General features: G+C 36.9%; 2 protein-coding genes across 2 annotated transcripts; both read right to left on the reverse strand.

The window, feature by feature from the left end:
* Nucleotides 1–17,310: 17,310 nt before the first annotated feature.
* LOC109093257 (terminal nucleotidyltransferase 4B-like) lies at nt 17,311–44,796 on the reverse strand. The gene is given in 12 exon segments (XM_042727903.1): nt 17,311–19,481; nt 20,173–20,319; nt 22,303–22,493; nt 22,573–22,682; nt 22,871–22,997; nt 23,116–23,329; nt 23,825–23,953; nt 24,365–24,472; nt 24,562–24,682; nt 25,258–25,297; nt 27,018–27,148; nt 43,955–44,796. Coding segments are annotated over 12 exon segments (1,944 nt in total). The 5' UTR covers nt 44,440–44,796; the 3' UTR covers nt 17,311–19,340.
* A 1,166-nt stretch (nt 44,797–45,962) lies between these two features.
* Nucleotides 45,963–58,737, reverse strand: LOC109093259 (HEAT repeat-containing protein 3). Its single transcript, XM_042727904.1, has 15 exons — nt 58,474–58,737; nt 57,989–58,161; nt 57,574–57,661; nt 56,857–56,960; nt 55,312–55,421; nt 54,408–54,548; nt 51,618–51,928; nt 50,786–50,876; nt 50,421–50,575; nt 49,547–49,629; nt 49,332–49,468; nt 47,542–47,630; nt 47,295–47,438; nt 46,720–46,896; nt 45,963–46,274 (listed from the first exon to the last, which is right to left on the reverse strand). Exons 1-15 carry the CDS (start codon nt 58,603–58,605, stop codon nt 46,161–46,163), a joined length of 2,049 nt encoding a protein of 682 aa, XP_042583838.1. The 5' UTR covers nt 58,606–58,737; the 3' UTR covers nt 45,963–46,160.
* Between the last annotated feature and the right edge of the window lie 13,352 nt (nt 58,738–72,089).

Below are 72,089 nucleotides of genomic sequence, written 5' to 3' on the forward strand. Positions count from 1 at the left end.
TACTTGATCAAATATTGATTTCGCATCATTTTTTAAAAAAAAAAGTTATGGACTACAGCTTTAAATGGAATTTAAAAGTAAAAACAACGAGATACAAAGGTTTTTGTGAATAGAAAAGTTGGGGGGGGGGGGGGTTGTGGTATTAATTTAGAGAGGAGGGGAGTCTCGGAGTAAAAAAGGTTGAAAACTATTGCCTTAGCACATAGAAAAGCAAATTAGTCCCAGCTTGTTTTAAACTTGAATTTCTACCTAATCCATGTCCAGTAGTATGGCTGCATGTTCTGGTAGCACACAAGGATGAGTAAAATGTTTGATTTTGCAGTAGGTGGCATGCATTCGATTTCAGCATATTGCCTTATTAGGATGGAGTGTTATAACTCTCACATTAAGTGTTGCCAATCTGTTCACAGCATACATTTCATCCCACAAGTTAAATTAGTTTTGCAATACAGACACAGTAGAGCAGCCATAAACACTATAACCATAGAAACATATGAAATTGAACATAAAAGGGAAACAGACCGTAACGATTATAATGACCTCATATGGCTCCACCCTGAACAGCTTCCTAAGAATATTCTGTCCATTTCTGCTGTAGAATTCAAACCAATCTGTTCTTAGCCAATTAAATTCTGTGCCACACAGTATACATCCTTTTTCTTAAAAAATATATAGGTAAATATTATATATTTATTTGTTACTTACGTACATATAAGTGGTGCATGTAGGCTATCCTTTTTTCATGATGCACATTACAATGTTGTAATGCCTAAATTTACTTGCAGCATTTAAAACTATAGATTTTTAGCCTTTGATATTTTTTTTTTATTTACACAAATTGTACAGCATTATAAGATTAATAATACACAAGTTGCCAAGTTGTGACATTGGAAGGGCTGTGTCAATGTGAACATGGCGGAAACACTGTTATAGTTAATATCATATCATCTTATCTATATAGAGATCAGAGCAGAAGCAAGTCTGTAGCAAATGGTGTTGATCTCTCACGTTCATGGTTTTTCCTTTACATTTAGTTGTGATACCATTTACAAATAATTGCAAGAAATATATATATATTTTATCATTCTGAATTCAGCTGTAGTTATTTTGGTTTACTGTCAGAATATAATTCTTTTGTTTTGTTTAGACTACTTCCATGTTATGTCTCCGACTCTGAATGCATGATGTGTTGTAATAATGAACGCACAACGAATGCCTGGAGGAACATGTTTCCCAGGTACACTTGAAAGGCACCATTATGACAGACTGCTGAAAGTATCTGCACACCCAACCAGGTCAGACTAGTAAATTACAAATAAACATTCACACTCTCTGCAGAATATCATTAGCTGGGGCGATGTGATGTGTAGTTCAGGTAAGTGTTGCACAGGAGGGCATTATTATCCTCCATCTGAGGTTAGAGTCAGGGCACCCAACCATTCCACACCTCCAATATCTGATTACTGTGCGTATAATTATATGTGATGTAACTACCGGCGATCTGGTCTTTCTCTTTCATTAGGAGCCACCATCAGGACTAACATGGCTGACTCATCTCACTGTCTGTCTTTCTGCATGTGCATTGATTTCATTTCTGCCTCCATAAGTATCCCCAGATAGTTCCCAAGGTCTGAGCCTCATGTTTTTTCTTTGATAACAGGGTTAATAGGGAAAAAAAATATTCTTTTTAAAATCAACTAGTCAGTGGGTCTTTGCCTGAATGACTAGTCAATTAATATGATTTGGTTTTGGTTTAAAATACATTATTTCTATTAAAGTCAAATTCAGGGGTCTCAAGACTCATTTTTAACTAAAACGCTTTTAAAAACAGTATGAAAGTACAAAAAAAACAGCATTTGTTTGAAATATAAACCTTCATTAGAAATGTCTTAACTGACGTTTTATCAATTAAATGCATCCTGGCTGGTGGTGGTCAACGAATCCATTAGTTTACCATTGTGACTTTTCCCTACTTAATACTGACTGCTCTGTAAAAAGAAATGACAGGATATTCTGTTTTAGCTTGAACAAGTCTGTTCAGAATGAAGCTCATTCTGTGTCTTACTCCATGGCATCAACCATTTTCATTCTCTACTTTTTTCTCTTCCAGTCAATGAAAGCAGCCGTTGTTGTCCGAAAGTGGTTGTCCTCGGTTGTTGCATTACGCTGTTTCAACTAAGTGTGCATGTGTGTGCGCAGAATCAACAGTGTTTTTGCAGGTGTGTGCATCTGTGTGGAGCTATGCAGGAACATTCAAGCAGAAAGCATATGTCTGTGTGTTTCCCCTGCACAATATCGTGATTCATTCCCTTTTTCAGTGGTGGATAGATACTGGAGCCCACACGAAAGTCTGATTATAACCAGGAATAAGTAGTTTATTCACTGACATGCTGTATCAGTTTAGGCAGTGGTGTGTGTGTGTCGGTGTGTGTGTGTGTGTGTGTGTGTGGTGTGTGTGTGTGTGTGGTGTGTGTGTGTGTTTGAGAGACGAGAGAGAGAGAGAGAGAGAGAGAGAGAGAGAGAGAGAGAGGAGAGAGGAAAGCTTGAAAGGTTGATTATTACCTAAGTGGAAATGGCAGTCTTGGACATTAATCACCTCCTTTAACACCACTTTTTCTGGTCACTCTCTAATTCCCACACACACAGATAAATGCACTAATACATTAAATACAGCAAGTACAGTACCAACAAATTAGTCATTTTCTTCCCTTAAGGGCAAATAAGCAGAGTAGTGACAGCATGACATCATCTCCAAGCTCACATTACAAAAAACTCACTAGTTGTGTTCAGATCACACACTTTCGCAAACAAATACATTTCAATGTTTTAAACCGTTTAGCCACACACACATGCATGCTAGGTGATGATGTGAAAGACGTGGCGTCAACATAGAGCTGATTTTTGTATTGTTGTGCTGATAAAGGCTGGCGGATGGTGAGTAGGCACTAGAATAATAAGTCGATGAAATACACATCACGCGCAAATGCAGAAGACAGAATTCACCATTTTCTGAGCTGAGAAACTCATCAAGGACAACCTTAGATGTCTACTCAATCTAACCACACACCAACCCATTTCCTTAGCAAACCGTGACTCATTTCCTAACTACAGGGCTGAAGGCAGTGCAGTACAGGCGGCAGAGCAGTGAGGTACATCACTTCCAACAACAATGAACCTTTTCTGAGAGATTTCAGTGGAGAAGGACTGTCGTTTTCTCAAGCTCTGCAATTCACTTGTCACAGAACAAAGATGAGTGTGTCTCAGACGTGCCATGTGACAAAAGACCGGAGCACCTGGACTCCTACAGAGCACAAACACACAGACTCTATCACTTCTTCTGGCCTTCAGGTGCGTTCACACATAAATAGGCTCCCTGCGGTTCGAGAAACCTCTTTTAACTAGAAAACATCTACAGAATAAACCCGACAATCCTGAAAAAAGATGATTTAAAGGGATTATTCACCCAAAATTGCCAAAACTGAAAAAATGGTCCTTAGACATGGGCAGACAACTATACTAAGTTTTATATGTATTAAAAACAAGGCTGTGATGGAGGACCTTACGATGGTGCGTACTGTTTAAAGCTACTTGATTGCATCATTTTTAAAACTGTTTTATGGGGTTTTGTCAACTGGATGGTTTTGGAAAGGTGTTTTGTCGGCCCAACAATCGGTATGTTGTTAAACAACAGTACAAGCCATTGAACACACTGTACTTCTATCTTCACAGCCATATTTTCATTCCTGTCAAAGAGCCACCATATGTTGGAGCCATTTAGCATATATGAAATTAATTATGCAACCTCAAGTCATTCCCAAAAGTATCAAATTTTCTTTCTTCTGTGGAGCACGAGATGATATTTGAAGAACGTTTTAACCATTTTGTCCATACAATGCAAGTCAATGGGGTCCAAAATGATGAAACTATTTTCATTTTTGAGTGTACAAAAATCTCCTTACTTTAATAAAAACATGAAAAAAAATGAATTGTGGAAAACAGGATAGGTTTTACAATGTGTCTTCATAATCCACACCATTCAGGAAAGAGAATCCCATATCAAAACCCATCCACAAAAACTCACTGTTACAAATATACCCAAATCTGCCAACCCCAATATTACATATGCATATTAACAAATGCAAACCAACGCAAAAGCATGCAACAATTGGTGTTCAACGCAGACTCAGAGAAAAACGCAACCGATAAAAACACCACCGCGCGACACACCCTCTATACAACGCTTCACATAAGCACCTGAAATACCTTTCAACGGCAAAATGATCTTCAGAAAGAGCTTCAAGTGTCACATCCACTTTTAGGACAAAGAGACAAGAGCGTCAAAAGGGTCAAGAGCGGGAGAACTTCCACACAGTGCACACTGCACAGGGATAACGTCCACACCTCTGCGTCTCAGAATAAGAGCGCATGTGAAGTAGAGACAGTGAAAATGGATGAGAAGACAAGGCTAGACAAAACATTACATCAGTGCTACGAGCAAACACACACGGCGAAAGAGATGTTCAGAATGCGTGTGACACACAGATACCACTCTTCCACTATATACTGTAATCATAATATTTTTGACATTATCATGTACTGTTTGTTTATATGCAAGCCTTTGTGCCTGGGGAGAAAAAGAGGGTTTTGGGGGGGGTTTGCAGGAGGGGATGGGCAAAGGATATGCATCAATTAAAACAGACCAGTGCGGTCCAGCAGCAGATGAGGGTAAAGAGGGAGGGAAGGAAAAACAAAATGAGAGAATAAGAGAGGGATTACTGGAAAGACACCATAACAAAGACAACCGATATGCTTTTTTTCTATCAGCTCAAGTGTGCTTTATATGAGAGGATCAGATGGTAAGACGTGGCAAATGAAATCACCTCTTCATCTCTCACAGGCCAAAGATCTGACATGATCTTGTATGATCTCAAAACCCGATGAACTCTTTGAAGTATTCGGCTTCATATTAAAGTCTCTTACAGAGTGTATCATGACCTCAGATGTGGATATTCATGAGGATAGTATTACATAAATGCCATAGACCTTTTACATGGTAAACTGCTACAGAGATTTTCAGGCTTCTAGGAAAAAAACTGTACTTACATGTGGCCATTACATTAGAGCCAACAGAGCAGTATGCAACACATTTTGCACACTCTCTTGTAGAGAAGGTTTACCAAAACATGAATTCCACAATGACACTTCTGGTTTGGTAAATCTAGCACAGAAAACACTTGTTTGGAGTACCAGATGAACAAATGGGAGATTAATACATAATCCAACCCTGTCTCTCCTGTCTAGTCTTACTGGAATCCAGTCCTCTTTCTTCATCGAACATTTCTGAAGGTTATCCTAAAATGCACAGAAGACATCAAAACAACACACACATAAAAATACCATTCAAAAGTTTTAGGATCAGTAAGTATCACTTCAGTATCACTTTCAGATAAACATAATTTACTATTTGCAAGCATTTTTTTTTTTTTTACGTCGTGGGGACCGCAGGCCCACAATGTCAAAAATGTCTGGTTTTATTGTCCTTGTGGGGACATTTGGTCCCCACAATGTAGCATAAACAAACACACACACACACACACACACAGGGAGACCCTATCAATCCTCTGATGACACTGACTGTAGTGTTTAGAATTGACTTCTGCGAAGCTGAACACCTTTTCAAGAGATGACTGCTAACGCTACAAACTCCTCCTCACATTTTGAGCACACAGGTGTGAGATCTTGTTTTAACACAGAGCTGTAAAGCAACTCAAATAGACCAAATCTAAAATAGATCATGACGGCACATACTTCACTGCCCACAAAGCCAGAACAGCAACAGACTGCACTGAGGGGGGAGCAGGTTTGACCTACTGGGTGACAGTCAGTAACCTTTTTGTGGTAGCTATAATCACACTACATGAACTGTTTGCTTAAGATTTAATACAACAGATGTCTGTGATGCTGTCAATATACCTCAACTGACCGATCTCTCCCTCTCCCACTCTGTGTCTCCCACTCTGCTCTGTGTTTGTCATATGTGTGGTAAGGTTGGATTGCTGCAGATGGATCAGCCTGTCAGTCAAACAGCACAGCAAACCACAGCACTCAAAACCAAAGCACAATAATGAACTGCCATATCAATATCTCACTAACCCCTATAAAGAGCAGCTTGGCACCACTCCGTCTGTTATTGGTTAGGTTGATTACATTACTGGATGGATTGATTTTTTTGTGTAATTGGCTAAAGGGATGAGATGAAGGGATTCAGTGCTCATCAACTCATAATGTATAAAACACCTTCATAACAGAGGAAGTTCTGTCTTGCACTGAACCTCAATTAGGGCTGGGCAATTTTTATAAAATTTTTATAAAATAGTTTTTATTAATTCATATGAAAGTTTAGTGATTCATATCATATATCATATATATATATATATATATATATATAATTGTATATATATATATATATATATACATACATATATATATACATATATTTACAGTAGGGGTGGCACGGCAGTAATACCCATTTTGGTTGTCCAACCTACTGGTTTTATATATATATATATATATATAATATATATATATATATATATATATATATATATATATATATATATATATATATATATATATTATTTATTTATATATTTAAATCAAGGAATCATGGTTTTGAATAAAAAAATATTTGTAAACATTTACACCATCACACCATATTTGTCAATACACCAAGGAAAACAGTTCCTTGTTTTCCTTGAAAATTATTTATATATAATATATATATATATAGTTATATATATATACTATATATATATATATCGGCCTATATAATATATATATATATATATATATATATATATATATATAGCCATATGGCCCAGCCATAAAAACCTCATAGAACAATGTTATGAAAAGAAAACTGTAGACTTCCCTTAATAGTAAACCTTTAAGTCAAAAATGGAATCATTCATTACTTATTATTATATTATTTACTTATTTATTTTGTAACAATTTACATAAAATTTGCAGGCATTTTTGCATATGTAAAAGAAAAGAACCCAAAGTAAGTTGAGGAGGTCACTCCCTTATAAAAAAACACTGCATTCCATTCAGTGGATGAGACATTGTGTCGAGTGAATACTTTGATGGCCAACTCCAGAAAATCTCCACAGGAGGAAGGGAGTGTGCTGCACACAGAGCAGGGGTGGAAAAAAAAACTCAGGGAACATCAGAGAAGAACATGCTAGATACACACACACACACACACGTTGCATGTTTAACCTCTCTACCATTTATAGATAGCAAGAGAGAAGGGTGGAGAACACGTCAAAGGTCAGAGGGGGTCCCATGTGCTTCTCAAATTAAAAATAAGTAATCTAGCAGGTCTCCATTGTCTTGGAGAGTGATTGTGTGTGTGTCTTTTTAAAGTAAGAGAGAAGAAAGTAATCTTGGCTGTCATCAGTCTCACAATATCCAAAGTTGGATAGACAGACAGACAGACAGACAGACAGACTTCTCTGACTATGCATGATCATTTCTGCTTTTAGTCTTGGCCATCGCAACTTCTGGTGTAGTGCAGGGTAAGGAAAAATTAGATAAAATTAAGAGGTAAAGGTATTTAAAGGTTCCAGATATGTAATATACGAAAATGTTATGTTTATATTGTTAATAATCTATAGAATATGCTGCATGATTTAAAGGGTTAGTTCAGCCAAAAATGTAAAATTATGTCATTAATGACTCACCCTCATGTCGTTCCAAACTCGTGAGACCTCCGTTCATCTTCGGAACACAGTATAAGATATTTTAGATTTAGTCCGAGAGATTTCTGATCCTCCATTGAGAATGTAATGTACGGTATACTGTCCACGTCCAGAAAGGTAATAAAAACATCATCAAAGTAGGTCCCATGTGACATCAGAGGGTCCGTTAGAATTTATTGAAGCGTCGAAAATACATTTTGGTCCAAAAATAACAAAAATTATGACTTTATTCATCATTTTCTTCTCTTCCGGGTCTGTTGCGAGCGCGTTCACAACACTGCAGTGACGCCGCTGACGTATGACGCTGCTGACATGTTTTCTTTATTATTGGGCGCACCAGAGAACACGTCAGCAGCGTTGTACGTCAACAGTCACAGCAGTCGCGTTCACAACAGACCCGGAAGAGAAGAAAATTATGAATAAAGTCGTAATTTTTGTTATTTTTGGAGCAAAATGTATTTTCGACGCTTCAATAAATTCTAACGGACCCTCTGATGTCACATGGACTACTTTGAAGATGTTTTTATTACCTTTCTGGACGTGGACAGTATACCGTACATACATTCTCAATGGAGGGACTGAAAGCTCTCGGGACTAAATCTAAAATATCTTAAACTGTGTTCCGAAGATGAACGGAGGTTTTACGGGTTTGGAACGACATGAGGGTGAGTCATTAATGACATAATTTTGATTTTTGGCTGAACTAACCCTTTAATTTTAAAACTTGTTGTAATCAACAGATTTTTTTTAAAAAATATGACAAAAAGAGTTTACTACTGCAGATTGCTATTAGACAATACTATACCAGAAACTTGGGTAGCACTGCGGTTTTCAATGAAAATATGTAGGCAGCGAGCACTGAGTCCTTTTACAATAAAAAAAACCTTATTTTAGATCAAAGAGGCAAAGTACAAAAATATATATTTAATAATCAATTTAATCGAATGGCAACATTCTAAAACACCGTAAGGTCCAAATGGAATAGTGCACTAATGCTTACACATACATTTTAACTCATGCATGTAAACATTACCAATAGTCTGACCATAATGCTTTAGCATGTTTGACGTGAGGTTATAATTAACCACATGTCTGTCTGTAAGTAAACGCTGTCTGCCTCTCACTTGCTTTTCCACAGTCAGACAGAGTCTGACACTGCTCTCAGTGAACTCAATAAACTCTCTGTCCAACACTTCACAGATGCCCAGAACAAACAACTCCTGCAGAAAATACAACACAACAATCCTTTGGGTAGTTTCCCAATCTACTTGCATTGTGTACATGCTACATACAGTATGTGTACACTAGGCGTATCTATTAAAATAAAAAATTAATAATACTGTTATTAATTACTCAACCCTCACATCGTTCCAAAACCCTTAAGACCTTCATCTTCAGAACACAAATTAATTAAGATAGTTTTTTGATGAAATCCGAGAGCTTTCTGACCCAGCATAGACTGCAAGGGAACTACCACGTTCAAGGACCAGAAAGGTAGAAAGAACATCGTCAAAATAGTCCATGTGTCATCAGTGATTCAACCGTAATTTTATGAAGTTATGAGAATAGTCTTTAACTATTTTTTATATTTTGTGTCAGTCTTCAACACGTCCATGAGAGTACCATGATGCACACGTATGCATTCCTCTGCTTGTAAACAAGACCTACTGCTATGTCAGAACACCAGCTCCTGCATCAGCAGCATCACACGTATGCATTGTGGTACTTTTGTGAACGTGCGTCGAAGACTGACACTAGAAGTTACTATTTTAACAATGTCCCTTACTGCCTTTCTGGGCCTTGAAAGTGGTGGTTCCATTGCTGTCTATGCAGGATCAGAAAGCTCTCGGATTTTATCAAAAATATCTAGCCTATATAATTTGTGTTCCGAAGATGAACAGAAGTCTTATGGGTTTGGAACGACATTAGGGTGAGTAATTAATGACTTTTCATTTTAGTATGAACTCTCTCTTTAAATACAATTTCAAAAACTAACAAAACCACAAGCAACAAAATCCCACAAATAAATCATACTAAAAACATTGCATTGTAGAAAAATGTATCTAAGATGTAACATTTTAAGGCTCATAATGGGCATTTCTTACAAATGTTACCCAGCTTATGAAAGTGTCCTGCATCAGGCATCTCATGTCAAACTGAAACCTATATATCTCACTCTCAAAGATTTTTATAGATCACTCACTCTCAAAAATGATGGCACATTCCAGTCTGCTATCCAGCAAAACAATTATGTTCCATTAGTCATATAACGTGACATTAAGCAGCTTATTTCTTGCAAAAAATGAGGCTGCTGTCAAGAAGCCCAAAAACTCCATTCAACAGACATTAAAAGTGTTGACAGAACACTACACGGACACGGTACGAAACAATTGTGAGTTTGCAATTTTAGCTTTCAAAATGTACTTAAATTTTGTCAATAGGGATTAACATACAAAAGAACCAAAGAAACAAACAGTTTTGACTTCTTCCAATGTAAAAATATTATTTTTAAATACTGGTAAGCAATTGACAACATTAATGTTCTGTACTAGTAGCTGACTGTTCACGAAACCAAAGATAAAAGATTTTTGTCTTAGCAAACTTTCAGAATCACTTCCTGTTGCCTAAACCCTGTCAGTGACCATGAACTTTTATAAGTGGAAGAGTTCATATGTATACAGTGCTGACTATGGCAGCCAAGCCAGACTCTGTACAATGACTGTGAAGGTAAGATCAGATGTGTGACTAAACATCAGTCATCGTCAAAAGTACATAAACATCCAACATGTTTAGTTTACAACATAACCTGTTTCTGCATAAATTAAGCAATGACTAATTTAATCTCTACTTTTACACTAACCGGTTGTGTAAAGTTGCCTGTGAAACGCTGGAGACAGAACATAAAAATGCTTCTTCTGCTGTAAACAGAGCTAAACAGTAGCTCTGACATGATATCAAAACCTTTATACAAACCTGTGACAATGCTAAATTGGAAACTACTGAAAAGATTAATATTTAATTCATTTATACTTAGATGTAATATTGAATTTCTACACTTATTTGCAGCAATTTACAGAAGATTAGAGATGACACGTCTACGTCCAGTATATGTTAAGTTTCTTCTTCAGTCACAGCGTTTTTTTTAAGGGGATCCCACCCTTTATGACCATGAATTTTACAGTCATTCATAGTCAAGTTTTTTTTTTTTTAAACAAGTCTTAAAGATTGCTGGCCTGGAGTAGATTTCAACAAATGTACAAAAGTCTCCAAAATAAATTATTAAAGGGTTAGTTCACCCAAAACTGCAAATTAGGCTGCGGTTTACTCACCCTGAGGGATCCTAGGTGTATATGATTTTCTTCTTTTAGACGAATCCAGTCGGAGTTATATTAACAATTGTCTTTGATCTTTCAAGCTCTATCATTGCAGTCAGCGGAGTTTGCATTGCATCAGTCCAAAAGATGTGAAATAAAAAGCGCCTATCCATAAAAAAAAAAGTCTCTCACACGGCTCCAGGGGTGAACAAAGGTCTCCTGTAGCGAACTGATGCATTTTTGTAAAAAAAAATATCCATATTCAAAATGTAGTAATCACTAGAGCCCGACCGATTTATGAGTTTGCATTTATTTTAGTCCGATATGAGCTAATTGCATTTTAAATCGGCATCAGCGTTTGTAACGGCCGATGAAACATGAGAAACAGAGTCTCATGCTTCACTCATGTTATGAGTGTTGCATAGTTTGCCCACCAGAGGGAGCTCTGCAAATCCCCAGTTGACAACAGCGCCAGAAATCCACTACAGAAGAAAGCTATCAGCCGAGCCCTAAGATGTACTCTTTGACGGTGAGTCTGTCGTTCGTCATGTGAAATGATTTGTAGATTTAGTTCATACACTGTATATAAAAAACAGTGTGGTAGTTCTAGCTAACGGTCCTATCATTATCACTTCTAAATATTCTGTAACATCACTTACAGCCGCTAATGCATTGCTATATTATATTAGCCACAAAGCTAATACCATGTTTATCAGTGGAAGAGCGCGAACGTTAATAAGAGGTCAAACTATAACGTTAGCGTTTAACTTATTCTAAATATATCTGCAGTGTTTCCCACATAATGACCCCGCGTAACTGTGGCAGGGGGGGCGCGTGTAGTCAATGACTAGAAGTTATGTACAGCGTGCCTCGAAAAAAAACAACAACTGTTACGTTATTCTAACGCTAACATAGCTTCCTTTTTAGCAGGGCTCTTAAATGCTTGCTATTAACTTGTTTGAAGGTGGTTCTTCTCAAAATTGACAGCGGTGTGTTCATGACACTAAAGTTAACCATTCAACTTTCAATTGATTCCGTAATCTTCCGGTAACAGCAGGCTAACTTTACGTTCGCCAGCGCATGACGATGTTTTGATTCAGACTGCACAAAGAGAAGAGGAGAAGATATACGGGTCCGTTGTGAATGTGTCTGTGAGAGCAAATATAGTGTAGTTACAGTAACTACAGTAGGTGCGTCAGAAATGATTTAAACCAGAGGGGACATGTAAATAAATGTGAGCTGAACAAGCGCTTTTTTTTCTTCTTTTTTACAGATTGTTTCAAAGCAGCTTTACAGACATAACAGGAAAATGTTGTAATAATATAGTTAAATATAAGTAGGGTAATAGGTAATACCTATTGCTTGACAAATAAAAAAAAAAAAAATATAGATATTTCTCTATATTTTCTCATTTTTGCCTATGTAGGAGATCCCTGTTTATTATTATTATAATTCTAATGATGACATGAGTAATGATACATGGTGATATTATTAATACACATGCTTATTTCTTTCTCTGTCTCTCTTTCTGCCCTACAGATGGCTGAAAAGGTGAACGCTGTAGCAGCAAAGTGTGGGGCTACTTCTGCAAAGATTCCTCTAATGGAGTGTTCTTTTGATCATTAAAAAATATATACTTTTGATGTGCAATTGTTTAGTCATTGAGACCTGTAATCTAAGGCTTTTTTAACATAATCCTTCTGGTAAATGGTTTATACAGCCCACATACATAGAACAGGCAAGATATTTTGCTATTGGATGTTGTGTAAGTGTAGTTTATAGGAAATGGGTCTAATATCCAGTTTATTTTCAAAATCAAAATATCGGCTTATAAATCGGCTCTTTTCGAGTTAATATCGGCATCGGCATCGGCCCCCAAAAATCCATATCGGTCGGGCTCTAGTTATTATTTTTTTGTGTTTTTATCGGAATGGGCATCACAGAACGGGTCTCTGCCCAAACCCGACGGGACCCGATGGGGACCCGTCGGGTTCAGGCTTAATTTATATCATTTTACACGGGCTCGGGCTTGCGCTCCGGTTTGCGAGGTAAATGAGCGGTCATGTGATGGGTTTCGATTAGCGCAAGAAAGACGCGAAAATGTAAGCGATTACGTTTTAGTTGCACCAGCAACTAAAGCAAAAGTCTGAGGTGTGGAAAAGTTATGACCATGTTTAAAATGAGAATAATGAGCCAGAGGGGTTATATTGCTGGACGCACCATCAGTGAGCGCAGGAACGCGCTGAAGCCATCTACAGTGGATTTCAATAATTTTCCTCCACAAAAAAAAAGTAGGCCTAGCCTAATCTTGGTGAGTAAAGGTTTTTCAAATTATAACTAAATATTAATTGAATCTTAAATGCATAATGTAGACAGAGTATATAGGCTAATGTTGGCATTATTCTTTTATTAAATTTCAGTTGCTAGTGGCGAAGCAAATCCTGCGGAGCCTTTTTCGTAATTTCGTTATTGCCAAGTACCCATCTTAATTTAGAATTTAACTTAATTTAATTTGTTAAAAAAGACTAATTTTTATTGGTGCATTGGCCTATTTAAAGGCTAAATGAGCCTATGCCTAGGCCTATTTAGAGTGCTGAGATGTTACAATGTTACAGAGGACTTATTTTATTTCTTTGTTCCAACTTCCAAGTGGCCTATAGCCTAAGTTAGTCATGAATAAATTATGTTAAAAACATGTATGTTAAAACGTGTAAATGAATGCAAAATAGCTGTGTGCGTGCGCACATTTGAATAATGTTGGGCTGTAAACGGGTTCGGGCTTTTAAAAAGTTGTCAATCAAGATGTGCTTGTCGGGCTCGGGCCGAAAATCTTTGGGGCTCGGGTCCTGTCGGGCCTAGCTTTTAAGGCCCGATTACAGCTCTAGTTCCGGGAGCATGACATATGAGGTCAGCGTTGCGCATGCGCCGGTGAGTCTCCTGAAAACCAAAACGTTTGTTTACAGGATCAAAGGAAAGCAAAGTTTCCTTAATTTAGCAAAGGAAAACCAGTCTCCTCTTGGTTTATATCAAATCCTCCGACATTCTTCTTTACAAATCCTCGTTTTGTACTTCTAATTCTTGACCGTTGTTTTGGTTTGATCTGTCCGCTGCGTTTCTGCGTGCGTCACTTCTTAGCGGTGCATGCTCAAACTCTGAACTCATAGGTCATACGTCATCCGCCCGGAACTACTTCCGTTTCAGTGAGTGCAAGCTAGATTCAAGTGATTATTATGTTTTGAATATGGATATCATTCTTACAAAAACATATTGATTTGCTACAGGAGGCCTTTGTTCACCCCCCGGGGCCGTGTGAGACACTTTTTTTATGGATGGGCACTTTTTATTTAACTTTGTTTGGACTGAAGCAATGCAACACCCGCTGACTGCACTGATAGAGCTTGAAAGATCAAAGACAATTTTTAATATAACTCCGACTGAAGTCATATACATCTAGGATGCCTCAGGGGTGAGTAAAATGCACCCTAATTGTCATTTTTGTGTGAACTAACCCTTTAACTAAATAAATAAATATTTGCGCACATGGAGGATTCACTTTCTATATTTAAGAGCTGATCATGACCACAAACATTTAAATTCTCTATTCCATATTTTTTCAGGCAAAACTAATTTTAGAATTACCTGATATTTCAATGTCTTCAATGACCAAGGGGGAACCTGCTTCCTACATACTCTATACTATACTCTTGAAATCAATCACAACAACATTACAAAACAAAGCACCCTATTGTCCAGCAGACATCAGTTAAACCTTCGTAAGCATTTCTTGGAAGGCTTTGCATTTAACATCACCTTGTGAAAAGCACAGCAGCAACGGTAAAGAGGCAACGCCTGATAGGGTTTACCCCAAAACAAAAGTCACAAAACCAGACACTGCTCCAATAAGCTTCTACAGGTCTCACTCAGCTCTGCAGCATTCTAGAAGTAGGCTACTAGTAAAATGCTCCACTGAATTCTACTCCACTTTTTGGTTAATCCATATGAGTTGAATTGATTGCCTTGAGGGCATCTGTTTTACTCTGTCCCTCTCCTCTGTTCATTTTCAGATGGTAAGCCCAGTGGTTATGTTTACTCACAATGAATACACTGCATATGATAAGCCTCCAGTGCACTTACCACGCAGTGGGAAAAGCACCATTAGATTCATACACTCTGACATATCATTTCCTGTACAGAGAACATTTTATATCAAGAAGAAACCCAGTAACTTCCACTTCTAGCAGACATAGCCTGAAGATTGCTGCGTCAGTTGTACTGATTGTATTTTGAAATAAATCATTATCGGGCTAACTGTACACCATATTACCTGTGTTTAAAAAGATTTTGGACCAAAATGACAGTAACGCGACCATACATCTAACACCAGTTTCGTAGGACAGGGCTAATAAAGATGTTTTGAACTACATATAATTCTTCAAACAAACATCTTATGTCTTTTCCGGGACATTTTCAACTCTTTCTATAAGACCGGACCACAATCCTTTCTCATGTATCAATAATACAATAATAATGATACAGATTTTCAGTCAGGAATGTTTACTCTTTCTCTCTGAGACCAACTGATGCGCTACAGACACGACTGAGCCATGGAGATGAACACAGACAACAGAAAAAACCGAAAATGTACTTATATAACTTACTTTATATTACAATATAAAACGAGAAATCAAGAACATCTCTGTTCGCTCAGTTTCCCTCGAGAGTCCAGGTAACTGAACTCTACAGGTATTAAATTCGCTGAAGTGAGAAACTTCACTCACCTGGCTGCTAAAGTGTTGTTTGCTGCCGAAACCCACAGCGGTAAAATAGATTTGATTTTGGCCCTCAGTTCCGTGTTTGACTGTGTAAAATCTTGACTAACTGTTTCTCTCGCAGACACTCGAGCTCGGCTCGAACAAAAACGGTAACTACCGCGCGGATCACTTCTGCTCTGCGCGCGCCTCCCCGTGTGCAGCAAAAACACACTGAAGGGATGCGCTGTTTCTGTGGTGTCAGAACATTATAACAGAACTGGGGACAAAATCTTTTTTTTTTTTTTTTTTTTTTCTGCGTTAAAATCATGGGAAGGAGTCTACATAAAAAAAAAAAAAAAAAAAAAAACATGTAAATTGTAGATATAACACAGCTACACTGCAGATTTTCAAGTGCATTTTATTATTTTAGAATACATATCGTCCTTATGACCGAGTCTAAAATTAAGCTTTATTCCCTTTTCATTCTCACACAAAAATATACAAAAACATATTGATGTCTTAATAGAAGTCTATAAGAGCTAATATGAACAATGACTCAAAACAAAACAATGACTCAAAACAATTTTAATCAACCATGTGTCATTTTTTTTTTCAAAGATTAACCATGAAATATTATATCCAAAAATAATAAAATATATAATTGTATACGCATATTCATTATTTGCTTAGTTTTGGGTTTACCAGTTTTAACATAGACGTGACTATGGACAAGTCAGTAGAAACATTGTGAAAGCTGCAGTTCTGTGCTTTGTGCAGATCAGTGAAGCAGGCTGCAATAGCCTACACTTCACAGACAGGCACGAAGTAAGAAATATACAAAGAAAAAAACATTATTATTTCAGTGACTGATTTTGGAAAGTGATATGACTGCTCAGGCAGCAACAATTGTTCCCAACAATTATTGTATGTATGTATGTATGTATGTGTGTATATTTGTGTGTGTGTGTGTATATATTATATATATATATATATATATATATACTTACACACACACACACATATACGCACACACAAACAAATCACAGACCATATAAATCGTAAAGTGTTATATTGGCATGTCAAAGACAATAGAGATGAGGATCAGGTAAATGTGGGAGTCTGTCTAGGGCAAAGAGTCCCACCTGGACAAACGATTAGCTCAATTAGCTCAGTTCTTCTGCTTGATGCGTCACTCACAGTCAAAGAGTACAGTTGCAGGTGGGATTTTAACAGATTTAAGATTATTAACTCTTTCAGTGTCATGTTAAACCTGGTGCAGAATGCAGCTGCAACCAACAAAATATTTTTCAAAATTCCTCTGAATGCAAAGTAACAGTATTTTCGATTGGAAAATAAGTTTGTGCGGCAAGTAAATTTGCTACCCTATAACACATTTTTAACAATTTCCTCAACCAAAACAGAACTATGACGTTAAGCAAAAAACAGAGTATTACTGTTGAAACTAAGAGACACCACTGGGTCTTGGAGAGAGAAAATAATATCAGGTTTAATTATGGTGTTCATTTGGTTCTGCTGTACCAGCTGACTATAGAACAGCATTCATTTACTTGGCTCAGTCACATGGCGTCAAGTTAAATGAGCTATACCAAGACATTAAACAATATCAAAAATTGTCCAAACAACATTTAGTACACTTAACATTAGGAAAGTACAAAATTTATAGCAACTTTTCAAAACAAAGAAAAGCTTTGAACAGAAATTTTGTAGAATAGTAAATGTACCAGCTTGATGTTTGATAGTTGTGCTGTCATTTTTATTGCATGAATGATCATGGGATACATGTTAAGTAAACCTGTCTGGAGCACTGGCTGTGGCACTAATGATCCTCCTATTGTTCTATCTCTGCATTTCTCTCAGCTCTATTTCAGTGGCATACATCTGGTTTTAAGACATACTACTGGCTTCAATACTCATCAAAAGCCATCATCTCTTAAACTTACAGAGATCCGTGAAAACTATTAGGCAAATCTTAAAACAAAAAGTCACAGGGGAATTACAGTGTATGAAATAACCTTATGTTACACCACCACCTACTGTTTATCCGAAGAATTGCAATAATATTAATTTAGAGAGAATGGGCATTCTTACAATACATCAAGATCCAGTGGAATGAAGAATTTTTTTTTAAAGAAAATAAACAAAAAATAAAAAAAATCACACAAAATAATTCACCTCATCTCCTTTTAAGTAGACCAGCCACAAATTAAAATGTTTAAACCACTTTTTTCTTATATCTCTTTTAAAAAGTACTTTCAGAAATAAACTTGGTCACTCAATTGTTATCGGAAAAATGGTATTTGACATTCAGAAAAAAAAAAAAAATAAATTATATATATATATATATATATATATATATATATATATATATATATATAGCACACTACATGACAAGCACCTATCATGTTTTGCCACTCAGCCATAAGACAGAACATGTCTGGCCTCTGCGGTCAGCATATATAAATCCACTGTCTTTGATAAAAATAAATACATTAACAAATACAACTTATTTTGTGATGGGCAGATCATTCCGAGAAGCAGACTGAAAACCACAGCTGTAGTGTTATTCAAATTTCCAGATCTACACTTTACTCCTCTTGCTGACAGACTGTTCACACATACACTCAACACACACACACATTCATACAGTGTGCACTGAGTTTGTTTTCGGCAAGTTTGTTTCGAAAACACTGTGTGTTTTCAGATGTGCAGTCAACTACTAACACCTCTCTCACACTGCCTAACCACATCGTTACATGAACAGCAGAAGAGGCTGATGATACGTGTTGGCAATTGAACCCAAACCCGTACATAGCTGTGAATCGCTGTTTTCTGGTTAATGTGTGTACATCTACAGCATGGCAAAAATTGAACAATACTATAAAAGTATTATGAAACCATTTCCATGTTGGATAATATATATATATATTTTTTTTGTTTCATTTTTTTTTTCTTGTACAAATATTTGTATAATCTGCGTACAAGACAAAAAAAGAACCACTCTTTCAAAAAAGAAAAAAAAAACATGCATAATTTCTCTTGTACTAATTACATTTTCAATTTTTTTAGACATTTAAAAATCTTTACACTTTCAATATAACCTTTTTTTGTAATTCAAGTCCTTTTTTTTTTTTTTTTTTTAGTTGTCCTCAGTGAGGCAAAAGTCCAGGGCTTCAGGTATTGCTCAAGTTGAATTCTCTCTCCTACATTCTCTGGTCCTCCACATCTCCAGTACGGCAGTGCAGCTCTACTATGGGCAGTGAGCAGAAGCTGTGCAGAAGCCAATGGAGATCAGGCCTAAACTCTCCCACATGATTTCAATCCCGTTACCTACGCCCCACTTTAACTATTCTTTTTTTTTTGTTTTCCTTTTCCAGCTACAAAGTCACACGCATCCCTTAAACAGTGGGACAGGAGAGATAAATGATACCAGCAGCACCCTTCTGTGGTCAGAGACATTAAGAGCAGGTGTGAGTCTGCAAGAACAGCTCCCCCTATCTACAGAAGTCCTCATGCGCTATCTCACGCTGAGGTTTCCTCTTCTTCATGGTGAGTTTTTGGGACTTGCCGTTTTGCTGGATCTTTTTGGGGTTGTTGTGTGGCCCTTGAGCACTTTTGTTAGCAAGCTGTCGGCTCTAAATAAAAAAAACAAAAAAACAAAGATGTTTTATATAAAACACGTTACGTTGTTTGCTAAAATCAGTTAATGCGATAACACTATTTTAAGGATCAGTTCTCACTTTTAAATAGTAGCTTATTAGGATGCATATTACTAGCATATTGTTTGTTTATTAGCACTTATTAGACACATATTAATGCCTTATTCTACATGACCATATTCCAGATTCCTTAACCCAACCCCAATACCTTACTTACAATTAACAAGCAGGAAATTTAAGAGTTTATTGAGTGAAAGCTTAGTTAATAGATAATTTGTTCCCTAATCTAATATGTTACCATTAATGCATTAGATATCATAAACTAAAAACTTTTTAATGCATTTATTCATTTTGGTTATTTAATAAATATACTGTTGTTCATTGATAATTTGTTGACAGTGTTCATTCATAATACACATGTTAATGTACACAGTCATGGTACACAATGTCAGGTTTATCAGAAAGCTGAATTAGGCTAAAGCAGAGGAATAATAAATTCTGTATTACCACAGATTAATTCATGATACCCTGAACTAATACCAAATCAATTTGTGAACTAATGCTAACAAATTGAATGTTACAGTAAAGTGTTATGTATTACTGAGATATTTGAACCAATATGTCTCCATCAGAAATGGAATCATAGTCACTTCCATCAGGTTCTTACCTTGTTGCCCTTATTAGTGGGGGTGGGCATTGTTGCTGAATGATTTTGTGACCTGTGATTGGACAGATTCCTTTCTGTGTTCTCACTGTAGGAGTTAGAGCCCCGGCCCAAAGCTTTTGAAGTCTTACAGGGTGTTCCATCAGAGTCCTGCAGAAAGCCAGTCCAAAAAAAAATAAATAGTTTTTGTTTTAATTTTTGAAATGCAAATAATATTTTACCAATAGTGTATATAAAATGTATTCAGTTTTATATTAAAACAGCATCAAACAAAAACAGGCAACAACAAAGGAAACTAAGCCACGATGTGCATGTTTTCTATGCTACTAGTCCCAAGTTTATGTTTAGAATAAACGACTGCACAAAGAAGAGGGACGTATTTTCACTAATAATTTGTTAATGTTGCACAGAAAATAAATTGTTTTAATTTATATATTATTATTATTATTATTGTTATAATTACACTTATTGTTCCATGCACATACACACAAACAGATGGTGACAAGAACTTTGTTTCACATTTGAGGGATCTGTTAAGATCCATCAACATACAACATAGAATGGATAGTTATTAAATAAGGAGCCTGAGATCAAAATTATGAAATTATGAATTATTATTGTTTAAGGCAGGACACTTCATGTACTGTTCAGTTTTGAGATTTTGGTCTATTTTGCTTCCATGTCGTCTTTTGTTCTAATGGAAAGGAAATTTCCAAAATACACATTAAGGTGTTTGTTTTAAGCCTACTACCCTCGTCTGTTTGCTTCTGTAGATTTTCTTCTACATTAACCAAAACAAGCTATCTGCATATTTAAACATAACATTTCAAGGGAAAAAAACTCTTGATGTAAGTCATTAACTAATATCTGGGGAAGTTATGTGGTGATATGCTTTAGTTATTTTGTTTATCCTATTCATCTGCAATGCCTTGTGTCAAATGTATGCAAATTAGTGAACTTTAATCACTTAACACCTGATTTGCATATCAATGTAGTGATTCTGATGACGTTATTAATTTTACTGTATTCAGCTGTTGTTGCTCCATTAAGTTAGCCTGTATGCCCATGATATATTGCCTTAGCTTAATTTTAGCTAACTTACTACATTGCAGCTCATGAGTCATGGATGATAGCAAGACAAATTAACTATATTTGCCTTTTGTCTTTTGGATAATTAGCTGTAAATTCGAGGCACAGGTAGCTTAGTCCTTTGTTCCACACCACCTCCACACCAAGAAAAACACAACTGGAAAGGGAGGGAGGGCTTCACTTCTGCGGCTCTCTGCCTGTCTGTGACTGATGTGCTGCTGATCAATGTGTGCTACACTGCTGTGCTGCGTGTCATGTGGAGACGCGGAGGGAGAAAGGCATCAGAACTCAACAGTCTCAAAATTTCCTGACCCGACCTGATATTTAGATTTTTTATTTGTTTGACAGGGAAAGCTGTGCGCAAACAGAAACACGTGCACACACATACATATATTCATTTATTTAAAAAAAAAAAAAAAAAAAAAACTCCCCAGAAAAAAGGGCACTCTCTCTCAAGGAAGAAAAAGGGCAGGTGCTCAAGACCCCTTTATCAGTTTAACGTGTTAATTAATTAGTTATGTCAAAATAAAGCGATTAAAATATTTTAACGCAGTTAACGCACTGGCCAGCCCCCAAACATATATGTCATCTTACATTTCATACAGTTGACAAATATGATGCAGGGCAACAACTCCATAAATGTATTTAAGCTATAAAATGTAAGATATTGTGGTAAAAAAATTCCCCTGTATGAGTTTTTGTCTCATATTAATATTATATGATTAGCGAAATCACACTAACAGTGAGAGCAATATCCGATGAGTGCTGTTTCTGTCCTGAATATCACAAGTTTGAATGTGATTTAACACAGTTCAGTAAAAAAGAAGATAATATTGTTATATTTTAAACACAATATTATGTTTTTTGCTCAATTTTGCAGAACATATTACCTTTAAAAGCCATAGCAGAATTGTTTCGCATGTTGAGCAGCACGTCGTTGTTTAGTTTCTTAGTCTGATAAAAATGCTTATTTTACAAAAAAAAAAAATAATAATAATGATAATTTATATATATATATATATATATATTAAATTTAATTATTGCATCATTTGTTGTGGTGGATGCTGATGATGGTGGTGATGATGATGGCGATGAAGGGGTAGAGGGGGAAGGAGAGGAAGAGTTTGATGAGGCTTTGCTCCGGGGAACAGCAGGAAGTACCGCACTATCTTCTGGAAAGTTATTATTACACTCATCAAGCTCCTCAGACTCAACTAACCGTGTGAGATCATTTGCTATGGAGAAATAAAAAGGGTATATTCAGCTTTCTAGGATTAAAGACGTATCAAAATGAGCTCAGGTATAATGTCTTACCATTACAATTGAGGACCGGCTCATTGTTGCTCCGCTGGCCCCACTCCACACTGATCCAGTCACGGTACTCTGCTACTTCCTGTGTGACACGGATTATTCGACCGAGAATACTGTGGGGAAAAGATAAGACCAATCACGAATCCCATTCTGAGTAGATCTTGATTTTGATCACAGTATTATTTTTTTCACCTTTGACTTCTCTCAATGTTTGTCTGTCAGTTTGCAGGGGTTTTCTACTCATGAAATTACAACTTAGAAAATTGAACACACATCTCTATTAGAGTTCTCTTTGTCTCACCTCTCTGACTTGTTGTTGGGGTAGTGCTTGGCAATTGGGGACACAGCATGACTTAAGACAACGTAAGCGTAATCAAAAGCCTCTTTCACCTGCATCGCCCCATATGAACTTCGCCCTACATCGTTTCCTAAGACACAAACAAAAACAATGATAAAAACATCTTCCATACCATCTTTGGTGGCATGTTTGTGTCAGTTGATCTGTTTAAAATGTGTCGGTGTGTGCATTAGGGTTTGTGTTTGTACCTGGCTGCAAAGGATCCTCAATGTAAAGCATAGAGGGTCTGTACCCATCCAGCATGCCTTTCTGCACTTCATCCTTGGCCAAGTACGAGCCACCGTCTTTTATCCTGATCCCCGTCTTCAGGTAATTAAAATGCCGTCCGTAAAGCTCAAAAAACTCGATCAACAGTACACCGAGGTTTGGGTTTGAACTACACGCGTCCTCTCTGTAGTGCAGCTGGGAAATAAAACAGCAATTATAACTGTATTGTAATTTAATTGTTTTGTCTTTTTATGTTAAGCTAGGCTAGGTTATATATAATGCATATAGTAAAAGTAGTATTGTTGATATTATTACACAAATAGCGGTTTTCTATTTTTTTATACTTTAAAAAGTCCCTTATTTCTGTAATGAAAAAGCTGAATTTTCAGCAGTCATTACTCCAGTCTTCAGTGTCACATGACCAACAGAAATCATTCAAATATGCTGATTTGGTGCTCAAAAACCATTTATTATTATTATAGTTTTGAATGTTATTCAGCTGTTATATACAGTAATTCTGTATTATGATTAGTAGACTAAGCTATGTTTTTTAGATAGAAATAGTTTTTTAAATATGTATATTTTTTTACATGTGTCAGTGCAGTGCAGTATGCATGTTTTCAGTAGGATTTATTTTAGGGTACTGTGAGACAGTGTGTGGATTTGACGGAATATGTAGAAGTGTGTTACCTGTAAGAAGCTGACAACCATGAGGAACAGACTGTATGATCCGATTCCTCCCGTAAAAACCTCATTCAGCTCTCTCTGCAGTAAAAACTGCTTCAAAACCAGCACCAGGTACGGTAATACAGGAAATTGCTGAAACACACACACAAATACACACAAGTCTGCATAAATAAATCTGCATAAAGTCAAGACTGCAACTACAAGACTAAAAACCACCTTGCATTTAAATGATGCATGTCAACTACAAATCATTCTTCAAGATTAAAGCTACATTCCTGGAATACATTCTTACACAAACTCATGCACAGCAACAGGAGAGTTTACTCTTGATAACATGAATTTAAATTTTGCATGTCAACTACAAATCACAATGCTGATTTGTTTACTCTTGATAACATATCATCAAAAAGAAAGGAAAGAGAAAAAAAGGGAAAAAGAACATGAAAAATTGGGTGCTTGAGAGACTTTTAACATTTTGAAGTTTCTAAAATTTATTTATCTCTTTATGTGATAGAGGACTTTAAAAAAAAACTCCACACTCACCTGTTTGAAGTCCTTGATGAGCTTTGCAGCTTTAACACCATTCTGTACATTAAAGCTGATGTCCACTTTTACTTCTGTGTGCAAGTCTGTCAGTTTAATGATGGGAACCTACAAACACACAGTGTGTTAAAGCACAAGCAGGGATGTCTGACATCAAAAACAGCCAGCGCATGTGTATGACACAGAGGTGCTCGTACCGTTGCTTTGTCCAGGACTTTGACAGAGTTCTCATCTGCAATTTTTCTCTTGCGCAGCGCCTCTTCCAGAGTCCAGAGAGGTAAAGTCTCCCAGTGACCAAAAACCACCAAGTCTATATCACTGAAATAAAGAGGGAGAAGACAAAGTGTTAAATATAAGCGAACAAGAATGATTCTCATCTTAATGAATGAGCAATACACTGAATGATGTGTTTGATGACTTTTAATAAACTAAAAATAAACTTATGAAAGGGCACCAGAGTGTTACACATTAATTTATGGACGCTACAAGTGAGTATTAAACTAAACTGTTTCAACAACTAGCATACTTCTGTATTGACACAGACAGATTTATTCTACAAAGCCACAGTTCAGTAATCCAGGTGGTGTATAAAAACAGTATGACTGGTGTGAGTGTCGTGAGACTGGAGTGGAAAAAAAAAAAATATATAATAATTGCACACACTCAGGATCACAGGATAAGCAGAGCTAAAATTACAAATATTAATCCCCTCTTTGCAAGCACACAAAAAGTACACATACACACAAACACATCTACACGTCATAATACTTGCATTACACAATTACAAAAATTATAAAAAGACCATTTTAGAACATATGAATTTTGTGCTGAGTGGAAAAAATACAGCAAGAGCAAAAAAAAAAAAAAAAAAAAAAAAAAAAAAATCATATTACCTTGTAGGTAAATACAAGCCTGTGCTAAAGCTGCCAAACACTTGAACCTGAAACAGAAAATAGGAAAACATGTTAAATCTGCCCTTACAAGAATCTACCTATGAAAATATTAGTCCCAACACCCATCCTGTATTCATATTTAAAACAGGAAATATCTATAACTTGCAAATCAGACATCGGTATTCCCACGAGACACTCTGATGTTTGAGTACACGAGTGCAATTACTTGCAAAAACACACTTCGATTGAAACTGGTGAGAAAGATGTGACCTCAGACACATGAACATTTCTGGAGATAGAGCTGTAAATTAAAGTATAGTAATCTGTGTATGCTGTCAGTTAACACATAAAATAACATAACATAACACATAACATCTAGTGTGCAAAATAAATATAAATAAAAATAAATATTAATTTTAGATTTGTGTTAATTATTAATTCAATAATATTAGTATAAGTGGTATTATTGATTTATTCATTGACTTGGTGTCCTGTATGTGGTTCTAAAAAAACAGCAGGTTAAGTTTACACTGTGCTTACACTGACACAGACTATTCACATTCTTTAGGTAACGTTGAGAAAGTTGTTGAAAATAAATCATCTTTAGTAGTAACCATTAGCAGCTGTTTGCATGTGTGATGCTTTCAGCATACAGTAGAAATGATCATTTTAGGAGCTAGAATGACTGACAATAAATATGCATTCCCAAATTACAGAAAGCAACCAGACACTGGCATTGTGAAGGGGATACTAATTTGGTTTCCTCAATGTGTAATGCAGGAAGACACACACAGCATTGTGGGGAGCCAATATAAACATCATGCCTCTGAAGAACAACTCTGATACAAACGCATGTTCTAGCTACAGTGCCTTGGCTACTATTCTACCAATATGCACTCATACAGATGTCAAGAAACAAGTGATCCGCTGTTATTACACCAATTAGGTTTCTTTGAAACATTACTCTGCACTCTGAGCTAAATATCAAGAACGTTTCAACAAGAATAAAAACCAGACCTTTTTTCCCCTCAACCACAAAGGTCAAATCAGGCTGTTGACACTATTTAGATTTATTTTTCAGCTCATTATCCATGCATTTAAAAGTACATTTTAGCAACAGAAGGTCCCGTCACCTCTGGAACACACTGAAGGGTCACTGTTGAGTTTGCTGTGCCATTTTCTTATCAGATTCTGTGCAGCTGAAATTGCCACATCATGTGTCTTTATTATTTTACATTGAACCCCAATTAGAAATATTTCTTTCGCTGCCGGAAAACATCCATAAGCTCCAGTTGTCTTATAGATCTGACATAATTATCTAATTAAGTAATTAGATGATTAGCCATTACAAAATAGCTAGACTGAGCAATGCAAACTGTAAAAAAAACCACAACAATATAAAGCAAATTCATTGTTAAATCAATAAACATATCCTTTTAGATGTACGGGTGAATTGAGAAGAGTATTTGTTGTATTTATAATGGGTTCCAGTGACAACTTAGAAATGGGGTTCCTCAAGGCTCTATATTTAAACCACTGCATGTCCATGACAAGTGAACTACTGCGAGAACAAATTCTCATATTGTCTTTGATATTTAAAAGGTCAAGTGGAAGTTCTGAAAAAGTGTTTGTATTTATGCTTCTTTGGCAGGTACCTTATTGATTGTTCCCCACCATCCAAATATTCATGAATACAAAATGATATAAACCCCAAGTAGACAATCATATTAGCTGAAACTGTGTGTGTGTGTGTGAGTAACACTAACCTCGGCATTGGGGCCACAAGTCCTTGATGACTCTGTGGATCCTGGCCACCACCTCTAGCCTCATGTGCTCCTCCTCTGGACGAGGAGAAATATACTCATAAAAGTCCTTTATCTCCTCATGCAGGCTGGATAGAGAAAGAGAGAAATTAAGTATAATCAAATACATAATCAAAGAGTGACTGCATTATTGGCAATAAAGCTCTTTAATGTTTAACACAAATACTACATCAAAGTGATTTTGGTGCATAGTACCACATATCTTTAAGCGAGAAAGGGAGTACCATTTTGATTTATTCAATGCTCCCCTTCTGAATAAAAGTATAAATTAGTTTTTAAAAAAAAATCTTACTGACACCAAACTTTTGAATGATATTGCTGTCATTTAAGCACTGAGAACATTGGTTAACATGACTCAGGGTAAGAGAGAAGAACAAAGAAACAATTCACACCCTAGTTACAGGTAAGTAACCATTTAAAGGCAGGTTACTACAGCTGGGAGAGCTAGTGAGGCTTCTGAGTCAGGAAAGGGAAAGTGTGGTGACAACTCATTATTACACATCTCTAATAATTTGACCCTAGAAAGCAGCACACCATTTAACTCAACCCAACCCAACCTGACCCAGCAGATCAAGTTTATTCCAACATGTTACCTGAACACTAAATTCAAGCAATGGTAGCAGTATTTAACACTGCATGGGCAAACCCTGCAGATATACTATACATGCAAGCTGCTTAGAAAAGAAGAATTAATTCACTGAAATAATCTCTTGGTGTCATGGAAGTTCAGTATGTTCAGTAGATGACTGTGCCAAGGTACCTGCTATCACCTCCCATGCTCTTCCAGCTCTTACTAACACTAGTATTCTGGTGCCAGGTGCCAATCCCATGACCAGGGTTGAATCCGCACATGCATGCCAAACTGGCCGTCATCCTTACTCATGCACACATAGCTGCTGCTGCAGGTGGTTCCATCATTCTGTACATGTGCTAAGTCTGCCCATGACTTAGGTAATGACTCCAAGACTTCTGTAGCTCAAACATGGCGCTAACAATGGCAAGGTAATGAGTTTGATTTCTATGGATTGCAAGAACTGATATAACATACACAATAAATGCAATGTAAGTTGCTTTGGATAAAAGTATGGCAAAATACATAAATGTAAATTAGAAAAAAATTAAATCAATTCATACATAGTAGCCAGGGCTGTGCAATTAATGGCATGCGATTGTCATGCACATCTCGTCAGTAAAGCCAGTTCTGTGATTGGTAGTAAATCACCATCACCTGCTTTCAGATGAAGCAGCATTTAATACACAGAGCCATAGTTCACTAACATGCTATGCAATAGGGATGTAACGATTCACTCAACTCACGATTCAAATCGATTCACAATTTTGATTTCACGATTCGATTCACAATTGTTTTTTAAACAAAATGAGAATTTAAGACAAATTAAATGAAACGTGTCCTTTTATTATTGCTTGGACAAAATGCTGCACGTTTCTTTGTGAAACTAAAATATAACACTATAATAATACACACTTACATATTATTGCTCTTTTGTTGCTTCTATTGTCTTCATTTGTAAGTTGCTTTGGATAAAAGAGTCTGCTAAATGACCAAATTTAAATATAGTCATGGCCAAAAATATCGGCACCCTTGGTAATATGATCAAAGGAGGCTATGAAAATTAATCTGCATTATTAATCCTTTTGATCTTTTTTTTTTTTTTTTAATCACAAAAATCTAACTTTCATTGAATAATAAGAATTTAAAATGGGGTGAAATATCATTATGAAAACTGTTTTTCTCTAATACACACTGGCCACAATTAAAGGCACCTTTTTATTCAATACTTTTTGAAACCTCCATTCTCCAGTTTAACAGCTCTAAATGTTCTCCTATAATGCCTGATGAGGTTAGAGAACACCTGACAAGAGATCAGAGACCATTCATATTCATCCAGAATCACTCCAGAGCCTTCAGATTCCCAGCTCCATGTTGGTGGTGCTTCTCTTCAGTTTACCACACTCATTTTCTAGAGGGTTCAGGTCAGAGGACTGGAATGGTCATAGCAGAAGCTTGGTTTTGTGCTCAGTGACCCATTTCTGTGTTGTTTTTGAGGTTTGTGTTTGGATTATTGTACGGTTGGAAGATCCAAACATGGCCCATTATACAGAGTCAGTCACTTACTGATTTTTTTATCTGTTGGTATTTGATAGAATCCATGATGCCATGTGTCTAAACAAGATGACCAGGACCTCCAGCAGAAATATAGCCACAACATCAAAAACACAGCAGTATATTTCATTGTACACATGGGGTACTTTTTATTATCCTGTGTTCACCAAACCCATCTTGAGTGTTTGTTGCTAAAAAGTTCATTTTTTAGTTTCATCTGACCATAGAAGCCAGTCCCATTTGAAGTTCCAGTCGTTTTTTTTTTTTTTTTTTTTTTTTTTTTTGGATGAGCTAGGAGAATTTTTCTTGAAACCCTCCCAAACAACGTGGTGATGTAGGTGCTGTTTGACATTTTTTTTAAGGTTTTCTGACCCCGAGACTCAACTTTTTTCTGCAATTTTCCAGCTGTGATCCTTGGAGAGTCTTTAGCTACTCAAACTCTCACTGTGCATTAGGATGATATAGAGACACGTCCTCTTCCACGCAGATTTATAACATTCTTTTGATTGGAACTTCTTAATTATTGCCCTGATGGTGGAAATGGGAATTTTCACTGCTCTAGCTATTTTCTTAAAGCCACTTCACTAATTTATGAAGCTCAATTATCTTTTGCTGCACATCATAATAATATATTCTTTGGTTTTTTCTCATTGTGATGACCCCATATGACATCATATGACCCCTTTAAATTGGTTCTATTGGGCATATGTGAACTCGGCATCATGTTTAAATCCACACAAAAATAAACAGTTCAAGATTCCCAAAACAAGGTTGAAAAATGGACCACGGTGACCATTTAAATCCCTGTTTTGGAAAAATGAAAATCTCAATGTTATGAATTTCAGTTAATCTCAACTTCCTATCTCAACTAATCTTTTTTAGTCTAAAAGGTACATGCACATTAGCTGAACCAGTCTGAACAAAATACACTTTCATACTGATTCAATTTAAAGCAGCAAAATTTATGATACCACTATTGTCAGATTTTACTACTGACTTAGTATGCTAAAAAAGGTGATTTTGTAGATTTTAGTACTATATTTTAACCAAAGTATAGTGTCTATGTAGGAGTTAACCCAACAAGACAGTTAAGATTGCAGAGTGGATTGGCTTGCTCTTTCGTCCTGAGGTTGAACACAAAATCTGTCTGGACACTGCAATTACACCTACCACTAAAATGAACATTCTTCTTTGGTTATTTCTATATTTGCAAACTGCTAGAGCGGCCTAACATAAAATCCCTTCTCCACATTTGACAGCAAGTGAATGTTGGCGGGCTGCATTTATTTCCTTTGTCACATCTTTAACTTGTGCAGAACAAGGTGTTCAGATTAGGGATGTCAACGATTAATCGATGATCGATTAATTGTCGATAAGAGATGCAATCGATTAAGGCTGTCGATGGTCGGTTAACCGATTTAATGTTGGGCTGCGAGCGGCTCATGCGCAAAACACGTGCGAGCGGCTGTGAGTGACTGTATATAAAAGCATCATCATTCATTTACAATGTACAAATTAAGCTTTTAATGTGATTTAAACTTTAAAGTACATTAAAATAGAAACAACAAAAGTTCTTCAACATAAAAAGCAATAGAAATGTAGTAACTAAGTCATTTAATCAGTTTCATATAGTGCGCTTTGCAGGGCTGCGGGACACAGGACAGGTAGTCTATTCATTCCTACAACTTGTTAATTCGTTTCTGTGACTTATTAATTTGTGGCAACTGTCCACGTTTCATTAATTTTGTTCCCTAAATAACCCATGATTTTAAGTGAAATAAGGGAACAAATTAATAAATCGAACGAATCCTTAATTCATGAAATCTTTAATTTCCCTTCCCATGTAGATGCGAAAACAGTTATTAAAAGTGAAAGATAATAAAATAAACCTGCGAAATTAGAGGGTTAGACTGTGAAGATTTAGGAAAAGAAACAATGCCTATATGTTATTGAATTTGTGGAAATTCTTAAACACCCGGCAAACCAGAACAAAGCCGCGTAAATAAAGACTATGGGCTCGAACGGCATCCAGAGGCACGCTCGCGATCTAACATTATCCTATTATTCCTCTAATAAACAAAGCTTTTATACCACACTTGTCATAATCAGAGCTTATAATTTGTAAATAAATAATTGCTGGATTCAAAACAGCGATTAATAGGCACTGTGACCGACACAATACGTTTTCCCGGAACATTCAGTGATGTCACTAAACGGTGACGCCGAGCATCGTTCACAAGTTTCTGCATGGACCTACAGTATAGGGCACAGGTTCTCAAGCCCTGGGACAAAATGGGATGCTTTAAGGAAAATGTATAGCCTATGTAGCCTAAGTAATAGGCCCAACATAAAAATAACAATTTGTTTTCATAATTATTTTTTTTTTTTTAAATATGCGAAATATATCTGACTTAAATAATTAAGATAGGCTAACGGATTTAAAACAGAAGTGTGGGCGGCGCTCCATAAGTTCACAGAAAGAAAAGAAAAAGGATGACAACGCATTCTATTTGTTTGCTTTTATTTTTCAAGAGTGCAAACCTGTTTTTTTATTGTGTGTGCTCACAAATGAAAGGAAACACTTTTGTGGAAAATGTTTTTTTTTTTTTTTTTTTTTATGTCTCAGCTGTTTCGATCGCGCCGGAGCCTACTGCACACTTATATTCTAGCGATTCAAACTTACATCGCAGTCTGTTTATTATCAAAATAAAATAGTCAACTAAACATATAAAAGGTTACACTGGTCAGTTTAAATAGACCGTAGTATACCGGCTCACTCTGCTGTTATGCCAAGGACGTTTTTGCTCATAAGAGGATCATCTTTTCCGTCTATAGCCTATGCGAATGCGTGTTAAGTACAAGCCTAGTTTACATTATAAATAATAGTTTAACATTCAAATACATTGCGAATATGGAAACATTTGGATTTGTGCCGAATGAGACATGAGCAATAACCTCCAAATAAATCTAGCCAAAGCCGCGCTCTCTCGCCCTCGTCTGCACGCATGCACTGTCACAATCTGATGCACTGTATGCCGGATTTTTAAAAACAAATAGGGCTAACGGAACGCAAAAATTAAAAATCTGACATTTTCTAGGACAGAGTCCAGCAGGATCAAATTAATGTGAGCAGCAGTGTTTTGGTGCAGCAGCGCCGATGTAAGCAGTTCACTTAATGTGCAGCTCAGTCACACAGTTACGTTTGGGATAATTTCATTTTAAATACCATAATGTCAGTTGAAAACATTGCAATTGTGTTTTAAAATACAACAACGAGCACCACAAAACCATTTAAAGAGGTGCGTTCAGCGGTCTCCGTGCAGGGAAACAGTCAACAAACTAAAATGACCTCAAACGTATGGCGCGCTCTCTTCATTTTATCAAATGATCATAATCACATCTATTCATTTTACAGTTTCTGCTACTAGCATTTTCAGACTAAAACCCCTTTAATTCAAGTGAGCATTGTGTGTGTGTGTGTGTGTGTGTGGCTTTTGCACATCCTGTCATGCCGGTGACTGCGTGGATGCAATAGACGCATTTTGCAGCATTATGGTTAACGATTAATCGATTAATTGATCGTTAATTTAAACGAGGATCGATCATGGAAATAATAGAAATTTTGACATCCCTAGTTCAGATACCTGATAACTAAAGTTCTCATTTGAACTTAAACTAACCTGAAAGTCAAAAGTAAGAGTGTGAGAAATAAAACGCTTTCCTACATCATCTGCAGAGGCATTTTAGAAATTTTGGACAGGTGAGAAACAATCACACCCTGAAGAACAATTTGCACTCTGGGAATTCTAGACATCTTATTACTTAAGAGGATACTCCACCCCAAATTGAAAATTTTGTCATTAATCACTTAGCCCCATGTTGTTCCAAACCCGTAAAAGCTTTGTTCATCTTCGAAACACAATTTCTGATATTTTGGATGAAAACCGGGAGGCCTGTGACTGCCCCACAGACTGCCAAGTAAGTTACACTGTCAAGTGATCCAGAAAAGTATGAAAGACATCGTCAGAATAGTCCGTCTGCCATCAGGGGTAAGTGTAACTTACTTGGCAGTCTATGGGACAGTCACACGCCTCCCGGTTTTCATCCAAAATACCTTAAATTGTGTTCAGAAGACGAACAAAGCTTTTACAGGTTTGGAATGACATGGGGCTAAGTGATTAATGACAAAATTTTCATTTTGGGGTGGAGTATCCCTTTAAAAATGAGACTCACTTCTTAAAAATGCTCAGAATTATTCAAAATTCACCTTATATCACAGTGAGAAAGAACTGGTTACATGAAGGTAAAGGTCCACTAAACTGGCCTTTGCTTATCTAAGTGGAAACTCTGAATGGAAACTCATATTTTCTATCTAAAGGAAGGTCTTAGTACCGCCAGTCACTCAGGGTTCAACAAACAAGTCATGCAAATTAAGCATAAATACCAACACAGACACACAAATGCACAAGTCTCTTCTGGGGATCAGATCAATGTCTAAGCACATTTGTCGGTCCGTGCTGGTAAAACTAAACAGCATGGAAAAATTTTCAGCCGTGGGCATGATGCTCTGTAGAGGCAGTCTGACAGCATTCATCATAGCTAACCACCACTGCAACATGAATACACCTACTGCAGATGCATGCTCATGATTCCACAGACACAGGCCATTGGGTCTGTGTGTTCTAACATATTTATAGAGCAGCTCTGCCAATACTGTCAATGTCCTATGAAAGTATTGGCATGCTGAGTATAAAAAAAAATGTTTTTTACTGGCCCACATATATACTTTTAATATATTTGCTAGAAAAATTGCCATTTTACAAAACTTGTGGTCATTAATTAACTCTCTTCTTTTACAAATTTCCTTAATGAGCTGGAAATTAGCCATCCTTTATTGGGTCCTGACTCCTGACTTATTCAAAGATCAGACATATTAACACAAACACACACACTTTCATATAATCGTTAATCAAAAATATAAAATACAACTAATGAGCAGTTGTGTGTGTGTGCACCTCATAGATAGAGATGTATTTTTGTGCTTATGTAAATATCAGGTTTATTCAAAGTGCATCTGTATGTTTGCATATGGTGTTTTGTGTTTGTTGAGTGTGTGATTTGTGTGTGTAAGATTAGTCCAAGAAACGAAACTGAAAGAGAGCAAAAGTGGAAACACAGGGCCTAAATGACCTCTTGATAGTTCCATATCTGCTTTAGCAACACTCTCACAAAAAATGCAAATGGACAAGAGAGAGCAGAAGCAGACATACTTGACTAATCAAATCTAAGATGAAAAGGAAATAAAAAAAAAAAAAAAAAAAAAATTGAAAGCACTTTATACCTAACGATATACCGGTATGACGTTTATCACGGTTTGAACGTGCACGGTTATCATACTGTAATCATTTGCATATCTACGGTTTTAAAAAATACTCTCACCTGCACATATGCAACTTATTTCCGCTCAGGTTTTTAACTTTGAATTTTATTGTATTGTTATAATTTGATTATGCAGAGAAAACAACAGAGATTATATCTAATCTCCATCCCCACCGAAAAAAAGGTAAATCTGCAGTATGGGAATACTTCGGATATATATATATAAAAATTAACTCGGGGTTGTCATTGAGAACAGATGCAATTTGTAAAAAATGCGGAAGCAAAGTAGCTGCAAAAGCAGGCAATACATCCAACATGTTAGCACATATTCGCGGACACCATCCCTCCGTGCAGATAAAGGTGTCGCATTTACAACAAGTTAAAAGTTAAGGCCGTCTGATTTCCGTGAAGCACTGGGAATCCCGGTGCAGTCGTCAACATGGAATTTACAGTATAATGAGGATGTCACGTAAAACGCACAATCTGATGGATGGATAAATCAAAACTAGATATGATATGTGTCTGTGAATATTTATGCGCAAAGTGACTGCTATATAAATTATCTGTTTGTTTCTGCATGTCCCTGAGTGGTGCTGTTTTATTTACTACATACTGAAGTACACGTACATACATAAATGGTGTTTTCAGTGTCTAATAGGGGTGCTCCGGATCAGGATTTTGATAACCGATCGCAGAAAGCAGCATCTGCCGATACGATCACCGATACCAATATTTTTAAAGCCTTATTTTTATCATGTAGAATTCTTTATAGTAATACTCCAATAAGGAAATTTAGACATTTATTCAGGGCCTGAATTTCATTTTTGAAAATGGGGGAAATTTCCCTCTTATAGGTGATTCTTGTGAGAGGGTTCTTTTTTTAATTATTTGAGGGGTGGAGGGGAGCATTTTTTAGACATTTTCAAAAATATATATATATTTATTAGGGCTGGGCAAAAAAAAATAAATTTTTCAATTAATCGTTTTTTTTAAAATTATGTCGATTCGATATTGATTCTCAAAAGCCGCAAATTGATCTTTTCCGCTATTTATTTCAGCAAACATTTAAAAGATAATCATAATCTGATTAATGTGAGTCTTTTCATCAGTCTCCTCCACAAGATGTCACCCTCTTATTTACCTTGCGCAATGTTACAACAGAAAGCCTGTCACTCATTCAGTGCTTATCATGGTGGAGATACTGTTGACAAGAACCAAGAACAAAGCAATATGCGCGATTTGCAATGCTCAGGTAAAATTCTATAGTAATACTACAAATCTGCAGAAGCATTTGACATCACGCGTAATAAAGGCGCCATAATTTACGCAATGAATGAATGATTGGGTGAATTTATGTATGAATGAATGGCAGATGGTGCGACGAACTGTTTTGTTTACACAAGCACAGATGACGTACGCTGTGTTTTCAGCCTCTGTCATCTCACTATGATGATATGAGTCACTTCATTATCATTTTACTGTTTAATCTGACAAAACTACCGTCATATCACATACACAGCAGCTGCAAGTTCCTCACGGCAACCCGTCAAAATAAAAGTTTAGTTTCACATGAAGAAACTGTCAAAAATATATTTACCTTTATTCAACAATTCCTTTGTCAACAGTCTCCTCTGTGTCTCTCTATATCACCGTATGCTGCGTATGCTCTTCTGTGTCAGCCGCGCCACAAGGATGTACTGTTTCTACGCGTATTTAGCTTTGACAACAGCGCATCGATTCTCAAAAACGGAATATCCATATTAAAAAAAAAATAAAAATCATACAAGACTCATGGCACTTGTTTTGTTATGAGTTTATATTCCGTCTTCATCTCTGAACTTAAATAGTGACAGGAAATATTAGCATTAGGGCACGCCACTAAAGCTAGTGTTAATACAGTTCGCTGCTAGTAATGGAGAAAGAAAGAATTGTTCCAGTTCCCGTTTCGGTGTACAAAGCTGAAGTGTGGAAGGTTGAAAGGTTCTGAGAATGTTAACCATCTGTATTCATCTATATTTATTTATTTTTATTTTATTTATTTATTGCTAAGGTTTGCATATGGTGGTGTGTTCTTAATGACAGCTATCCTATATATCTTATTAAAATGATATGATATATTGATATTTTTCGTCTTGCTTACAGTATCGCAATGTATCACAACATATCGTATCGCAACCCATGTATCGTGATACGTATCGTATCGCCAGATTCTTGCCAATACACAGCCCTAGTGATGGGAAGCCAATCAATCGGAGCACCCCTAAGTTACAAACATGAACATCAGCAGAGCTGCTCTGAGAGAAAACATAAATACATTTTTCCTAGTTTTATTTGAGAAAAAACATTGTCAAATACACAAGTCTGCTACAACCTGTCAAAATAAAAGTTCGATTTGAAATTATGACAGAAATATATTAGCATTGTACTTCAAAGTTTACACAACAATAATAATATTCTTTATAATAAAATAATGTATTTAAACATTGTTTTCAAGGAATATCATGTTTGTCCATGTTTTAACTACGGTAGAGTATCATTTGAATTTTATCGATTCCGATTCTTTTTGAATCCCAGTTTCGATTCCAATGTGATTAAATAATGACCAAACTTTTATCCCGTGTCTCTTTTTTGTAAACCATTTACTTGAGCTGAATACCATGAACAAAAATCAACAGGCTACATAAAAACTGGACTCTTTAAGAGCTGTTTGTGTGCAAGATAGAACTGCATGATTCTGGATAAATTTAGTTTGTTTGTTAGTTTTTTCCCCAATGGAAGTTGTGGTTCTCTCATGATTCTGAAGGAAAAAAATATTTTTAATAAAAGGATTTTCCATTTGATAACATTTTAAAAAATTAATCAAAATGTTAACGTATGATATAGATATACATTAGGTGTACAGCTTTATTTTATTTTATTTTTTTTAATTAATTTATTTATTTATTTATTTATTCAGAAGGGAGACTTCAATACTGTCATTAAAATGGTTTTCAAGTTTGTTGTAATAAAGGATTTGTTCACTCAAATAACTTAAGAGTCATTGTTACTGATAAGAATTATTGTTTAATATATACCATGAAACCGTGAAATTTTCATATCGTGAAAATCTCATACCGTTACAACCCTAACACTTAATCTAACTGGAGTTATTCAATCCCAGCAGGCTGCCTCACAGTTTGAAGAGCACATTTGGCCTCAGTGTCGTCCGCAGCCTGGCTATGGGAAACTGATTACACACAGAGAGTATGAGTTTCGTTTCACAGAATAAGCCGTTCAGATCAGTTTCAATTCTCCAGAGCAGCCTGTTGTGTCCTCCAATCAGGCACAATCAGTGTGCAGTTTACTCCCAGTGTCAGCCAATCAGAGAGCAGACTCTGTTGCTAGAAACCCTTCACTCAACACAATTTTTACTGCTACTGCTGTGGAAGTGACTGACTCACACCCAACACACACTCAGAGTGAGTTATCCTAAACACTGACATCACACAATCATCCTGATTTATATGTATGAGTGGAAATATTGCAAAGCCCCAATATAAATGCCAACTTTTTTGTTTTTAATTCAAACATACCATTGACTGATCCAGTACATCTGTTTAAAGTTAACATGAATGGCATCTATTTTCTAAATGAATGCTATAGAGCTTTTATTGTGGACAATTAATCTAAACCCATTTAAACCCTGCACATGCAAGCTCACGTTCATCTGCCTACAGTTTGAGTACATCTCTAACATCTCAACATCCTACCAACAACTGATATGTGGAATCAAGTCCCCATTCTACACTGTTTTGCATTAATCCGTTACACTCTGATATGTCACAATACTGATCTTTATCCCCAAAGAGAAAATCTGTCTCTACTTCCGTTTCATTGTGACTTAACAAAGAACAGTGTTAATTCACACATACTTCAGTGGCACAGGAAGTTGTACCTTTAAGCTTCTCTCTGTAAATGTGTCTGCAGAGTGACAATGAGCCTCTGTGCTAAAATAATATGACTTGTCAGTATCATGTTGGTTATGAGTGTAATCACTATTTTGGTCATCTGCTGGCTGAGATCAGGACTGCTGTTACTAGTCTTTCCTCTTTAGACGTCACATACAGCAGCAGCTCATAGGGCCTGAAATTGAAGTCTGAAAATAGGGGGAATTCCTCCTTTAAGCCGTGGTCACACTACACTTCAAGCATGTGAAATTTGTTCGGACACTGCAACGGTTGTGGTATGACCTCATGCTCTGCAGCATCTTTTTTAAAAACTTAAATTCAACACAAACAATAATAATACACCTAAAATGTAAAAACATACGAACTACTCCACTTTCCTGCAGCGCTGCAGTTTTTAATTTAAATTATTTTAATTCAGATAGGAGGTCATGCTTTCATCTGCCGTTGGTCACACAGCGTCACATGATGCAAATTCACAGGCCAGAGTTCACCAACTTTGGAATGCAGCGAAATCTGAAATGCTTTTTTGCACGGGCTTGTGTTTCCGGTCTGATGGATTCGCATGCGTATAAATGGAATGAAAAGTGTAGTGTGACCGTGGCTTTTGGGTGGGGGTTGTACTCAAGATACAAATGCACATTTATAATCATAATCAGATGCAATACTATTACTTTTGGCAAAAACTTTATTACAAAACTGACATTTAACAATTACTTAAACAGGTAGCCTAGTTAAGGGCACAGGTCTTCAGTTACACTACTGTTCAAAGGTTTGGGAAAACAATTTACAAATCACTATTTCCACAAAAAAAAAAATATTTAGCACAATTTTCAATATTGATATTAATGATACAAAAATGAAAGAGATCTGCACTCATCCAGATTCACCCCAAAAAGGAACATTTTCGGGTATGGCACGGAGGAAGGGTTAATACACGAAAACATTCTGCACTCTTGCACCTTTTTGTACATATTTTGTAACCACCGAGCAATAAATGAAATAAGTCCTTTGGGCTGAATCTGGACGAGTGCGGATCTCTTTCATCCTTGCATCACTGTATTTTTTGGAGCTACACACCTTATGTTATTTGCCTACTGGATTTTTGGACGAGTGTTTAGCGTTACAAGCTTTTCTATTTGTGGACAATATTGACATTAAGAAATGTTCCTTGAGCACCAAATAAGCATATAGAATGATTTCTAAAGGATCATGCGACACTGAAGATTGGAATAATGGCTTTTGAAAATACAGATTTACAGATTGACTGCAGGTTTTATATTTAGGCTAAATGTCCAAAATTGGAAATGCAGAATTTATATGAATATGGTGCAGATGCCAAAACATTGTCTTGTGTTGACTGAAGGTCCATGTTGAACTCTCATCTAGATGTAAATTGGACAATGCTTCAGTGGTGAATCACTAACATTCAAGCTATTACATAAGTTCAAAGTGCACCCACTCAACTCTGACTCAGTCAAGTCTGACCAAAACCTCCCTGGCACATTCAATGGGGCAAAGCATAAACAAATGACCATTTCATGTTGCTAGGCACAGCATGACCTGCTGTCAGCTGAGCATGTGGAGTCAGTCTGTTGCTTTGCAGCCTCAATACTCAGCAGACCATAACAAACCACATTCAAAACTAAACACTATCACACATGCTAAACACAATCAGTCAATAGATATATGCTAACAGCTCAGTCTCTCTCAAATTCTCCTATAGTCTACATCTGGTATAAACATACCACATATGTAATCAAAAGGAGCCGATATTGATTAGATTCTTCATTCAGTGACAAAGGTTTTAACAAATTAGTACACAGGAATATTGTGAAAGAGATAAAGTACAGTCTGTCAGACAACAGCATTATACACAGAGGCAACTTTCCAGCAAAGAAAAAAAATACACTGAAAAGAAGTGTTTCATTCATCCAATTAAACAAATTTAGGGTAATGATTGATGAAAACAGCTTTCTTATAAGGGAAAGATGCATGAGAACACATGGTGGGGGCAGCTTTTATTATGAATAACTGTTAGACAACCTTCCAAAAAAAAACTTGTATCTGCTGTAAACTCAGTTATAGTGTTCTATATGCTGCCATATTAAAGGGATACTCCACCCTAAAAAGAAAATTTTGTCATTAATCACTTACCCCCATGTTGCTCTAAACATGTAAAAGCTCCTTTCGTCTTCGGAACACAATTCAAGATATTTTAGATAAAAACCTGGAGGCTTGAGACTGTCCCACAGACTGCCAAGAAAATAACAGTGTCAAGGTCCATAAAAGCTATGAAAGTCGTCATCAGAATACTCCATCTACCAAAAGCAACACTTTTTGTAAGCGAAGAAAACAAAAATAACTTCAATTGTGTTCCGAACACAAACTGAGCTTTTACAGGTTTGTAACAACATGGGGGTAAGTGATTAATGACAAAATTTTCATTTTGGGGTGTATCCCTTTAAGCCAAATTATGCCAGAACTAGTGTTGACCCGGTATTCTGCCAGATGAGTTCTTGCTGAGTGCTGTAATGTGCACGAGGGTGTCTGGGACAGTCATAGAGCTCTAATGCATGGCTCAAAACACATTCTCTTATCTTCAAATCTTGCTGCAAGTGACAGAATCAGTATTCTATTACAATATTTATATTACATTTAGCCCCTTTCCACCAACTTGCAATGCCTCCCTCATGTCCCATGGCAACTGGTTAACCTAATGACAGTGATTGATGAATATAAGCTGAACTCAATTGCAGAAAACAGAGCTATAATGGGAAAAGCAGCAGCCACAAGGAACCTTGCTTAATGTTTTGTAATGGATATAAAGCTACAAACTACTATAACAAATAACTGCATGCAGTGATCATCTTTAGTTGAAGACGTACTAATGTACAATTCTTTAAAGTTTCAGCATGACCAAAAACTACTCAAAGACATTAACTCAGGACACCATCTGTTCAGCAACGCTTTTAGAATACAAATGAATGATAGTGTATTTGTGTCCAAAAATATAGCCTCTGCATCGTTTCAGTGCTCTTCAGAAAGAGGCCAGTGCACTGAACTCCTCTCATCCTACACTTAAAAAAACATTGAGAAGACCCAACATAAAAAATTCAGCAGCAGCACATCAAAGCGTGGAGAGAGGATTTCCCCTCTCCTCTCACTGCAGCATAGTTGTCAGGGAGACGAAAGGATCTCAACTCACTCTGATTGGCTGGAAGCACCGTGACATCACAGAGACGGGGATCGTGTGTCAGCTGTGAGGGGGAGCATTTGTTTTGGGCAGAACAGGGAAGGAACTTGCTCAACACACAGAGAATATAAACAGAAAAATCTCTCCACACTCAGGCAGACCCATAAAACCATCTGTCCCTTTTCTAACACCTCCGAACAGAACAGCGAAATGATTATAAAGTGAAATTAGCCTCCAACTAACACATCCACGAAAGATTTCTATGATGTAGGTTGGAAATATTTAGTGCTGTGGGAACCAAGCACATTTCACATCCTGCTTTTCGGCTTGCAAGACATGACAAAGACTAAAATCCACAACAAATGATCCCAGAACCAGATTAAAATCTTTAAGGAATCTCAGACATGTGCTCTGAATTCAAAGCTACAGGTGTGCCAATCTGCGCTTAATCTGTGCATTTCACCATATGTCTACAAGATGGAGCTGACAGAAGTCATTCATTGCAGAAACAGGACAAACAGTGAGGGGGGATCAAGTAAGAAGGTCAATACGGTGAGGACTAGAGGAATGCTCTTATGCAAACACTCTGCTAACATTACTATAAATGAGGACAAGGCTTGCTGGCTGTATTTTGCTCTGGGCTACACAAGCTGCTGCACATATCACAAAGTAGGGTAATCTGAACCTTCAACAAACCACCACCACCACACCCATTACACCCAATTCGAAAATCACTACACAATCCACAATCCAGCACTACTTTCACATGCTTCATCTCATACCATTTGGCAATCGACCTCTGCTGCACACTGAAAGATGTGCTTATGGACATTTAATGCCCTTAATAAAGTACAGCCATTATAATCTAATTGAACCTCTCTTGGTACATGAAATTTGTGGTTTGACTTTGAGAGTAAGTTGCTGCTTTGTTTTCATTTCACACATTCAAAATCTAAAGAGATCAGCCAATAAATAAATTTCTGCCATTTACTTTTGTTGATCTTTGGAACACAAATTCACTATGACTTCAGAATGACTTCGGGGTAAAGTAAATAATACTTTCATTTTTGAGTGAACAATCCCTTTCGAGGCATTTTATTCATATCAGAATAGCAATAAAACTGGAAGTCAGGAAAGAAGTCAATGTCATCATGACTTATGATTATTAAGTAACCTGAGTGTGAAGTGCAAGGTGTAGATTATTGACTGACTGGAAGGAGGATAATGATTAATAGAGGCAGTACTACAGTAGAGCAACTCTGTGTAAAGCATTACACGTACAGTAATTCATACAGTACTATTTGGGATTGGTCTCATTTAATAAATTCATGCACACAAGGGAAAAAAAATCCACTGAGATATGTAATCATAATGGGAAATAAATAAACCTTCAACTTCTATATTAATTAACCATTTTGACGTGCTCAATTTTCCCCAATTATTCAGTCAGTTTACAAAAAAAAAAGTTTCTACTGTAAAACATAACTTAACAGGGGCTCTCCATCAAACTGTGTCCAGCTGATACAAAGTAACTACATTTCTTCTTGTAGTACTAACCACTGTAGTAACTATGGCATTATGACAGAAACCATGCATTATTTTGCCCGTAAATAGCAGCAGCTAATGATGAAAATTGTCATCATTTACTATCCCTCATGTCATTCCAAACCTGTATGACTTTCTTTTAAAGAACATAAAAGAAAGAGTTACTTTTTGACCACACAAAGTCAAAATAACCAACATTCTTCAAAACATCTTATTTCAAGTTCCACAGAAGAAATACACTGCACAGGTTTGGAACGACAAGAGGGTTGAGTAAACGATGACAGAATTTCGTTTTGGGGTGAACTATCCCTTTAAGACTAAATGGACTTTGAGAGAGCTCTTGCTACTTGTGATTTTAGGGATTCTTGCACTAGAGATGTCAGGGGAACAGCAGACAAGCCAGCGCAGGTCATTTAAATGGAAGGATGGCTCGGATACCCTAGACATGCCAAATATGGTGAAGAAACGTCTCGAATGTCAAACCAGCTAGAACCTAATAGTTATTTTAGTGAATGGACGGTCCAACACCGTGCTTATAGTCTGCCTCTTCAGGTCACGACATGTTAAACATGTACTGAACCACCCTCATAGTGTCAACGCGTAGGCCAGCTCCTGAATCCGAGCAAACACACTGGGCCCTGTATCATCATACACCCACACATATAAACCTGGTTTCATCACTCACCCCACAATGCCTTCCGAGTAGTTTCTGCTCTTCCACGGTGTGCACGTGTAAATGTCCTCCGCCCCATCCGTCAGCAGCAGACTCCTGTTAAAGCCAAAGGTGCTCGCCTTGTTGTCTCTTCTCCTCTTGCTTGGCAACTCCGTTCCCACTCCCGCGACCCTGCTGCCACCCACTTGCCCCCCTCCGCCGCCGCTGTTATTGTTGTTATTGCCTTCCAGAGGGATGAAGTCTATTTGTTCGGGGACCTTACTGTCGGGTTTGGATCCAGACATCCCCTGATGATCCCTGCGCGTGCCGCTGCTGTCGGCCGCGTTGCTCGACGCTCCGTCGCCTCCACCGCTCGTCAGTTTGGCGCTGGCTGTGTTGCAGTTGTTGTGGAAGTAGAGGTTTCCCAGCGTCTGCGTCGTTTTTTCCCAGATGTGCATCCACAGGTTGTTGGCAGGTCCGCGCTGCTCTGGCTGAAACCAGGCGATTCTAGGATCCATCAAACGCTGAGCTGCTGTAGGCGCACTTGCCCCCAGAGCAGAGCCAGGCTCGGTTCTCTTAACCCGCTAACGGGAACACTAAACGCTGCTAAAATATCCTGTGCAGGTCCATCAAACGTTTCTCGGGACAAAAAAGAAAACACCAGTGTAAACGGACTGTAAAAAGACGTTGTAAAAAACGGTAACCGTCAGACCTCAACGCACGAGGAATGTAGAAACACGAGTGTCGTCTGTGTCACTGCCGCTGACCCGTTTCTATCGGAGATTGTGTGTCTCAATGGCGGACAGACCCAGCGCGACCGCGCATGCGCGGACAAGCGCGAGCGACTGTTACGCAAGAGAGCACGTTACAGTGTCTGTTACGTAACAACAACACTGGGGTTGATACATTGTAGTAATATGAACCTCTCGTTTGTGTTATGTTTCAGACGTTCCCTGTAAAGGTGGCGCTAATCCAGTGAGTCCTATATCTAGTTGGTGGCGTCTCGGTGTTATCTTCTAATTGGATTATTTTGTAATGCAGTGACATAAATTAGATTACTGGGAACAGGAGTCCGCGAATAGAATATAAACAACAGTATTAATACTGTGGGACAGGTCTAACCTCCAGACCCGTGTATATATTTTTTACCACTTAAAGAGAAAATAACAGTAATAATAAAATACAATTCTGTCATAATTTATGCCGTTTCAAATCTGAATTACTTCTTTCTTCAGTGAAACTCAAAAGATGTTAGACAGTAACACACACCTAATATTCGAGAGAGAGAGAGCATTAGGAACAGACAGCCTCATTCACTATTCATTTTCTTTATATCTTAATACAATGCATGTGAATGGTGACTGAGACTGTATCCTGTAGTGTTCCACAGAACAAAATCAGTCGTTCAGGTTTCGAACAATGTGATGATTGGTAATTGATGACTAAATGATGTGTATTATTTTATGGTGAACAACTCTTTTGGGTTAATTTCATCTAAATCTCAAGAGATATTTAATCTCATATGCTTTTTCTTTTATTCAGTTGGGGAAAAAACAAATCTACTAAGCATGCTAATGACATATTAAGTTATCAAAAAGTTAAAGATAATGTCAGATCTACAAGACAATGTTTTTGTCACTGTAGACAGGTTTATGATGGATCTAATACAACTAATAAACATCTGATAATCTACTGTTGCTGTGGGCCATAAAATGCTACATCAGTGGGTTTTGTTGTTGTTGTATTATTATGGACTGGGTGAGAGGGAAAACATAGCAACATAACAGTGTGTATTAAGTAATCCCTGAGCACTGACCATTCATCATTTTACAGATGATCTCACTGAGGACAAGGACAATTCTTACCAGAAACCCAAAAGCCAGAATATTCAGAGGGGTAGAGGGGAATCTGTTATGAGACTGGATAACATTGTTTAACTCACACTTTTCAGTTTAAATGCTGAAATCTGATGGTCAATGGAGTATACATTAAAACACAGACACTACTGATTATCCTAATACTTAACAACAACAAGAGACCATTATGATAGTTTATGCTTTAATTAAAGCACTTATATATGTTTGGTTTTACAAACTTTTTTTTATCTTAATTTCTGCACATAAACACTCTCACATTACAATAAAACCAAAAGAAAACCAGAGAGGAGTATGGACAGAAAATACTAAATAAAACAAGGCGAGATGTTTACAGAGAGTTTGTGCTACAAATCTCTGAAATCTCATTTTCTCTGCAGGTTCTCCAAGTAGCTGATGAATCTCTTCAGGTTGATCCTCATGTTGTCCAGGACACAAAGCTGATCAGGGCTGTATTTTCCTTTGCCTTCTTTTCGCAGCTGTGAATGAACAAAAGGCCAAACTGTGAAAAGCCTGCCATCTAAAGGCCCAGGAACATACTAGAATACAGACAAACTAGCAATGGCTGTGCTGTGAATGGTCAGACTGTGAATTTATAAAAGCAGCTGAAAAAGTACTTCACAGTTTTAAAGTGGAGCATTTTAGATCAGCCAACCAAGACAGATCTGTTCAGCTGGATTTGAGTGTGCTTTTCTGTAGACAGTCTTTGTGTGACACTGAGATAGTGCTTATGCAGCAGATCACAATCTCAGAGAAGACAAAAAAATGTTTCGCTTGAACCCTGAGCTCAAGCCTGAACATGCATTTGAAGGTGTGAGATGTGGCATTTGAGTGTCTGATTTAATATTATTGTTCGAGTGTGGGAATGTGATGCATGAGTGCGTTTGTATCAGTGGTAATATTTCTTGTTGGCTTTAAACAAACCTTAGCCCTAAACCCTGGCTGAAGTGCTTTAAGAGAGGAAAGCAGGTTAATATTTTTTCCAGCTTTCTCTGCTTCATCGCCATCTGCAAACACATCGAAGAGGGCATCCAGCGCTTCCCCGCACACAACCAGGTTTGAGTCCTTCATTGCGATATTCAGTAATGCATTTCCAATCAGCTGCAAAAAAAAGAGAATAAATTAGCTGAACAACTGACCAAAGCTATGCAATGACAAATATACCATAAAAACAATGCTATTAATAAAAGTTAACATATTTTATTATACAATTAATTTGTAAATCCAAACATTTCTTTTAAAAGTACTTATAAGTCATAAAATACTACAGAATTTGATATAAATGTAGCCATTTACAATTTAGTAAAATAAAGATATACAATATACTAAGAAAGAATTAGGTCTAACATTACAAAATGAACATCAAATCCTTTTTTTGTCCCTTTTCTATAACATAAAACACAATAATTTCTGAATGTTACATTTTTTGTGGGCATAAAGAAAAGGCACTATACATATGATTAATATTATTCTAACAATTCTGCCACAGTCAGTTTTACCTGCAGAGTGTCAGCTGTGTTTTTCTCTTTGGCAAGAGAGCTTCCTGTGATACCGAGAATGGCCAGAGCATTAACTCTCACGCTGACCAGCTCACAGCTGGTGGCAGCCTCACAAAAACTCATAAGCTGGTGCGGAGTCATACACTGCAGGATAAACCCATAAAACACATACAGTTAAAAATACCAAGTAAAGCTTGAAATAATGTATCGCTAAAACATAAAAACAATCAATGAATGTGGTTCTCACCTGAGGGATGTTTTTGGTAGCCATGATCTGTAGTAGAGAACGAAGAGCACTGGTCACAGCCTCCAGGAACTCCTCATCCTTTAATGCCTCTAGAAATTTAAGTGCAATCATAGAAGATATTAAATTTTTGACACACTAAGTGGAAAAACCACAATAAAATACAAGATGTACCTAACATTACCTAACATAAAAGAACAAATTTAAAACAGTCTTTTAAATCACATAATTAACACCATTACTCACTGACAATATATTATATAATATATATATATATATATAATTATATAAAAAAATAATCAAATATAAAAAAAAAAATCAAAGATAAAAAACACAATTTTTATTATGGATGTAACGATTATCCGCGAGCCGGTTGAAAACCGGTTGAGATGTTAAACAAATCGAGATTCAGTTAGGGTTAGGAGTTTATATGAATGCATGTCTGAGGGGAGCTTACTGTCTTCACAAAAGTTAAGATGCTTTTTTTTCTTTTCATCTTGCCTCTGTATAATGCATATTAAGGCCGGGACACACCGAGCTGACTTCAAAGAACTAGCGGCGACGAAAGCTGACGGTGTTGTCGCCTCGCATCTGCAGCGTCAGACCAAAAAGCTGCACTGGAACACACTGCACAGACTACAGCCGACGGCAAACCAACACGTGCGTTCTGCGCATGCGTGAGAGGAACGAGCTGTTCATATCAGCAGCTATCAATAGTATATATTCGTCATTCAAAAGGAGAAACCGAAATAAAGATATATGAGATAAACGCAGATATACGAAATGTAAACAATGCAGCGCTTGCTTACCATTTTTAATATCAGTAACATTGATAACTTTAATCATTTTAATCCAATCAGAGCTCTCACTTTCGCCGACGGCCCCGACGCTGATTCAACATGCTGAATTGGGCAAACTGCCCGGCGAGAGCCGATGAGTGGAACACACCAAACAAACTGTCGTCTAACTGTCGCTCGCGGTTTGAAATTAAAATTTCAATTTAGTTTTGTTATTTACATTTACATTATATTTAAATTGTCATTTAGCAGATGCTTTTATCCGAAGCGACTTACAAATGAGCACAAAAGAAACAATCAAAACCAACAAAAGAGCAATAATATGTAAGTGTTATATTAGTATATTATTATAGTTATATTTCAATTTCACAAAGAAATGTACAGCATTTTGTCCAAGCAATAATAAAAGGACACATTTAACTCAAAAATCGAATCGTGAGTTGAGTGAATCGGTACATCCCTACTTTTTATCAATGGATTTACTTGAATTTCATATTTTTATTTGAAATTAAAAACAAGACATATAAAAAGAATAAAAATTACAAATTAATATAAATGCATATATTTATATATATATTATATATATAGAGTTTGTGTGTGTGTGAGAGAGAGAGAGAGAGAGAGAAACTATATAAATTAAAATAATTAAGATCAATTATACTGTAGTGATCTTCCACAGTGCACTACAACATATTTGATCTAGCTTATTTTGGTATTATTTTTAAATTGGTATTTTGTTTATTGTGGTATTATTTTTCTATATTTAATTAACATGACAAAAAACCTGCTGATATAAGAGAGAGAGAGAGAGAAAAGAAAAAAAAAAAACTGCTGATATAAGAGAGAGAGAAAAAAGAGTGTGCTGGACTTGCAACAAGACAAAGTGGAAGTATCACAGCAAAAAGGAATCTGGCACAATAAGCAATTTATCTTGATTATTTGTGTTCATAATAATTGGAAGACCGAATTAAAAGTGAAAATAAATTTGATATCTACCTGCTGAGCTGAAGACCAATGATGAGAGGTGCTGAGCAACCGCCTGTAGCCCTGAAGCACCACCAAGAAATTCTGTATCCATAGAGGAAAGGATATTATGGAGACACGTCAAAGCCCGACACTGCACCCGCTGCATCCTAGAAGAATCAAAGACTGTGAGATTTGGGTTTTCACAGCTACAAAGGTCATGAATTTTTTTTTTTTTTTTTTTTTACTTTTTCAAGAGGTATTTCCAGGTAAGGTCCTTGCCACAGAGCTCAAGGGCAGCAGCACTGGGGAATTCTGCCTTCTTCAAGACCTGCAAGTAATCAATCAGTGAAGTGAATTCAGTACACACACTTCATTATGACACAGGTGTACAGTATGTATTACAAACAACACTTTATGTATTGAGTATATTATGCCAGTAGTGTGCCTTTGACAACTTTGTGTATTTCAAGGGGTCATAGCATACATTTTTTACGCTTCTCTCCGAGGTCCACTAGCTTTTTCATCGAAAGCATTCATACTGTAATTCAGTTTTGTATGACAATTTTTTATCTTGTCTTTTACTCTTAGAATTAAATGGGCTGTTTTTCCTACTTATTCTACAGACTCCACTATTATTTATTGCCATTTCATAATAATCCTTGATGATGTTAACGCTGTCATTGTATCACAACGCCGCATGTGCTTTAATATTTTTGTGGAAATCATGATGCATTTTTGCACAATTTGCACTTTTGTTGAATTTGATGTCCCCTTGCTAAATGAAAGTATAAGTTTCTTTAGGAAAAAACTGCCCCCAGATTTCTGAACAGTAGTCTACTAACTCAAGATTATTACATCAGCAAGCACATTTTTGTCATGGACTGCTTCAGTGCCCTCTCTCTATCTGCAAACACAAGACAAATCCTTCACAAAACCTAACCAGTGTCCTCATTTAACTGCCAAAATATGCCCATAACACTCCCATTTTACAAAGTGACCTCGAGTACAGCATGTGAGAATTGTGTTCTCCCCACTGAACCAGAAGGGTCTGTAACATCAGAATAAAATTAATATCTGTGGCACTGTATGTTTTGCTGACTGTGTAATAATGTGTGTTACCTGTTGAGGTATGTTGTGGTTGAGCAGGATTGTGTGAAGTTCAGCAGACAGACAGAGAGGAGAGAACAAACTGGAATTAGTGTCTGACATCCCATCAGCACACATCTCGCTCTCATCGCTGCTGGACATCTCCTCCCACTCATCATCTGAGGGCTCTACACACACACACACACACACACACACACACACACACACACACACACACACAGTCAATATCTCGTCACATTATCTCTGTCCTGTCTCCTCTGACACAAACACAGAAATCATTCCTCTAATTTTGCACATTAGCAGGAAAATCCTGAGGATTGCCTATAACAGTCTTGTCTTCCCTGCTCGCCTATAAACACACACACACACACACTCACCATCAGAACAGTACATGTTGACGATGATTTCCAGCGACGTCTGTTGTGCTGATAGCAGTGCTTTGGCCTCTCGCAACTCCAGTCTGTCTCTCTTAAAACCCAGAGACACACAGCAAAACCACAGAAGTAATTGTCTGGGTCATTTGTACACATACAGTGATGGTTAAATTGATACCTTTAACTGAATATTGATTACTGACTTGATGAGGAAACAGAAAATGAAATAATTAAGTGCATTCACAACAACAACAACAGAGATTTTAAACATGGTTTGCTTTGGTTCCAGATGTAAACTGGGCCACAAATTTGAGGCTCTGGATCAAATTTCACCTTGAACTATCTAAGAGGACAAGGTTCAGGACACCCTATGGGTTGGTTAGACAGAAGCTCGGAGAGGTTACAGCAGCCCTGAACACTCATGTGTAAGTGAGGACAGTCACTCTGTGTTTAGAGAGCGTGAGAACCATCTGGCTCTGAGGGACAGATGTGCCATCACTTGGGCTGACATGGTTTGAAAGGGAAAGAATGAGTGCAGGAGGTACATCATAGCCTTCACGTCAAGTAGCATAATGGAGAAGGTCTTTAAGATGAATCTATGATCTCCATACACACACCAACCTATCATAATAATAAAAGTGGCTAATTTTTTTTAGTTGTTAATGTTTTTAGATAAAGCACCCAAAAATATCATAGTTTAATCACCATCACTTTGTTCTGGAATGACACGAGAGTGAGAAAATTATCACAGAATTTTCACTTTTAAAACAAAATTTCACTAAATTGAATATGTTCTAAAAAAAAATTCCACTTAAAACAATAGCTTTTAACTTACAGGCAACAGATCTGAGATGTCATTTTTTGTTTTTGATATTCGTCCATTAGGCTTTCTTCCATTCATCTTCTCATCTCTCACGTCCTCCTCCATCTCTTCGGCCTCGTGACCTGCGGGCCGTTCGTCTGTATGATCTGACTCTGCTGCAGATGTGGTCTGTTTGGACAGACGGGCAGACTCTGCACGCCACAGCTCTGGGATGACCTCTCCCGCGTCCAGACCGAGGCTGTGTGAGAGAGTGGTGGCCAGCGCTGTCAACGTCTGAGACTGCTGTGCTGCAGACAGACTGCTCTTCAGATTCCATAAAGAGCCTGAAAGACAGAGGAAAGACCAACACATATATATGACGAAACATACACACACACACACACACACATATATACAGTCATGCCCAAAAATATTGGCACCCTTGGTAAATATGATCAAATAAGGCTGTGAAAATTCATCTGCATTGTTAATCCTTTTGATCTTTTATTTAAAAAAAAAAAATCACAATAATGTATCCTTTCATTGAATAATAAGAATTTAAAATGGGGTGAAATATCATTATGAAATAAATGTTTTTTCTCTAATACACATTGGCCACAATTAATGGCACCCTTTTATTCAATACTTTTTGAAACCTCCATTTGCCTGTTTAACAGCTCTAAATGTTCTCCTATAATGCCTGATGAGGTTAGAGAACACCTGACAAGAGATCAGAGACCATTCCTTCATCCAGAATCACTCCAGAGCCTTCAGATTCCCAGCTCCATGTTGGTGGTGCTTCTCTTCAGTTTACCACACTCATTTTCTAGAGGGTTCAGGTCAGAGGACTGGAATGGCTATAGCAGAAGCTTGGTTTTGTGCTCAGTGACCCATTTTTGTGTTGTTTTTGAGGTTTGTGTTTGGATTATTGTACGGTTGGGAGATCATAACATGGCCCATTATAAGAGTCAGTCACTTAGTGATTTTTTATCTGTTGGTATTTGATCGAATCCATGATGTCATGTGTCTAAACAAGATGTCCAGGACCTCCAGCAGAAATATAGCCCCACATCAAAAACACAGCAGTATATTTCATTGTACACATGGGGGTATTTTTTATCCCTGTGTTCACCAAACCCATCTTGAGTGTTTGGTGCTAAAAAGTTCATTTTTTAGTTTCATCTGACCATAGAAGCCAGTCCCATTTGAAGTTCCAGTCGTGTTTGATAACTGAATAAGCTGGAGTTTTGTTTTTGGATGAGCTAGGAGAATTTTTCTTGAAACCCTCCCAAACAACATGTGGTGATGTAGGTGCTATTTGACATTTTTTTTTTTTTAAGGTTTTCTGACCCCGAGACTCAGCTTTTTCTGCAATTTTCCAGCTGTGGTCCTTGGAGAGTCTTTAGCCACTCAAACTCTCCTTCTCACTGTGCATTAGGACGGTATAGAGACACGTCCTCTTCCACGCAGATTTATAACATTCTGTTGATTGGAACTTCTTAATTATTCCCCTGATGGTGGAGATGGGAATTTTCACTGCTCTAGCTCTTTTCTTAAAGCCACTTCACTAATTTGTGAAGCTCAATTATCTTTTGCTGCACATCATAAATATATTTCTTTGGTTTTTCCCATTGTGATGGATGAGTAAGGGAATTTGGGCTTTGTTTTCCCTCCTCTTTATATTTCTGTGAAACAGGAAGCCATGGCTGCATAATTTCATGTTTATAATCACGCTGGAGTGCTCAGAATTGTGAATATGAATGGGAATATACTTCAGAGATATTTTACTCATAAGAATTTCCAGGGGGGCCAATAATTGTGTCCAACGAGTATTTGAGAAAAACCTTTATTTCATAATGATATTTCCCCCCATTTTAAATTCTTATCATCCAATGAAAGGATACATTTTTGTGAATTTTTTTAAATTTAGATATTGTGGCAAAAAAATGTAAATATTTTTGTCTTATATTTATATCATATATTAAGCATATCACACCAGCAATGAGAGCAATATCACAGGATTGCTGTTTTTGTCACGAATAACACGAGAGCAAATGTGAAATGTGATTTTATACAACAGTTCAGTAAACAAGAAGTTAATATTGTGCTTTAAACACAATATTGTGTGTTTTTGTTCAGTTTTGCCAACGACAATATTCCCTTAAAATCCAAAGCAGAACTGTAGTTCGTCTCTGAGCAACACAGCGGTGTTTAGTTTCTGAATGAATCAGTGTTTTGACCGAATCATATGAACCAATGATTCAAAAGCCAATTCATTAAAGAGAACCGTTTACTTCATTCCTGAACGAATCAGCCATTTGAACAAATCGACTCAAAGACATTTACCGCCACCTGCTGGTAGTTTTAGTTACTTCTTCAGAATATCATTTCATTAATAAAAAAATAAATAACTAAATAAACATTAAAGGGATAGTTCACCAAAAAAAAAAAAAAAATTTATTAATTCTGTGATAATTTTCTCACCCTCATGTTGTTTCAAACCTGAATTACTTTATTTTGCGCAACATAAAATAAGGTTTTTTAAAGATTGTTGGTAACAGAGCTGTTTTGGTCACTTGTCGTTTATGACTTTATTTTGTTTATTTTGAATGAAGTTATTTTGGGTATTTTTGGTAACAAAGCCTATACTTTATGTTAGCCCATTGTAGCCTAAACATTTAAAACAATAATAGCTTTAAATGCTCATTTGGGGGTATTTTATATATATAGCAAGTAGTGGCATGTTGCAAACACTTTTAAGGATGGAAGTATTAGATTTAGTAAATGTTTTTACTACACGACCAGTGTCATGCGCTCTTTTACCTGCAGCCAGCGTTCGCAGGAGAGTGTATTCCATACTGGTGTGTGTGGAGAACAGAATGTTTTCCAAGACCCCAAACACCGCTGCATTCACACTGCGCATGAGCTCTGCGTTCTCTTCTGTTACTGTGTGCAAGCAGTGGGCTACACAGAAAAAAAAACACACACACACACACACACACACACACACAAACAAACACAAACAACAGCAATTACCACTAAATAGTGTCCAAATAAAGAAGTGTGAGAATGAAATGTATGTATTATGGTATTATGATATTAAATTTAATTTTGTTTTTTCTGTTGGGGTGGAATAAAAAAATCTGAGTGTCTGTGTGTGTGTGTGTGTGTGTGTGTGTGTCTGTGTGTATATGGATATATACACAAACACACACACACACACACACACACACACACACGCTACCATTTGAAAGCTTGGCAATGTTTTTTTTTTTTTATGTTTTTGAAGCAAGTATACTCTTACATTCTCCAAGGCTGCATTTATTGTATTAAAAAAAAAACTGTAATGTAAAATATCATAACAATTGAAAATGACTGTTTTCTATTTGAAAATACTTTAAAATGTAATTTATTCCAGTGAAGGTAAAGCTGAATTTTCAGCATCAATACTCCAGCCTTCAGTGTCACATGATCCTTCCAAAATCATTCAAATATATTGATTTGGTGCGAAAGAAACATTTCTGCTTATTATCAGTGTTGAAAACAGTTACAATATGATTAAGGATACTTTGATGAATAGAACGTTCAAAATAATATTTAGTTCAAACAGAAATCTTTTGTAACATTAAAAATGTGCGCATCTTTATCATTTCGATCAATTTCATGTATCCTTGTTGAATAAGCATTTCCTTAGTGTATATGTGTGTTGGTCTAGAACTAGTGGCACCTGCTGATATTGCCAGCTCCATGTTCTGAGGGTGTCTCTGTAGACAGTGTAGAAGAACATCTAGAAGTCCAGTCTTGTTAAACACTGACACAGCTGTGCTGCTGCTCTCACTGCACATCCACAGAAAAACAGATCATACAAGACAAACAACTATGTCATCTGATTGAACACATTTTGACTGTTTAAGACGCAACTCTTCAACCCTTGTTTTACTGCAAGTACATTACAGGTGTTTTTTTTTTTAAACTGCTTCACTAAATGCTTAATGACTACTTTTAATGTGATAACTGATTAGTCTCTTATTTTGGGCTAATCTTCAGCCTGCAAACTAGTGAATATATATAAATCATGATGATGTGCTGTCAAGGGTTCACAGGAAACACTTAAGACACTCAAAGGTAGGGGTGGGATGGTTTGCGGAAAAAAAAAATCAAACCGTTCGGTTCTCCACAGACGGTTCGGCATGTGCTAGGACCGCAGTTAAACTTAAATCTGACAACGCATCTGTAATATGGTTTCTTATAAATAACACATAAAAAAAAAAAAACAGGGTTTGGCTAATGTATGTTTCTGTTGATGGATCCGCATTCTGGCTTCCCAGTACATTACAACAACAGCGATGAGAAAAGAAAAAAAAAACCTGGACAAACCATTCACTCTTGTTCAATGCGAATGCCGTGTGCTGGAATATGATCAGTCATTTATTCCGTCATCACCCGGGTGCTGATAGCGCGCGCACAGGTGAGACCTAAACAGCACACCTAGATATCTGTGTTTAAACTAAACCCATTTAAGCTTTGCCAGTTTAAACATTTAAGAGCCAGAGGACGCCAGCAGTGAGAAGATTTGTGCGTGCGCTCATCTGAAGCGTGCGTCTCAGAACACGCACAAATATTAAACGCTCTCTGAAGTATTGCGTTTGAAAGGACAAACTCACACAAGAATTATGTGAAAATGTCCATCTTGGTGTATCCTATAGCAGACATAGCCGGCTGAACGTACTGGATCAGTGCATTCTCTTAAAGTGACAGTCTTTATATTAATCAATCAGCAACAACAAATAAATCACTCACTGCTCTTGATTGAATAGCTTTTGTAACTTTAATAAAGATTAATATTTAATTTATACAGTCAAATATGCAATGCTGTTTAACATTTGATTAGTTTATTCAATTTCTGTAAAACTAATGATAGACCTACCTAAAAAAAAAAAAAAAAAAAAAAAAATGAAAATCACTGTTTAATTTATTTGTATCTTTACTCGTTTGTATTTATTTGTGCTGTTGCTTGTAGTTAGATAGAATATTATTTTTTCTTTATTTTTATTTGAAAGTATAGTTTTTCCATAAAGATAGCACATACCGAAACCGTGACTATGAAACCATGATACAAACTGAACCGTGAAAATGTTGAACCGGTCCACCCCTACTCAAAGGCATTTAGGGCATTTGTTAATACACCTGTTAAGTGTAAAAGTCAATTTGATCAATTTTTGCTAATTAGTTAATTGGATAGACCCTGAAGTCAGCTCGAGTTCATTCTTACCAGAGGTTCCAAAGCAAGTTTACAGCCTCATTGGCGACGTCTTCCACCGTGTGTTTCTGTCCTTTCACAGCAGGAGAGGAGCTCCCGTCAAAGCCAGCACAGCACTGCTCTCCACAAAAACACACAAGAGACACTTGTCAAAAAGAGCTTTCTCTTTCTCACTATGGGTGGGCGATATTGCAAAAACAACATATCACATATGACTTCTTTTTTCAGGCAGGATCATGATCCACATTCCTTTTCCTTTTGTTTTTTAAGACTATTTGCAAGTGAATGAGAAGTACAGCCCTGCTAATTTAATTGGACTGACTAAAATCTCCTTCATCAATGCAATGAAATCTGTTTTAAATGGTGGTCTCATTACACTCATGTGGAGTTGTTTCACATTTTACTGAACTCTACCATGCAAATTCGTATCAATGAATACCAATTGATGTATCACAGCATGAGCTGAAATTAAAAACACAAACTTTATAGCTACAGGTTTGCAGCGTTACAGAAAAGTGGATTGTATATTTGTACATTTTAGATTGATTATAATCAGTTATATGGTGAATTTATGTTTTTAAAACCACAGAGCATGACAAGAAATGTTGTGCTCAAAGTCTAGTGTGACCTCCCCTTATGTTTAATCATTTTAAACATCATGCTGAAAAATCAAGTTAAAGACGGTCATGCCAATAAAGCTTTTTAAATGAATTGATCCAGCATTCGTACCTCCTTCAGGAGAGCAGACAGAGGCGTCAGCACATCCTGTCTCACCATGTCCTCACACACTTCAGGGCCTCCACAGGCACTGAGATTCCTGCAGCACACACACAGATCAAAATTAAGGGTAATTATGAAACAAACCCCGAAGCAGAGGAGTCTTATATCAGAGACCTGTGTCAGTAAAATAATGTAAAACATTAAGCTGCTCAAAAGACAAACTACTCCAGAGGGAAATAATGAAATTAAAATATATATAATTAGTGCTTGTCTTATCTATGGAATAAATGCGGAGTCTGTATGACAGGGTTTTTGTGTCTGTCATTGTCTTGGTGGCTGGATATCTACTAGAGCTCAGGTTTACTATGTTAGTCTCGTCTGAGAGAGAGAGTGTGTGTGTGTGTGTGTGTGTGTGTGTGTGTACCTGAGTGCTCCAGCAGCAGTCTCTCTCACTGCCAGGCTGCGGTCCAGCAGTAAAGGTCCTATTTTCCTGACTGCATCTCTTTGGAGGAATCCTGGGATCGTCTGGCTCTGCTGGACAACACGAGAGATACTGGCACACGCGTACTCGCGCACATCAGCTGAGGGACTCTGCAACTAAACACACACACACACACATACAGAAGGAGTCACGTGTTAATAGAGATGTATTTGAAAATTAAGAAATACTGGCTGGTTCTTCGGAGTCCCACTTGCGTGACAGCTGCATCAGTCCGTTCAGCCGTAAAGGTCTGCTGACTCGCTTCATTTATTCAACACGCCATCAGAGAAAGGGCTGACACAGTCTTTACACACGCCAAATTCAGCTGTTACGCCAATATTGTTTTTATGTCAGTATTCAGATACTCAGGTTCATAAACATAATTAACTACAAGTCTGTGTGGAGTTGTCAGAGCAGCGGCAGCTTACTTTATCGAGCAGCTCCGCCGCTGGAGAGTCTTCATCCTCTGATTCTTCAACAGTCTGTTTAACAGCAGTTGCTGAAAGACCATCGGGAGAAAACGATGGCCGTTTGAATTTGTTGTTTTTAGTCTTCCCCATGTTTTTAATGTGTTTGGACTGCACTAGAAGTTAAATACCAATTCCGATCTGTTTTAAAACTCCGGCAGACTCACTACACGAACGACCATGTGGACGTTAGCCACTGCCGTAAAGCGAAACAGACAGTCGTAATAAAAGTGCCGTCGAAAAGATGGGAGCGCCACCCTGTGGACACAAAAACGAACTGCATTTGAAAGCGGGTCTGATAGAAATCGTATTACCCTGCATCGGAGATATAGGATGTCAAATGGTCAGCATCCAGTCATCTGTTTTCTCTATCTGAAGTTCCACCACAAAATAAGCCATAAATCAAAACCGAGCGTATTTGATCTTGTGACAGATAAACTCCTTTAGGAGAGCCCATGTCTAATCTTTAACAGTATTAAGAGTGAATCTTCCCATGTGGTGTTTGAGATCTGTCTGTACTCCCTCTTCTGCATCCTCTCTTAGGAACCTGGGAATGGAGGGGGAGTTTCATCTTTATTGCCATCATTTTCTCTCCTTTACTGCCTAAGCAGAACCTAAAATAATAAGCCATTTAATTAATTTAAAATAGCCAATTTTTTTTTCTTTGTTTGCTGTTTTTGGATGATTGGTGTATGTCTATTTGTTATTTGTGTTCACTGAAAAATAAATAAAAATAAAAATATATGTAGCCTACATTATCGTTCAAATCTTGAGGTCAGTGGCCTACAAAATGTTACTGAAAGAAGATTTTTATGCTCACCAAGGCTGCATTTATTTCATTAAAAGTATGTTGTGAAACATTATTACCATTTAAAATAACTTTTTTCTACCCTATTTTAGTATATCCTAAAATGACATTTATTCCTGTGATGGCAAAGCTGAATTTTTTAGCAGCCATTACTCCAGTCTTCAGTGTCACATGATCCTTCAGAAATCATTCTAATGTAATGAGTTGGTGCTCAAGAAACATTTCTTACCATTAGTAATGTTGAAACCACTTTAAACCTTATTATTTTTGTGATACACAGCATGCTTTGATAGATATAAAGTAAAAAAAAAAAAAATGCATTTATTTGAAATGCTTTTATTTACTGTCTTTAATGCATCCCTTCTAAATAATTAACGTGTACATATTGTGTATGTAAGGTTCATATTTTGGTTTAAAGAGTCCCCAACAACAAGCTGACATGCATGCAATGTAAAACAAAACAAAACAAACAAACAAAAAAACATCATTTGTCTCATAATATGCATTTCTTTTTACCTTACTTGTTCAAAGACTCCCAAACGATTCGCTCATCGATTCATTTTTCCAAACTCCTCCTCTCCGTGACGCTGATCTGTGGTGATTGGTCCCATTGGTCTCATTTTCATTTCATCATGCCTGTAAGGCCTGATAAAGCAGTTTGTGAGCACAGTGCTGCTTTGTGTACAGCAGTTACAGGAGAAACAGATATTTTACTGCTCCAGAAGCGGGGTCTAGTGGCAAGGAATGAGTTTGCATATTCATTTAGACCAACGCGAAAAGACCATAGACTGTAAAAGACCAACAAGTGGGCCGGCAATATGCTAATATGTCATGTCGACGTCAACATGAAACGGCTTGGGATTCGTTTTAAAAAAAACGACTCGTTTCAGTGATTCAGAGTCGACTCTTTATTTTGTGAGTGAACAACTTTATACACGGTGCACTTTCAGATTTAAAACTTTGCATGATGTTTTCATTCACAGAGCTGTGTTACACATTGCATGAAGGGTAACTTTCAAAAATCCATAATAGGGGCATTTTAATTTTCTTTGAAATAAAATCGAATGACCTAAAACGGTATAACTGTAGTGTAAGCAATCAAGCAGTTTAGCTTAGATAAAGAAAAAATAGCTAAATTAATCTGCACAGACATTTTAAAAGCTTTTTAGAAGTTGTCAGTTTTAACACTTTTATTTTAATTTCACTTTCTTTCTATCCTTTTTTTTCTTTCTTTCTTTCTCAATTGAGTTAGTTTTGGCTGTAGAGCTTGTTTGACCTGCCCTAACCCTGTGCAGTGTGCCGAATGAAAGCTAGAGACCATGGGTCTTCCTTTCCAAATCCCCTACTGCAAGTCAGCGCGTGGCAACCCTCCCCAACAACTGTCCTGAGAGGACCTATAATTCATCCCAATTCAGCATGTTTCAAAATCACATACAGCTAGCAGATCAGAGAGGATTTCAACATTATGGGTCTGAAACTATTTACAAGTTAAAAAAAAAAAGCACACATCTCAAAACACACACGCATTTCTCTTTCTGTCTTTCTGTCTACAATACATTGAATAAACTGAATAAATCGAGTGTGTAAAGGTTAATTCCTGTTCCAACAGGTTTGCTCTAGCGCAGCATCTGCTGTCCTGGCGTCAGTTCACTGATAGCGGCTCCATATCTACAAAGAACTAAAGAACTCATAAACTCTTTATCTACCACACATACACATCCAAAGGGTTTTATATGTATTATTATTATTATTATTATTCAACCAAAATATATTTATTTTATCCAACCAGCATACACCATACATACACACTCTCATTGCAGTGCTGAAGAACCTCAAGAACTCCTCAAAGAACATACAGATGAACGCAAGCCCCTCGGCTCTACCACTAGATGGAAGTGTTGTTCTATGTTTCTACGCCAGCCTCGTCTCAAATCTCTCCACAGCAATTTCACACTTTTTCAGATCATGTTTGTGTGGATAAACAGTGCAGCATAATGACGAAATACATCTGCTGGGTGAAATATCCATCAGCGCCTGGGCCAAAGGAGAGCTGGACCGTAGTGAGAGGCTGTTCTTGTCGGATAGGCATTAGCCATTTGCCCATTTTGAGGTGAATGATCTATTAGCACAGTTTTTCTTTAGAGTAAAACAAATAGAACACACATTCCTTCAGCAAGCACACTTAGTTATATGGTTTGTCATTGTTCACCCAGCCTTAAAACACAAGCCATTTCAGCAGGAAGTTAAACTCACTCTTTAATGTAGATTTGCGTGTTGCAAAAGAATCTGGGACTTTTTAAATTTATTTTAATTTCAGAATATAAATGCCAGAAGACATTTGAATCTATAGCAGAGCTTTGTTTGTTGTGTGTAGATGGTATCTACAAATCCTCACCATGTGAGAATAGCAAACACAAGACAGCAGAAGATTATTTCTGCTTTTTCTAACGGATGTTCACGATCTCACAGTGCAAAATGAAGAGAGGAACCCTTACAAAAACTCTTGACTTCATGTGATTTCTTGTTTACTAGTTCTGGTCGAGGAGTCCCCTTTTAACTGATTTCAATTCAGTATATAATAGATCAGTAATTCAGTTCAATATATGCAAGAAAATCTTTTTTGTATATCTTTGTGTATACAAGAACCCATATTTTTATATGTTTCATATTTTTACACCCATGTTTCGCTTTTTATTATTATTTATTCACGTTTCGTTTAAATATTTATTTATCCTTAATCCCTCTGTTCTGAGTTCTATTCTCTGTTCTGTTCTCGACATTTCTTGCTTGTTTATACCTCATGACAAGCTCATCAGCTCACTGCCTTATGAAACAGTAACCTCTACACTAAAGCCACATCTTCACCCACATAAGCACTCAAACAGAGTCAGCACACAGAATTTGTCCCATGCTGCCATAAAAAGCTACAATAGAGCATATCGATCCAAGATAGAGAATGAGAGAGGCAGAAGGATGAATAAAGTGACTGGTGTTATGTAAAATGGGGAAAGGAAGCTCTTTAGGTCTAAATAAGTGGGTGACGTTTGTCCCTGATGTCAGGAAAACCACATAATGAAATTTAATTACAGTATATAGGCATAATCTGCCCCCCGCAGCCCTTCTCCAGTGGGTGAGACTGAGGAACAACAGGAACACCAACCATTTCTTACTACAGACAAACTCATTCACCAAACGCATATAAAAGAGATTCAGTGTATTTATTTTCCGGGGAATAATGAGAGGGAGAAAGAGTAGCCTTATGAGCAGATGAGGTATAATTGTTATAATTTTTTTCGTGTGATCTTTATCCATCTGTTGCCCTGAAGGCTTCAATCTGACCTTGTAAGCAAAGCAAAAAAACACACTCCAGCTGCGCGAGAAACAATGAGAGAAGAATAACTACAGCACAAATCTGGACAGAGAGAGCGGTTCCAAATACTTTTCTTCACCTCTCTTCTCTCTGAATCAGGCCTGATCATGGCCCTCAGTGTAGGAGGGAACTGTGATGTCATGCTAAAATGTGGATCACTCATGCAAGAACAACCTGATCAGACAGGTTAACTCTTGGTTTACGGAAAATGACTGCCTTGATTCATATGTGGCTTTCCAGAGAAAAACCATGAATAAAAGGAGCCAGTAAAATCTCTGCATCATTAAATTAATCATTTTGCTGGACTAACTGTAGAATAGAGTATTACTAGAAGGAAACAATATTTCCCTGATAAAGTAACAACCTCTCCTAATTGTAAGGTGCTTTGCTTTGACGTAGAAAACTCAGTTCTCCGTTATTGACATACTGTAAATGAAGTGCTTGAGGGTAAATACATTGTTATACAACTAGACTCCATCCATAAGCAAAACACCTACAGCTGTGTGTCTCATCTGAACATCAAGGATCCTTGAGAAGTGTGCGTGCTTGTATCAGAGGCCTGATAGTAAATGCTGCACCATGAACCTTAACATGGCCATTACATTTAAAAAAATAAAAAATAAAAAATTCTAAATTTCACTTTAATGAGTACAAAGTGGTAGCATTGCTGTGGTACCATCAGAAACGTTTATCAGGGATCGCAGTGTGTCTCTGTGTCTTTGTAAGAAGACAATACTGAACCCGTCAGTGCATGACTGAGGGGATTTCTGACTCTGGCCACATGATAGCAACACCTTCAACCAGATTAGCATTGGCTGAGTTTTTTCATTGTAAGGCGATTTAAAAAACCTAAAGTCCTAAATGTGCCGAAGGTGTTAGCATCAGCACTAAGAGTGAGACCTGTACATTACAGGCAGCTACATAAAGTCATTTCACATGTGGAGAGCATGATAAGCCTTTAAGGAATTGTATTATGTAAATTCACAGTGAATATGTATTTTTGGTATGTGTATGTGAATATGTATTTGGATTTGTATATGTATTTGTATGTGCCTTTTGAAATCTGTTACATTTTTGACCCACACTCAGAAGCCACAGAGGTTGAATAAACAATAGTTTACAAAGATATACAAGAGCATGCAATGCAGTGTGTCTGAGAAAAGGAAGTTTAGTGACATGTTTGTATGCATCACTGAATAGCTTGAGAAAGTTTTAAGTCATTTACTCAAGTGAACACGGAACTCCATTTCTGGTTAGCTAATCCTGACGTCTTTTTCTGTGGTCTGAGTCCAGTTTACACATTTCAGCTGGCTAAAACTAGTTCAGCTGGTTTTCATGCAACCATATTTCTCACATTCATAACTTTGAATTGCTTTCTGTTCTGACAAAACATCTTCACCACTGAGCTCACACAAGCACTATAACAGATTCAAAACTCATCTCATTGTGTATTCAAATATACATATTTTCTAATGATACTGGAAGCTGAAACTTACAACAAGGACTTGACAGCATCTAAAAAGTATTTACATTCTTGCAGCTTTAGAATCAAAACAAATTTTTAATATTACTTGCAGCAGAGGTGTAGTGAGTCACGGTCTGAGAGTATAATGCTTCAGTGAGCGTGAGATATGAAACACTTGCACGCTGCTCCAACAGTAACACTCTGATGACAGACACATAATGCTGGCTTTGTACCAAATCCCGGGATCAGTCAGTAGAATGAGCACTAGGAAGTGCTAATCCCTCTATAGTGACACTTGTGCTGCTGGGCTTTTTATTGCTTATGCTTAATATTATATCAAGATTATCACATAATGATGTGCAATACAGTTATGCGTAACATATGTATGAAAGAAAAAAGGGAAAAACTATTTGTTCTTGTACCACGCGATGACCCTGTTGAACCTACACCTGAGAATGACAACATATTTCATGCAGTGTCTTGTTCATGTTGCTCTTGGGTTCTACCAGCTTGAACTATGACAACAACTGCTGCCTCTCCGATGACTTCAAACGGAAATCGGCATGTTGCTTACGAAACATTTGTTGTTATATTTACCACCATTAATTTTTCCCCGATGATGGTCATAAATATGAAGGATGAGCGGAAGTGTCACATGACTGAAACAGATGAACGAATGATTTCTGTGGGAAAGTCGTGGCCTGAAATGTTAGAGGAGTCGGACTCCCAATCGAAAGGTTGTGAGTTCGAGTCTCCGCTGGCAGGAAGTGTGGGTGGGGGGAGTGCATGTACAGTTCTCTCTCCACCTTCAATACCATGACTTAGGTGCCCTTGAGCAAGGCATCGAACCCCACAACTGCTCCCCGGGCGCCGCAGCATAAAAAAAAATGGCTGCCCACTGCTCCGGGTGTGTGTTCACAGTGTGTGTGTGTGTTCACTGGCTCTGTGTGTGTGCACTTCGGATGGGATTTAAATGCAGAGCACGAATTCTGAGTATGGGTCACCATACTTGGCTGAATGTCAATTTTTACTTTCACTTTCCTGAAACAGATTAATCAATGCATTGAATTTAAGTCAGTGGCAACCTAGGGAATATTTGTGTGCCGTGAATCACCCACATGGTGCCTTTGACGTCACATCCAAGATACTGCATTTGCACACAAGTATGTGAAATAACGCATCTTGGTCTCTGTACTTTTTGGGTTATGAGTAGGCCTGTATTAATGAATACTACTCATTGATTGGACACACCCATTTAAGTTCTTGCTCATAGGGAGTTGAAACTGATTGGGTGAAAGGCTGTAACATGAGGCATAAATCCCACCAGGGCAAAAAGTGTTTTTTAACTCCCAAAAAGATGGATCTATGACTTACTATTAATCGCTTTCTCTGATGCAGAACAATGCGAAGGGGTGTAAAATGATGTGTCGAGTGACGTCAATGCCACAGCAAAAGACTGTTAGACCTTGCAACCCAGAGACCTCCTGATCTCTTCCCGGGTGCCCAGTGAGTGGGGGGTTAAGAGAGGGTGGGGTGTCAGCCTCACAAGTGTAATGATTGGCTGTCATCTAGCCTATCGTGTGAGCTCTCCGGGCAGTTATCCAATGTTTGGCCCAGAGGGCGTGGGCTTGACATTCTCTGGCAGAAGCTCAGCTGAACTTTAAACTCTCAGAGTTGGTGCACAAGACTTATTTAGACCTGAGCACAGTGTTATAGCTGTTTATCCTTATAATGTAAATCTTTGGTGGGATATGAATAAATGCACTGTAAATGACACTCTGTAACCCTAGGATGCTATTTCTACCTGATCCAAATTTTACATTTACTTTTGTTTGGGAACAGTGAATTCAGGTTGATTCAGATGCTAATATAATATTTTGGATTTGAATTAAATCAGTTCATTTAAATGTTACCACATGAAGCACATTTTTCCTCAGTTGTGCCAGCACAGTACAGTACTTTGGACCATATTTATCTGAGCTGTTATCTGAGCCAGATCTGATCTGAATCAGATTTCGTCATATATTCATTAAAGCTCTCTCTGACCGTGTCCCATTTTCTTACAGCTTAAGCTATTGGCAGTATTTAAAAGCAATCATTCTAAATATAGATCAATTATAAAAGTCTGCATCTATACACATAATGGTCTCAATGAGTTTTTATATAAGGATTCCTAAACCCTCAATGCTTCATTCTCTTGAACAACTAAAACACGTAGTAATTCAGAGGGAGACATTTTTACAGGCCCCTTTGTTTTCTGAGAGCTAGTTTGGGTGTTTTAGAGTTGAATATTACAAACGCTGCTTTCCAAAATCACCCTGCAGATGACACTGATTTATTTCCTCTTGCTGCAGCAAAGAAACATGAGAGTTCACTGACCTCTGCTGAATTAAGGCAAAAAATCTTCAAATCAGGTGACTGGCATTAGGGCTAACATTTCATGGAAAATCGTGTGTGAACACATTGTTTTTTGAACATATTAATTTGTCATTAATTATTATTTGGAGGGTGAACAAACATTGTTACAATTAATTTTTTTCTGTATCGAATACAGAATTTTTTTTCTTCTTTTTGTTCTTTAAAGTGGGGATGTAGGGAATTCATCACAATAATTACTAATGTTCTCTGGACTGATCCTTCAATGAACTTCAAAGGATAAATATTAACATGAGCAAACAAAGCCAGATGACCCGTACTGGCCCTGATGGCTATTTTGGATATGTGGTGAGGAGATAAACCAACATCATGGCCAGAGACTTATTGAAGTACTTTCCTCAATAATTTTTCTCCTTTTTTAAATTGACAAAAAACTTAACACTGAACAGATACAAACATTTCAGGCTCTCTGGTTTGGGGGGGTATTCTGAGGGGACAAACAAGTCGATGACATCGTCATTCCAAAATTTAAAACATAAAAAAGAATGTCACAAATCCAAAAATTCTCACAGAACTGTTGTTCAAAGAGCTGACCATAAAGCATACTCAAATAAATCAAGTAGAACAGAGCTTCCTGTAGATCAGTGACGATCCAGTCCAGAATTATTATCAATGATTGAGAGCAGCTATATGTAATGAGATTGAGTGTATGGCATGTTTGCTGAATCAGCGCTCTGTGTGTTAACGTCCCCTGCCAAAAGCAGAGCCTGGTTCTCACATGCTCTAGTTCATAAGGCCATTCTGCACGTCCCACACAGAGCTCGCTATTGTAGGAGGATCCCATCATAAGTCCCTAATGGATCTTATCACTTCTCCGATGTAGGACGGGAAGGGGGGTTAGGGATACGGTATCCTCCCTTCATTGCTGTAGTAGTAGCAGCGGTTACAGCTGCCTGTTGAGGAATGGGATGAATGGGATGAATTTGTAATTAAAGTTTTAACTTATATAAACATATTTATATTTTAAACACAACTTTAATAAAATTTTATATTAGTAATTATTATCACATTTTAAAATTGTATATAATTTATATCATTACATTTATATATATGATAACAATTGCATATTTTAAATTTAGAAATAATATATGCAAAAAAAAGTATCTAATGTCAAAGCATATATTTTTTTATGCGCATTTTGGAAAATTATATTTGCATGTGTGGTGTTTCCATTCAGAAATGTTTATGTAAAATTAATATATTATTTGCATATTTGTACACTAACATGCATTAACTGTAAAGTGTTTTAATCATCTTGTAGCAGCTGTAGAATGCAATAAGGATTACTTTCTCTCAGAGAACTGAAAGCCATTTAAAGCAGTTTTGAATCAAGTCTACAGTCAGTCATAAATATGAGTAAGCTAACCTTTGAACAGCATTCTTAATGTTTCTCATGTCACCTTTCACCCTGATGAGCAGCTGCCCCATGCGCACCAGACAGAATCAGCAGAAATGCCACACTCAGACTGAAGAAGATTATATGGAGCTGTTCTCTCAGGGTTTATATAACTGTGACTGTAATAAGATCAGCACCAAATGGTACACACACCGCTGTGATGATGCAGGAGCACATGCTCCATAAGAGGATCTACTTCCTGTAGAGAAAAATAAACACATGCACATAATGTTCAGTGGCGTGTGGAATAAGTCTTGTGTTTATGTGTATGTCTGTACAATAATGGAGACAGTCCCCCTACCCCCGAATCATGAGACTAGCCGTGCTGTCTGTCTCTTTCGTTCTCTCCTGTCTTTCTCTTGACTGAAAGAGGAAGTGCAGACCACTTCCCAGTGTAGCATGCAGGGTTCTGCTGATTCACGAGTCCACTAAGCAACCAAAAACTTTCCATACACAAACTGTGGACGACACATCCAAATTATTCAAATACAAAACCAGAAAGCATTTTTAAAAAACCACTGTGAACAATATATGTTAGTGTACAACAGTGGTTCTCAGCCTCCCTGTACTGTATATCCAAGTCCTGTACTGCTTTATCAAATAAAATGTAGTATAATTGTTTTTCCTGAATGATGATGTTGATTTGATTTTACTGGACAGTTATCATTAAATCATAATAATTACATAATTACATAGTTACATTTAAGTACTTCATCGAATGTTTTTTTTCTTTCCCAGAAATAAATAGATAAATAAATAAAATAAAAAATGTAAATTTAAACATATATATAATATATAATATATATATATATATATATATATATATTACATTTTTAATTTAAATATGTCTATATATTTTCAATAATTTCTGGATAAACACACACATATATTTTTATGTATATAACCATATATATATATATATATATATATATATATATATATATATATATATATATATATATATATATACACGGATTATTAAAAAAATAATAAATGTATAGGGTAGGGACTTCGGTTGTTGATTGAATGTTGAAACGTGAGCATTGCATTCAAAAGTGGAGGCAGATGAACACAAGCTTGCAGAGGCGGGGCTTATTATCTTTCATAATAAAACTTACACATGCATTTAGAAAAATAAATAGGGTGAACTTTAATTTTATGCTGACTAAAGAGGCAGATGTCGCCAACAGTAAATTAATTCCGAGTTCTATTTTCTGACATACTTTACATGCTTGTTTTACTTCTAAAAACAGGAAAGTTATTTGTTTTACTGAACATCCCAATCATTCATACACAGCAACATTGGCTCAACCAATGGTTTGAGTTTTGGGGGCGGGACTAAACAATTTTGTTAACCAATGGAAGACAGAGAGAATCTTCTGGAAACTCTGGTTAGTGATGCTAACAGTGTGGAAATGATTGATTTGACACAGTACAGGCTCATGCTTCTAGTGTTTTGTTATACATCTAAAACTACAAGCAAATTCTTGTGTTACTTTTCGACAAGGTGTAAAAGAGCTAAAGACGATATTTACAGCATTGCAAAACCAGTGTGAAATCTTATAGTGTTAGCCATCATGACTGCGGTTTTCAACCTCTGATCAGAAGTTTAATGGATGGCAGTGTGTTTTTGTGTATTCCCATGAGTTTAAAAGCTGATAACACCATTTCACCAACTTGGCCCTGATGGAGTCCAGAGTTGTACTTCGCTTCAATGCTGCTATGAGACTGACATGAAATACAGTAAAATCCCCAAAGCGCTCACAACCTGAAGCATACAGTATGCATGTGTCCAAAGCTGTTGCTTCAACTCTTTGACAACAATTACAGCCACCCAAATATGTTAAAGGTTTTGCTTTGAAATGTATATGAAGGCTGTCACTAGAGGCCTAACATTCCTCTGCTGTCTCTTCTTCACACCTCATTGCGAACATGTTTTCCTACTGCTACATGTTGCAGTGGATCTAAATCACATTAGATCTGTGGTTTGGTTTGTAATAATCTCTCGGTTTACATGATGTGCATAACAAAAATACTTTGGTTGAACCATAATTATCCATTCGAGTCTGTTTGAAAACAAATAACTCAGAGCACGCCTCAGTGCTCAAATCAAAATGTTTAATCTCTTTTGGAGTGACATAATCAATAAAAACAGAACATAGTGTATGTTCTACCACACTTATAAAGAAACCAGAAGCACACTGATGTTAGACACAAAGGCCATGTCCTCTTATTATGCTGTCAAGACATAAAGATGAATGGTACTTAATGGGTGATGCTTTGCCGTATTAATTTAAAAGCTTGGTCTGAGTACTCAAACTGAGGTATCAAAGTTTATGCACCCTTTACACGAATGCAAACCCTGCTAACACAAACTGTGGCATCACTAGGCATGTTGTCATATGCTTGTGTTTTTATGGGACAGATGAACAAAAAACACAGGTACATAACATGCTTTCCAACATTAAAGTGAAAAAAGGGAATATTTTGATACCACAGAGGTTCAGATGTTTGTTTGTTTTGTTTTTTAATGTTAAGGTGCATTTTAATGGTTTCCTGAACTTAACATTTTGGCCTTATGTTATACTTCTATTCACTCATTCATTCAGTTAAAATATGATCAATTCTAAAGTGAGAAATGCATGGAATATATGTTAGCAATTATCCTGGTTAACTGCCAAACCTAAGCAATAATGCCTTGCAACATTCAGTCCAAGAACATATACAACTGTCTTGGGTTTTGAAACATTGGCATGTTGTCACTCAGCCTGTGAAAAGTGATTTTGAAAGCGTAGAAACTGTCATTAAATGATCGATATTAGTGTTAGGGCATTTATAATTTACAAAAATCATAAATAGGCATCAACAGGAACCAGTGGTATTATTGTATCACTAAGATACTATAGTTTTTGTTTAAATCATTTCTGTTTTCACTTTAATTTTAAAGTATTTGATTAATTCTTATTTCAGTTTTAGTTTGTTATTTAAGTTAAAACTGAAGATAAACTAAATTTTAAATAGAAATTTTAACTTCTTTATATTTGGAAAAAAAGAAAAACAGAAAAGGTTTATTTTATTTCAACACCTGCCTTTTTTTCCATGTTGAAATTGTTTAAAAAAGGCATCTCAAATCAAAGTTTCTGCTAACATCAGTACACTTCAAACCCTGAACAAATGGGAAATTGTGATGTATTAGACAATCCAGTAAACTAGGGCTTGTTATGTCACTGTGTTGTAGTGCACCAAAATGCCCTTCAAATCTTCATCAAAGTATCACCAAGTCCATAAGACTCTTAGCATCTGTGTGTACCCACTGTACAACACCTACTTTGTGCCATGTGCAGGCACAGGAATGCCTGGCACCGGATCGAGTCAGCACATACTGTAAGCGGGTCGAGGCGCAATCGAAGAAAGAACTTTGTCCTTCCCCTCCCTTTCTCCTCAACCGATGGAAAAATCCAGTCCAATCCAAATCCAATTGTTTGCAGTGATCAAAAGCCGCTGTCATGGAATGAAGTTCACAAGCTTTCCTTGAGGACAAATGACATGAGAAAAAGAGAATGTGTTCTGACAGGCTGATACAATGGCAAACTTGGCAGCAAATGGCTGCCATTAATTTTATAGTAGTCATATATCCACTAAAAGTGTGTGCGTGTGTGTGTATAGTAATGCAGAAGTGATTAAGGCAGATTGTTAACATGCCTTCGCCTAACTTTGATTGACTCTTTAATTTATGTAAAGTGAATCACATATAGTGAGCACAAAAAAATATATTGAACGAGCATATCCATAGGAAACACTTCTGCTCTTTTTTTTCCTTATTAGAAAGCAGTGGCATCTGTACAGACAAGCTCTTGATTATAGAGCAGTTCATCAGAAATGCTGACACACCAAAACACACAGTGCATACTTCTTAGTGCAGATCCCAGAGGGGTCAATAAACAAGTACATACTGTATGCCTTAAAGGGATAGTTGAAAAAAAAAAATAATAATAATCTTATGTGGAACACAGGCATAGATATTTTAGCACTGTGTGTTTATGAACTAATCTAGATTCATAAATGCTGTAAAATTAATACTGTTGTTCATTGTTATTGTTAT

The sequence above is a fragment of the Cyprinus carpio genome, chromosome B7 (assembly GCF_018340385.1).
Source record: "Cyprinus carpio isolate SPL01 chromosome B7, ASM1834038v1, whole genome shotgun sequence".
Taxonomy (NCBI): Eukaryota; Metazoa; Chordata; class Actinopteri; order Cypriniformes; family Cyprinidae; genus Cyprinus; species Cyprinus carpio.

Excerpts from the sequence above, each read along its gene's own strand:
- LOC109093259 (XM_042727904.1), bottom strand. The coding sequence starts at position 58,605 with ATGGGGAAGACTAAAAACAACAAATTCAAACGGCCATCGTTTTCTCCC. Across the intron at positions 50,576-50,785 it reads CAACATGTACTGTTCTGATG|AGCCCTCAGATGATGAGTGG; the intron begins GTGAGTGTGTGT and ends GTGTGTGTGTAG. Across the intron at positions 46,275-46,719 it reads AGCCAGGGTTTAGGGCTAAG|CTGCGAAAAGAAGGCAAAGG; the intron begins GTTTGTTTAAAG and ends GTTCATTCACAG.